Raw genomic sequence first — 72089 nt, 5'->3', positions numbered from 1 at the left:
TCCAGTCCAGAGGAAGGTCTCCTCGGCGGAGAGAAAGATCTCCGGACTAAGGACACAAGTCTCCCCAAAGGGAGCCCTCTGAGAAAAAATACAACCTTAGAAATAGGAATAATCTAAAAAAAACCTGATAGATATCAAGATATTGATACACGTCCCTCTCAATCTTTTCAGACTTCCTCGCAGAAATCGGAAAGAAGAGGACGATCAGAACACAGGGAAGAGTACGTCAAGTCCAAAGACAAGGAACCTGCTCATCAAAATAAAAAATTACAGTTTCCAAAAAAGAAGGTAGCCAGTATTAAAGTAATCAACCATGCCGAGAATACTGAGGACACAGCTGAAAAACGGAGAATGGGCTCAGACAATGCTAGACAGCGCAGCAGAAGTGAGCATAGCTCGCAAGATCCTTATGAATCATCTGGAGACAGTGGACACGAATGAATACATTCAGGTGGAAACTGCAGATACCAGAGTTAGCAAACCTCATAAAATATATGAAATAACATTGCGTATAGAGGGGGATAAGACTAGGAAAATAAGGGGTCTCTTTCGGGATAATCTCTCCAAGGGCTATGACATCCTTCTAGCTGAAAGAGACTGGCCACCAGAGTTTGTCAGGGAGTGCCCTCATGGTGAAGAAATAATTATGCCTGCCTTCTCAAATCATATTCCAATTCATAAAAAATATACACTTGCAAGAAAGTGGGCAGTAGCCCAAGCTCCTGCATTATATAAAAACCATGTGGGATGGGATGAGGACTCTCCTCCTCACAAAATCCAGTTAAAATCACAACCTACTGCTCAGAGGCAGTACCCAATTAAGCAAGAAGCAAAAAAACGGGTAAAAGAGATCCTAGATCAACTGGAATACCAGGGGGTGATTGAAACTTGCACCTCACAAATGAATAATCCTTTGTTTCCTGTCTCCAAACCAGACAATTCATATCGTCTTGTTTTGGACTACAGACACCTTAACTCATGTTGCAAAACCTTTGCAGTACAAAACTCGAATAGTGCTGCACTAATGAATAACATAGTGCGCAAAAAATACAAAACAACATTAGACATCTCTAATGGATTCTTCTGTCAAAATATAGCACCAGAGAGCAGATATTTGACCGCGTTCTCAATAAATGGCGCGCAAAAAAAATTCTGTCGTTTGCCCCAGGGGTTCAAGAATAGCCCAGGATTATTCTCAGCAAGAGTAACAGAGATACTACAAATATATGATGATGAGGCATTATCTTATGTCGATGACATCTATCTAACAGATGATGACTTGAATACTCACTTGAAGAGAGTGAACACCATAATACTTGGGTTCGCAGCAGGGGGTTACAAATTCAACTTTAAAAAGTCAAGAATTGCCCATCTAACTGTCCTGTTTTTAGGATATGAACTTCCCTGCCCAAACGCTGCGCTCTGCACACTTGTTTTCCAAACCTCGGACCCAGCCTTTCTGAAACATCACGCCTCGCCGGACCCGCTCCGCGGGTCCCGCATCGTGGTTTGCGGCTTCTGCTCATCTCAGGGGCAATTTCTGTGACATCGACACCGGCAGGGCTGCGAGGGTAGAGCGGAGGACTCCAGTGTCCAGGAGTCTCCGCGCGCCCGTTTCCAGCTGGGCTCCTCTCCCTGCCGGCCACGCCCCCAACACTGCAAGATTTAACGGGCTGAGAAGGGCTTGCCTGGCGGATTCCCTGCCCAAACGCTGCGCTCTGCACACTTGTTTTCCAAACCTCGGACCCAGCCTTTCTGAAACACCACGCCTCGCCGGACCCGCTCCGCGGGTCCCGCATCGTGGTTTGCGGCTTCTGCTCATCTCAGGGGCAATTTCTGTGACATCGACACCGGCAGGGCTGCGAGGGTAGAGCGGAGGACTCCAGTGTCCAGGAGTCTCCGCGCGCCCGTTTCCAGCTGGGCTCCTCTCCCTGCCGGCCACGCCCCCAACACTGCAAGATTTAACGGGCTGAGAAGGGCTTGCCTGGCGGATTCCCTGCCCAAACGCTGCGCTCTGCACACTTGTTTTCCAAACCTCGGACCCAGCCTTTCTGAAACACCACGCCTCGCCGGACCCGCTCCGCGGGTCCCGCATCGTGGTTTGCGGCTTCTGCTTATCTCAGGGGCAATTTCTGTGACATTGACACCGGCAGGGCTGCGAGGGTAGAGCGGAGGACTCCAGTGTCCAGGAGTCTCCGCGCGCCCGTTTCCAGCTGGGCTCCTCTCCCTGCCGGCAACGCCCCCTCGGTGTAACCTTCAAAAGGAGGCACCTGACCCGCTGCGCGGGAGCGCGCGGGAGGGCGCTGGGAGAAGCCCGGGACAAGGGCGGGACCGTCTGTGGCCGTCCGGGGCCGAAGGAGGCCGGGCCGGGCCCATTCCTTAAAATCTTGCTGAAATCTCGATTCAGGTCATGCCCTCGCCAACAGTGTGTGAAACCCCATCAAGGGAGGGAGCGTCCAGTACTGGGACGTTGGACAATTATTTTAAACCTTCTAAGGGAGAGGTGGCTAAAGAGACCTCACTAGAGAAGCGTAGGGCGGAGCGTAGGCGTTCCATTGAATCTATGAAAAACAGATCTTTGACAGATATTGTTCCCTACCCAATCTCTCAAGAGGACGGTATGCTCCTTGATAGCCCAATTCCCTTGACCCTTGAGGATTTTCCCCTCCTACTCAGGGAAATCCCCTGTCCCTCAGGGTTGGCACCAGGAAAACAACCGGCCCTGGTGGTTGACACCCAATCCGTCATTCCGGTCAACCTTGTAGCTCAACACTCTCCTTCACAAATGGTCAAGAAGAGCAAGTTAAAACCTATTGTTGCTGTTGAGGTGCATAGGCCTCCGCCCAGCAAACGTATTAGGAAATCAATAGGGGGTGGGGGAAAACCTAAATTATCCTGTCTTGATTTTGGCAAGAAACATACTAAACCATTCTTACTAGGGAAGGTGGGTGAGAAAGTCCCCACTATCCCTCCAGCAAAGGCTCAAAGCCCTATCTCAGAGGTTACTAACATGAACCTCGATGCCAATGTTTCAACCAAAATCCCCCCACCCATATCCCTAGAGAGTATTGAAATTCTATTTCGTTCCCTCCTGCAGCCCATCAGCGTTAGTTTAGAAAAAGTGGAGAGCAGGCTCACTTCACTAGAAACATCTCTTACTACCTTGAACACCATAGTAAGTAAGCAAGTGGGATCCAAGCTCTCGGCTGGGGACCCTCTGGAAGCAGGAGTTCGAAAATCAGCTAATGTAGCCTTGCCCCAGCGTGCGCCCTCTGCCCCCCCTCTGCAGCCACTTATGGCTATCAAATTCCAGGCACAGAGCCACAATCAAGTTAACGGGCTGGTGCAACTATCAGATTGCCCTCCCCAAAGATCACAGATAGAGCATAAGGAAAGAGGCCAGGAAACCGGTAAAGGTACCCCACACTCTCCGGTTGGGCCCTCCCCAAGACCAAGGAGGCCAGATCTCCCGCCTGAAGCCAATAGCCTTACAGTAGTCTTAGCAGGCGCCCCCCACTTACGATCAGGGGAAAAAGAAGATTACTTATCCCTCAAGAAAAAGGTTATTAAATGGCTCAATTGGAACCGACCACTACCGCCTTATCTAAATAATGAGATTATCATGGTTAGAAGGGTCCCGTGGTTAGGGAAGACCAGGAAATCAATAATAGGGGACTGCGTCCTGGTAACTTTCAAAGATCAGGGTACAGTGCTGCATATCTGTGAAGGCGTTAATAGATCCCTGGATTCTACCATCCAGACCTTGCCAGTCTCCTTCTTCTTCCCCCCTATTCGCATGCATAGGGTCCCAATGCATGATGAATGGACAAGGGTGGATCATAGACGCAGTCGCAAGGACCACAGTCAACGTCAGCACTTCCAAGTGCCAGAAACACCGTATTCTCATTTTAATCGTTTCAATTGTTTGAGTGCCCTGGATGGGGTCGATTGACTTGCTGCTCTTAAGCCAGATACCTGGGATAATGGGGCCAGCAGACTTTCGGAACCCTCTATTCCAAAAATTGGTTTAGGTTCTGGCTTGGCGGATGATCAAGGGGTTTCCGAAATTGACATCTGTGGCCCTTTCTACCTACCTGTGGTTAATGAGGACATAGCTGAGGGAAGTGCACAGGACTCTCTGACATTGGTCAGCGGCTTGCTCAGCCATTCTGAGCCATCTTTTTCTAGCGCAGTTCCTGTCTTAGGCACCCTGATGGAAGGGGTACCCGGATTTGATGGCCCCAATCCCTCTGACCTGGCCGTTGTGGCGTCTGACCAGTTGAAGTTAATTTGTTGGAACATTGCGGGTCTGGCCAACAAACTGGGCGAGCCCGACTGGGAAGATTACATTAAAACGGGAGACATCTGCATGTTCCAGGAAACTTGGGCACGAGAGGACTATGGGCATCAAGGCTATGCATCATTTTCCATTCCAGCACGGTGGGAAGGCAAAGGCCGCCCGTCTGGTGGGCTTACGACCTGGGTAGCTTCTCATTTGGGATGTGTGGCCACCCGACGACCGCTTAATTCCGTAGATATACTTGTGGTCTCGTTAATCTGGCCAAACAATGTCAAACTTGTGCTGATTAATCTCTATTCCAGGCCGATGGGAAGGGCAAAGGAATCACCAACCGTTGATGAACTTTCGAGCCTTTTATCTGAACTGCCGAATGATTCATATTATGTGGTGGGTGGGGACTTTAACTCCCATTTTGAGCCATTACCTGGCCTTGCGGAAGGGCTCTCAGTGGAAGAAGATGCAAGGTGGGCAGTTCCCGCGGTGGAAACACCCCCCGCGAAAGCTTGGTCCCCACTAGCGCTTCAAATTACTGCTCTTACCCTAAGGTTCGGAATCAGAGCCTGTAATGGGCGGATGAAATCCGATACTCCAAGTAAAACCACCTACAATAGACGGGGGAGAGAGTCGCGTTTGGACTATGTTATGGTCCAACTAACGAGGTGGGCTACAATCCGGGACTTTAGGGTGGTGGAAAGGAATGAGAGCGACCATAATGCCCTGGAGCTTGACCTGGTGCACCCAGGCCCTTTAGCCTTGGGGCCTACAGTAGAAGGGAATAAACCTGTGCTCCTCCTTGATAACAGTAGGAGAAGAATTAGGTGGGAAAATATGGTTGCAACCAAGGACAAACTTCCCCTACTATATGCTGAGATTGTCCCTATTCTGGAAGTCGTGGGGAGTTCAGACATTAAGGAAAATGATATAGACTCCCAGACCAGAGTATTCAAGGCCCATGAGGACCTTATAAAAATGGCGGCACTACACTTCACTAGTAGTCCACGTAAGACCAGAGCAAGGCCCAGAGGCAAAGCTTTGTGGTACAATCGAGCATGTAGACAGGCTAAATCAGAACTTCTCAAAGTAGTCAAGGAGGGGGTAGGAGGAGAATGCCTGAAACATAGCAGGCAAGCATATAAAAGGCTCCTTAACCAGGCTAAATTAGAATGGGAAGAAAATCAGTGGGAAGAGCTCACAAAGGCTTTGGCACTCCAAAACCAACGGTTGTTCTGGAGGGTAGTGAACGGGGGGTCAGGGAATTTACAATCGGCATTGGAGCCAAATATAGCGCCTGGGGTGTGGCAGGCCCATTTCCAGTCGCTCTATAGTTCTGAGCCAGGAGAACTCCCTGCATCTATCGAGGTGGAGGGGTCGGGCCACCAAGGGGAGGCAATTACGCTGGGAGAGGTCATTGCCGCTATCTCGGGCCTGGCTTCTGCAAAGGCGCCGGGACTAGATGGCCTACCGGGGGACCTGTTCAAACAGGAGCCCATCGTTTGGGCACCTTATTTTGTGGCCCTTTTCAACAGTGTTCTTGGTGGGATGGAAATCCCCGGCACTTGGCTGGGGGCAGAGGTGGTCCCTATCTTCAAAAAGGGATCCCCTCTTCTCCCAGCCAACTACAGGCCAATCAGCCTGATTGATGTTCCCCAGAAACTGTTTGGCAGGGTCTTGTTGAACAGGCTTCAGGACTGGATAGAGGAGGTGGGAGCCCTCAGTCCCTATCAGGCGGGGTTTAGGAAGGGGGTATCCACAGTGGACCAGGTATTTAGATTGAACTTAATCTATTGGAAGACAGCAAAGTTCGACGGCGGCAGTCTGTACACAATTTTTGTGGACTTACGGGCCGCTTTCGACCTGGTCCCCAGGGGGAAACTCTGGAGCGTCTTGGCAGAGATGGGCGTCCCCCCAGACATCCTGTCAATCTTGCAGAGGCTCCATCACGGTAACTATGCCCGAGTGAGGTGCGGGAGGTCGGGGGAGCTGACTGATAGGTTCCCCGTTGGCCGAGGGGTAAGACAGGGCTGTGTGTTGGCGCCGACCCTGTTCTGCCTTTTTGTCAACGGGGTAATCGCCCATCTCAATGCCACTGATTACACCGACGCCCCTAAATTAAATGGCCGTAGGGTGCCCGCAATTATGTTTGCGGATGACACCCTGCTGCTTTCAAAAACCCCTATGGGTATCCAAAGGATACTTGACTCCTTCACTGCATTCTGCCTTGACAGAGGGTTAGAAATTAATGCCACTAAAACCGAATTTATGGTTCTAAATCCGAGCCATAAATTGCGCCAGAACCCTCAACTGGGAACTGCGCGGCTCGAGAGAGTGGCCACCTTTAAATATCTGGGTGTGACCCTCAACGAAACTATGACCTGGGGATCCCACCAGAGCAGGGCAAATCTTAAACTCGTGCAATCTACTGGAGGCATTGCACGAATAATGACTGGCTCGACATACCGGCCATTGGGCTCCTTAATTCAGATTTATAAGGCCCAGGCGAGGGGAGCAATTATGTACGGGGCCGAACTGTGGGGGCACACGCCTTGTCATAGCCTCTCTCTCACAGAAAATAAGTTCATAAGAAAGGTGGTTGCTCTTCCCCCGAGCACACCGCTTCTTCCACTGAGGCTTGATTTAGGATTACGACCATTAGCGGATGAGATAGGCCTGAGACCCATAGCCTTTTGGCGCAGGCTATGGAGCAGTACTGATCTCACGGATTACAGGGCAGAACTGGTCGAACTATTGAAACACCCGAAGGTGCTTAGTGTCCCTTGGGTTAAAAACATTCAAGCCACTTGCATGGACTTGGGGCTCCCTGACTTATGGACAGACCCGGCCACGGCAGCACTTAATATTTCTAAGAAGTCCCTGTCGATTTTATATCATGAACGCAAATTGGCAGGGGCCATAGCTGCCCAGTCAGATGGGTCCCTATCAGCTGTGTTCCTGCAAAGCAAGGACACCTATAGGCTTGAAAAGGCCCTGGATCCCATTTATCCCATACTTGCCAGAAAATTGTATCTCCAGTGGCGGTATGGCACATTACCCCTCCGGTCTTTCACCAGTCTGTGGTCGTCGGCTGCCCCTGTAAAGCATTGCCCTGTGTGCGAGGACCGGGAGGAAAATGATCTGCATGTTGTCTTTTTTTGCCCAGCCTATAGGGCAGCCAGAAAGTATTGGCTGCTTCCATTGATAAGGAACATGGGTGGCAGGGAATATGCACCAATGTACAGGATTTTAAAAACTGATGTTACTGGCCCAACTGTTTTCGCACTCTCTAAGTTTTTTTCTAATGTGTGGTATACGCGAAACCGTCTTTTAAAAAATGTTGGGTAGTGTTTAAACATTTTTTAAATTCATTGTAAAGTTGTTTAACCCTGTACAGATCTTTTTATATGTATTTAATATTTTACCCGTAATGATATTTGTATAAGTGTATTGTGTATCTTTTATGACCAAATGGTCGAAATAAAGATTGGAAATGAAAAAATGAAATGATATGAACTATCAAATGAAGGCAAAAGCTTGGCTGACAATTTCCTAGAGAAATGTGCTGTAATCCAAGCACCTAGAACACTAAAAAACTTACAATCAATTCTAGGTTTCCTAAATTTCGGAAGAACTTACATTATAAATTATGCAGAGAGAGTTAAACCTCTCTATGATCTTATAAAACCAGATTTTAAAAGAATCAATTGGACTCAAAAACACACAGAAATTTTGAGATCTTTACAAACAGATATGTTAGTTAAAACAAAATTACAAACACGTGATAACACACGCAACCTTGTGATTCGAGTCATCCCAGGAAGATGCGGATTCACATACCTGACCTCTAATGAAGGAGAGCAGGTACCGATAGCATACAAATCACATTTGTACACAAAAGCTGAAAAAAGGTTCAGCATTAAGGAAAACATTGTTCATGCGGTTCAAACAGCTGCAGCAAAAGAAAAATACCAAGCCGACGGTAGACAGGTTACAGTCAGAACAGCAGAATCAGCTTTTGAGGCATTAACAACACCATGTAATTTACCGACAACGGCACTGAATCCAGAATGGATACAATGGGTAAATTCTGTTGCTACAGACAAAGTAAAATACTATTTTGACCCGGAAATGAAAGAATTAAAATATCTAGAATATGAGAAAGAATACCCTCTGCCAATCGACATTCTGCCTTTACGACAGTACGCCTGTGTAATATATAGAGACGGTCATGCTCAACCCTCAGTTTGGGGAGAACTGGCTTACAACGCCACATGCGAAATTGTAAAAGACGTGTGGCGCGGAGGTAAATTAAGACCTCTACTTACAAAAACACACTCAGTGGAAAATAATTCAGAACAACAAACTGAAATAATGGCGTTAAAAATGGCGCTAGATAATGCCGATCGCGAATTCCCGACACTTATAGTGTGCGATTCGTATTACTGCGTCAAATCATACAATAACGATTTACAGAAATGGATTCAAAACGGTTACAAATATGACACAGGTGCAACAATAAAGCAAAAAGTGCTTTGGGAACAAGTAGTTCTTTTACAGAAAGAACTACCAAAAACTCACGTGATACACTCACTGAGTCATCAGCGTGATGGCGTTCACGTTGCAGGGAATTCATTGGCTGAGACAGCCACAGCGGTAGCAACTAAATCGGCTTCCGTAGCTACAAAAAAGCGTGCAGTAAAATACATTGACGGTGAAACTGTGCTGGCAGTAAAAACGTCATCAAAAGGCGACTGCTCAGCGCTACCGATCAATTATCCACTCAATTATACATACATAATCGATGCAAACTCCGTTCCTTTTGCTCGAATCCCTGGAGTGGGGGATAGAGTGATTCCAAACATGAACAGGAGAGGCTTGTTAATAGCAGACGCACATATGGGTGAGGGTCTCAGACACCTTAAGCTAAAAGATTCTCTGGAAGAATTACAATCAGAGTACTGGTGGCCAGGCATGAGCCTGCATCATCACATTTTTGTAAAAAACTGCCCAGACTGCAACAGAGATCGCAGTGGCGAGAGAAACGGTTTAATACCATGGCATTTCACTCCAGAATGTATCAAATCAACAATAAAAAAATAAAACCCAGTATGAATAATGCGTCGTATTAACATGTAGAGACTATCTTCACTTATAATGTAGACCCCAGCTTTCGGCTGACGTCGGAACTGTTATACAAAGATTTGCGAGTCTATAATGGCATATACGCTAGAAGCATGTTACGTTCTGACCAAAATCTTCACTTTAGCTCTGAAACAGCTTATGGGGGGTGCCTCGCCAGAATGAACATAGCATTGCGGGACTCTTCTCACTTCCTTCCTGAGGGAAACGGGATGGTGTAAAGAAAAAACCAAGGCATAAAGCAATCTATAACAGCAAAGGTATTAGGTTCAGGAGCTGGGTGGGTCAAACATTTAATAAGTGTCCAACGTAGTCTAATAAACCTGCCAATAAATTCTCTGAAAGGACTCAGTCCGTACGAACTATTGTTTGGGACTAGAATGTTAGTCCAGGACTTAGATAGTCAGACTTCAGTGGTTAAAGAAAAATGCTTTGATATCAAAGATCGCTTGGCTATTTTACAGGACTTAAATGAAACAAGAAAAGACCTGAGCAACATAAAGTTGAAACAGCAGCCAACAACCACTGAAGAAAAACCACCTGTTCCAGCAAGGCCTGTCTGGATTCCGAAAGTCGGGGATCTGGTCAGAGAGAAGATCGCGGTAAAGAAGGAATTTGGGCCTTCTTACAGAAAAGCAGTTCCTGTCTTGTCTATCAACGGGACAAGATCAGTAGTACTACCGCCCCTTGCTGGTAAAAAGGAGAACCGAGTCATATCCATCGACCTGGTTAAACCACAATCATGTGGCCGATAACAAATAGTAGGCCAAGTGGACTCCCAAGAAGTAGCAGAACACCAAAGTTTGCTACATCAACAGAGGTTCAAACTGAAAGACTGATCACATTTGAACAATCTACAGTGAAACAACAAGGACTATGCAATGAAGCAATGGAACTTAAACCTCTTAAAACCCAAATCAAAGCTTTTCATCAAGAAACACCGACCTACGATGATGTAACTACAGACTTTTCTAATGAAACAAAGCAAAAGCCAAAAGCAAAAAGTAATCCAGAAGCAATTGGAACAATTGACAGAACGGCATTGGCTACTTCATCAACTTCGATGATTTTTCTGAAGATCCAAGTGAACCAGAAGTACAGCCATCAACAAAAACTTTTAAAGACAAAGCAAAGGAACTTTTTTATCAACTAAAGGGAACCTATCTGACCTCTCCATAGATTGAAATTTGGGTGACATTAGGTGCATTTGTCCTCATACTTTGGCTCATCATGGTACTACGCTTGGGACATTTCATTGAGGGAAAATATGCTAAAATGGACACAGCAAGCCAGAAAATCAACTTGGTCCTTAAACCACACACATCTTCACACGTCAAGAAAAGAGAACTTTCTTCAGTAAACTTCACAGCCAATCCTATACCAGGCGGTGTAGCATGGGACAATACTGATTATGAAATCTATGGCCCGGTTGAAATCCTGAAGTATCCACATCAATTTAAGATCTCGTTAAGTGACTTTGTAAAACCAAGCACATTTGCTGATGATTGGGACTTTGAAAGTATTAATGATATGATGTCTGACCTAGTAATGTCTGCTAAATTTACAGAACATGATTATTTGCAGGGTTCGTCTAATTATGATCAAATGTTCTGCTACAACCACTATGGTAACCATTATCTCCATAAATCTGCACAACCTAGAAATGTTTTAAATTATAACCAATGGGAACATTGTGCTACTCCTCCAAAGGGTAGTTCTAAAACATTTTATGATAAATATTCATATTTTTCAGGGTTTAACATAAGTAATGCAGAAACATTTTATTTCAAATTGTCGAATAAGACAGGTATGAAGACCATGCTTACAAACACGAAATTGATATATTCAGATTCATTTTTTCAGCAAATGAATACATTTGGTTTTGATTTCTGGAACAATAACATTGAAACAAAAACTGTTTGGGGTACAAAAGATTGGCAAGTACAAGGTATAGAATCATTGTTCAGAGCCTGCATGATCCCAGAACAAATTATATTTTTGAATGACACTATTCAACAAACTACCTGTCTTGGATTAGCCAAAATCAAAGACTTAAACAAACCGTCTATTCCAAAGCCAACAACGAACAGTAATAGCTCTATAGATGTTGAGATAGATGTGAACCGTATTTTAAACCAAAACAGAACACATCCTGATTGGAAACAATGGTTGATCTGGCCCACTGATACAAATAACTGTCAAGACAGATTCCTGAACAAAATACAGGGGTTCAAATTGACCAGGCCAGACCCTAGATATTTCCAAAGACAACATCCAGGGATAGTAACTACTTACAGTGTGGGCAAGCTCTGCCTTCAATGGCTACAAACATCCACACTGGCAGAAATTAAGCAACACCTAACTTTACTTCAAGAGGGTGCTGACTTGCGTGATTTCATTATGGGACCACGCAAACAGCGTCAAAAACGTTTCATAGCGGCCTCTATATATGCAGCTTACAATGAAGCTTGGAAAGTAACTCAAATTGAGACAGCTGAAAAAATACGGGAAATTGACCGTATTAATTTGGAAAAATCACTTTCTGTTGTGGACAATGGGTTAATGACTCTGTCCTCCAGAATATATTCACTGGACTGTATTGTGTCTTCAGCAATCGATATAATATCGCAAGACTTACTGATGTTACAACACGGTCAGTCCCAATTGCGTTCTATTGTACAACTTGGCTGGACGTTACAAAATCTGCGTTCAGGCTATGTGCCTTGGCGTTTAATCAACACAACGTCACTATTTAATATCTTTAACCTTACTGATAAACAAATCAGTTTGGCACAGAAGGGTGCTGACTATACAATTCTGAGCATTGAAAAACTTGAGAGATTACCATTGACAATGTCAGAACGACCTGTCATTGAATGGATAATACATGGGATAATAAATATTCCGATAACAACTTTCCAGTTTCAATACTGCCAAAAATATATACAGGCAGGCCAGTATGAAAGGTTGGGTAAAGGGTACATTACGTCAACATGGAACCTGCCCTATACACACACATGTGTTAGTAATAAAGGCCAGAATGTGTTTCTTAGTGGCAATAATTGTGCAAGATCACTAAGCGGTACACTTCTGTGTCAGGGTATTAGTTTGCATGGAGCCTGTGAAGGGACTACAAATACCCTTTCATGTCACCAGCTAGGCACACCTGCAACACAAATAGAACCATTCTTTAGGAGACTCTCGAACGGGAGTTACATTCTAATTGTAGATTGCAGATGTTGCAGTCTGCTGCCCGGAAAACCTTATGAACGAGTATTGTTCCCGAACGATGCTCGAGACAGGGAGGCAAGGTTATGGCCCAGTTTGAAAATTTCTTCTATTCGAATTGATACTTTAAGCAGAATGAAGGCTGTGCTCCTACAGACGCCAACCCAGTTAACGTCATCAAAAGAAACGTATGATCTCCAAGTTGCAAGGACAACTGCTGAGATTCATTCACTGTTATCAACCAATTCCCCCATACATTTCGCAGAAATACTGAGCGAAATCTTAAATATTTCTGATACAAGTGGAATCTCGAGTGTATTTAAGACAGTGTTTTCGGGAGCTTTAACCCCATTCAAAGCCATCCTGGGTATTTTTCCTGATTTTGTCCATTCCATCTTTGGCGGACTTCCTCTCCTTTTGGGACTAGTGGCAGGCATCCTATTTTTGATCCTGTTACTTCGCTATGGCAAACCACGTCACAGACAAGACACCAGCGACAATGGAAGAAACGATCCTAGCCATACGCTACAGGGACCGCATAGCTAAAGTCCATGGAATAGCCCGGCTTAGAGACCTGAACATGACTTGGTTTCTTTCATTTAGACCGATGTGGCAAAGTTGTGTTATGCCTGTATTAAGGTGCTTGCTATGCGGCGAAGAATGCGTGTTGGACACCTGTCTGACACTACAATCGGATGTGCCAATGGACGCAGAGACTTTGTTGGGTCCGGTAACGGCTCATGCATTGTACTGTCCCCAGCGGCTACCAATCCTGATGACGGCATTCGTGGAGACTTCACCACTACGATTGAAGAGTAGTGAAGTACAAGATGAAAGCAGCATCGATCAGGTACGACCTTCTGTCAGCTATGCTGATCGAAACATCAATGAAGGCAATCATGCTCATGAATGCATGTTACAAAATTTTTCCGAGTTAGTGGAACTTTCGCAAGAAGCGGTTGACAGTTTTTTCGAAAGTCTCAACAATATGATGTTTTCACCAGAGCAGAAAGAATGACTTTGAGCAAACTAGCACACGGCGTTCCCTACACCCTGAATTTGGCCTTCAACTTTGAAAATAAAGCAATAAGAAATTTTCTCACCAGTTTTTACGGAGAGCGGGACATTTTTTCTTTTCTCCATTTCCAAAAATATTTACGATTTTTTGGGACACTTATCTTCTGCTTAAAGTAAAACTATTCCTAGAGAACAAAATTTCTATATTTAGCTACTCTAGAGACATTAGCCACCCCCTAGCATTCACGAGTATTTATGATTTTGTGATGAGATGGTCTCGAATTTTTTCTTCTGTATTAAGAGCCATTTCATGTGTAATTTCCGCATTTCGTTCATGCTGATTGAAAATATGCGTATTAGATTTAGCATTATTATACTGCTTGAAGTGCATATAGTAACTATACTCATCTTTTCGTGTATTTCGCATTTCCAATTTTCAAAATGCATTGATTGTATTTTGGGGTGGTTCGGTATACACATGCACTACTAGTTTTTTTACTATGCCTAGATTTGTAAATATGGACATAGATTACGTGGAGTGGGTGTGATGTATTTACTATGGGTACTGTATCGATCCCCCTATTTCTGACCCTTGTCTGGTTAATAATTAACTAGCAGCCATTCAACTGCACAAAAACCCGTTATCTGATTAGCCATACAACGGCACAGAAACCCGTTATCTGATTAGGTCATAGCGCATGCCATCTCATTAGGCAAGCACTATTTCTCCAGCCCCCTAATAGGCATACGGTGTTCTCAAAACAAATCAAACCTACCACGACCTGGGAAATCCCCGCAGCCATTGTTTTGATTTAACCGAGAACTTCAGTAAAGAATGTGCGAACGACCAGTTCGTATGACATCCTTATTGACGTATTTATGTCCATCCTTACGTCAATCTCGGCACCTTTCAGGTATAAATAATACCGACATTGCCTTAAGCAAACACACGAGGTGGTGACAAGATTGGAGCAGCGAGACTTGCCGAGGAGCCCAGCTGACAGCGAAGCCCACTGACGCTGCCCCTCCTTTCTGACGCGCTGAGAGAGAGACGCTGCCTTTTCTCCTGCCGAGAAATCCAGCTCCGGCGCTTCCAGCCGCCCTTGCAGGCAGCTGGGATATCAAGCCCTGAGATAGAGATACCAGCCCTCCAGCCTTCTAAATCCCAGGTACTGAACTGAATAACCCCTTGCAGAGAATTCCTGAAGCAGACCCTTGGCAAAGCAAACTTAACTTAAACTGCTACTTATCTACTCCCGCCCACGTATTAGGCTTAGGTCAGGTACATTGGGGTAGGCGTAGTTAGAAGCACCAGTTGAGTACGATTAGTCAATGTATATATGTATGTATCTATTTTATCCATTTTTAGTATCATATGGCTAAGAAACCATATCAATGCTTTTACAGTATTATTTTATAATTCTGTTATTACTGTATGCACTTTACTTAACTATAAGTATTGCAATAATAGCGATTCATTTCTCTTGTATGAGAAAAGAGACTGATCAATAAATAACATCTTTTTATTGAACACGCCCGTCTCTTCCTTTTCTCTACAATCTGGTGAAACTAAGAATGCACTGAACTGACTGAGTAAAATAAGTTGTCTTTTGTTTTCACACGACTCTAGAGATACACTCTTGATTAGGGGAGAGCAAAGTTGTCATGTTCTATGGTTGTCAGAAACTAAATCCCTTCTTGTCTATCCAGGGAGGTTAAACTCCTCCTTGTCTATTCGAGAAAGTTTCTAGGGAACTCTGAGCTAGCTGGCAAACACTAAACTTTAAGTCTAATATCGTCAGTAGAAGACCTAGTTAACCTCTGTCCTACGTCTATACTATTGAAGATATTATTCCAATGCGCAGAGCCTATTGGGATAATAGGAACTACACTACAATTTCAGCGATCAAGAGTATGGGTGAGAACATTTCACGTTACATTGACTTTTATTTACAGGAGCACGTCCAAATGTTGCCCAGCTTTATTAAGGACACAGGGGACTTTTTGACCAAGCTGAGTCCATACAGTGGCAAGACAATTGGTGCATTATCACATTAGATATTGAGTCACTGTATAAGTGTAGCCAACACACTCAGGGCATTGAGGCAATTAGACATTTCTTGGGACGAAAATCCTGTGCATATTACAGCCACAACAAAATGATATGTGACTTGGTGCAATGGTGCCTTAACAATAATTACTTTTTGTTTGGTAAGGACATTTGGAGGCAGGTACGCGGGGTTGCTATGGATCCTGCTTCTCTCCCAGCTATGCGTGCTTGCACGTGGGGCTGTGTGAGGAGCGGGATCTCGTTAGCGTCCCTGGTATTGAACATGTGAAGCACTGGATGCGATTTATCGACGATGTGTTCTGCGTATGGGAGGGCGACACAAACAGTGCAAAAATCTTTGTCGATGCCCTCAACACCAATCATTTCAATTTATTTTTCACATCAAGCATCAGCACTTCATCTGCTGAATTTCTAGATGTCTGCATTAGCATCAATAATGCAGCGATTGGTACTTCACTGCACCGGAAACCCACTGCAGGCAACAGTATCCTACACGCCAGCAGTGGTCATCCTAGACACGTCATAACCAGTATCCCTCTGGGTGAGTTGTTGCGTTTAAAAAGAATTTGCAACACCCAGGAGAAATTTGAGGAGGGAGCAGTTGCTATGATGGCTAGACTTCAAGCTAGGTGTTACAGCAAAAGTTACTTATCTAAAGCACTAGAAAAGAGCAGAGAACGGTCAAGAGTTTCTCTACTGGCACCTAAACCGCTTGACGTCAACGCCAGTGCAGACACTGTCAGATTGATAACAACATACAGCAGGCAACATCGCCGAATCCAGTCCATTGTTAACAAACACTGGGCAATACTTAAGACAGATGGTGTTCTTCGTGATAGGACCCCTGATAGACCAGTGGTGACATTCAGACGTGCAGTCAGCATGCACAACAAGCTGGTCAAATCCAGCCCTGAAGTTGTCAGGGCCAATGAGTGGTTTGGAGGCAAAGGCTTCCATAAATGTTTCTCCTGTCGAGCTTGTAAATATGGCCAAAACATCACCCATTACAGCACTCCATTCTCCAATACGGAAATACCCATCCATGGCAATTATAATTGCCGCACGGATTTCGCTGTTTATGTCCTGACATGCACCTGCGGTCTGCGCTATGTGCATGTCAGGATATTGCAGCACCTACGCGCCATTGTCAATCACGATGGGGCGTATCCAGTGGCTCGCCATTTCAACATCAGACATAACAGGGATCTGTCTTGTCTTTCATATTATGTAATTGACGCTGTTGCCCCTCTTAGACGCGGTGGCGACCGCGACAAATTACTACGTAGATTGGAGACGCGGTACATAATCAAGCTTGATAGCAAACAACCCAACGGGTTGAATGAGACGGAGGATTTGCATAATTTTCTGTAGAATGTCTGTTCAATCGCATCCACACTAGAATCAGGCCATCACACCTCCATGCTGGAGGTTTCAGCAATTCTTTATTGTGCACTTTATAATGGAGTACATATGAGCAATCTACAAGATATACATCAAGATAGAAATAAATGTACTCCAGTATGGTGACTTGCAGTCCTACTACCGTTCTTAGATTTGTTGTTTATGTTTTCAAACAATGTGGTCTTTTAAACAGTATTTGGTTATTTTTTTGGTGGTTATTTTACACTGTGAATATATAGGAGAACTTGTTTATTATTGTAGATACATTTTTGTAAATAGGTCTTAGTATTTATGAAGAATGAAATTTATAAATGTATAAATTTTAATAAATATATATAGGACTGTAGCTTATAGTCACGGTTGTACACTAAGGTGCGTTTAGGGGTAATTCCTCTTTTTGTACATAATCCAGCTGAGCTCTGTTTTAAGTATCAACAATACTGCGTCAGGCCTAGCATTTAAATTTGCTCATAATGTCATTTTATGTTTATATACTTTGTTTGGTCCATTGTCATATTTAGCTCATTGAGTTATGAATTATGCATGCAGGCATATCATTTTAAATTAATCAGTGGATCATTTATCTGCATTTAGGCAGTAAAGATACAACAAGAAGTCATCAATGTATTTATACAGTAATATACATTTTTGTAACTATCAAATAGTGTTTACCGTGGTGGAATTGACACTAGCGGCATCATGTTTATCGCTATTTATTTTAAATGTATTATTGTGACATTATCCAATATCTCTGATTTTCAGTACATTTATAGCGGCGCACTGTTGCTTTAAATTTCTTAATCCGGGCCACAAGTTGGATCATGTGATGCACGTGTGGGAGGTGTGGCCCATAGGTGGGGTCAGAACCAACAACATAAAAGAAAACCAAAAATACAAATGTGGTGTGTGAACAAGAGTACGCCAGTACTCGAAACGTTGCATTTTGAAGGCTTGTGAATAAATAACCTGCCTGGATATCGTGGGGTCTGTCTCTTCTTTCGCCGCGCAAAGTGGAGGTCTGAAGATTTCTTGTGATATATATATATATATTACCTACTGGCGATAGCCAGTAGGTATATATAGTTAGGATTTTTTTCCTATGGGATTTTTGAAAATTCTATGTCGAATAACTTTGGCGTTTGAGGACAGAATTGGCTGCAATTTTCAGGAAAATGGAACATTTCTGAGCAGCCGAGAAAAAAGGGGGGTCCCAAAACGTGTTTTTCCCATGCAATTTTCCATAAGGCGGTTGGCCTCACTTTTAGCCTGAACGGCTGAATGGATTTACACCAAACTTGGCAAAATTGTAGGGACTGGTAGCCCGATGTGCCTTTGCTATGTCTCAAGATATAGGCTCCAGTGGTTTTTACGAAAATTAACTTTGAAAAATATATATTGGGCTACATTGGGCTATATATATGTTGGAGCCCAAATGTAGCCCAATGTAGCCCAATGTAGCCCAATGTAGCCCAAAGATGGCCACCAGAGACAAAAAAAAACAAATGTAGCCCAAATATCAGCCAGATGTAGCCCAACTATAGCCCAATGACAGAATGTCCCAGAGTGTTCTAAAGAACAACTAGAGTGCTAACAGTCCTACTTATTACAAAGGTATGGCACACCTGAAGCCATCTTGATTGGAATAAAGTGGTAACTCTTAAAACATTTAATTTAAAAAGGAACAAAATGAGGGGGTTCATTTTGCCATAGAAAGTATGATTAGCGAATATATGACGAAATCCCGCATACCATCAGTCCGCAAAAAAAATCCCGCATGTACTATTAGGCCGCAAATTAAAATAACGAAAACTTTTAGAACGAATATGCCTTTAGCATACACTAAACAACTAAACTACCCTAAACCCTAAAACACTACCCCCAGCATGACCCTACACTACACAAACAGTACAACACTACCCTAAACCCTAAAACACTACCCCCAGCATGACCCTACACTACACAAACACTACAACACTACCCTAAACCCTAAAACACTACTCCCAGCATGACCCTACACTACGCAAACACTACAACACTACCCAAAACCCTAAATCACTACACCCCAGCATGACCCTACACTACGCAAACACTACAACACTACCCTAAACCCTAAAACACTACCCCCAGCATGACCCTACACTACACAAACACTACAACACAACCCTAAACCCTAAAACACTACCCCCAGCATGACCCTACACTACGCAAACACTACAACACAACCCTAAACCCTAAAACACTACCCCCAGCATGACCCTACACTACGCAAACACTACAACACTACCCTAAACCCTAAAACACTACCCCCAGCATGACCCTACACTACGCAAACACTACAACACTACCCAAAACCCTAAAACACTACACCCCAGCATGACCCTACACTACGCAAACACTACAACACTACCCTAAACCCTAAAACACTACCTCCAGCATGACCCTACACTACGCAAACACAACACTACCCAAAACCCTAAAACACTACACCCCAGCATGACCCTACACTACGCAAACACTACAACACTACCCTAAACCCTAAAACACTACCCCCAGCATGACCCTACACTACGCAAACACTACAACACTACCCTAAACCCTAAAACACTACCCCCAGCATGACCCTACACTACGCAAACACTACAACACTACCCTAAACCCTAAAACACTACCCCCAGCATGACCATACACTACGCAAACACTACAACACTACCCTAAACCCTAAAACACTACCCCTAGCATGACCCTACACTACGCAAACACTACAACACTACCCTAAACCCTAAAACACTACCCCCAGCATGACCCTACACTACGCAAACACTACAACACTACCCAAAACCCTAAAACACTACCCCCAGCATGACCCTACACTACGCAAACTCTACAACACTATCCTAAACCCTAAAACACTACGCCCAGCATGACCCTACACTACGCAAACACTACAACACTACCCTAAACCCTAAAACACTAGCCCCAGCATGACCCTACACTACGCAAACACTACAACACAACCCTAAACCCTAAAACACTACCCCCAGCATGACCCTACACTACGCAAACACTTAACACTACCCTAAACCCTAAAACACTACCCCCAGCATGACCCTACACTACGCAAACACTACAACACAACCCTAAACCCTAAAACACTACCCCCAGCATGACCCTACACTAAACAACCACCACAACTCTACACTACACTAACACAACACTACACTACACAACACTACACTACACTACACAATCACTAACCCACGAAAAAATTAAAACAAACCCACTTACCTCTCTCGTCATCGTGGTTTTCACAACGCAAATGCATTTACCATACATGCCTTTAAAACGTAATTCTTTGTAAAGGCATGCGCGATAAATGCACATGCGTTTTGAAAAAATGCGGGATAATGGTATGCGAGGTCAATGACCTTGCGGGATAATGGTATGCGGACTGAAAGTCTGCGGGATAAAAAATGCGGGAAAATGGCTGCAAACCATGATTAGCAGCAGACTTCCCACTAGCTTTACTACAGTGATCTAATGAGCAACTAGAGTGCTAACATTCAGAATTTATGGCAAATGTGTGACACATCTGAATGCCTTCTTGATAGAACCAAAGTAAACAAGCATTGAAAATGCAATAGATCTCGCCCTCGTTTAAGTTAAAGCCATTCTGTTTGTAATGAGGTGGCTTTTTAGCTTTGCTTTTATTAGTGTTTTTAAAACTTTCATGTAAATAACATGCATATGTATGCATATATGTATATGTATGCATGCATTTACATTTATATAGATATGCAGATTATATATGTTTATATATGTATATTACCTACTGGCGATAGCCAGTGGGTATATATAGTTAGAATTTTTTCTCTATGGGATTTCTGAAAATTCTATGTCTAATAACTTTGGCGTTTGTGGACGGAATTGGCTGAAATTTTAAGGAAAATTGCACATTTTGTTTCTGAGCAGCCTCTGAAAATTTGGGGGGGTTTCGTCAAGGGGGGGCCGAGAAAAAAGGGGGGTCCCAAAACGCGTTTTTCCCATTCATTTTTCCATAGGGCGGTTGGACTCACTTTTAGCCTGAACGGCTGAATGGATTTACACCAAACTTGGCAAAATTGTAGGGACTGGTAGCCCGATGTGCCTTTGCTATGTCTCAAGATATAGGCTCCAGTGGTTTTTACGAAAATTAACTTTGAAAAATATATATTGGGCTACATTGGGCTATATATATGTTGGAGCCCAAATGTAGCCCAATGTAGCCCAATGTAGCCCAATGTAGCCCAAAGATGGCCACCAGAGACAAAAAAAAACAAATGTAGCCCAAATATCAGCCAGATGTAGCCCAACTATAGCCCAATGACAGAATGTCCCAGAGTGTTCTAAAGAACAACTAGAGTGCTAACAGTCCTACTTATTACAAAGGTATGGCACACCTGAAGCCATCTTGATTGGAATAAAGTGGTAACTCTTAAAACATTTAATTTAAAAAGGAACAAAATGAGGGGGTTCATTTTGCCATAGAAAGTATGATTAGCGAATATATGACGAAATCCCGCATACCATCAGTCCGCAAAAAAAATCCCGCATGTACTATTAGGCCGCAAATTAAAATAACGAAAACTTTTAGAACGAATATGCCTTTAGCATACACTAAACAACTAAACTACCCTAAACCCTAAAACACTACCCCCAGCATGACCCTACACTACACAAACAGTACAACACTACCCTAAACCCTAAAACACTACCCCAGCATGACCCTACATTACACAAACACTACAACACTACCCTAAACCCTAAAACACTACTCCCAGCATGACCCTACACTACGCAAACACTACAACACTACCCAAAACCCTAAATCACTACACCCCAGCATGACCCTACACTACGCAAACACTACAACACTACCCTAAACCCTAAAACACTACCCCCAGCATGACCCTACACTACACAAACACTACAACACAACCCTAAACCCTAAAACACTACCCCCAGCATGACCCTACACTACGCAAACACTACAACACAACCCTAAACCCTAAAACACTACCCCCAGCATGACCCTACACTACGCAAACACTACAACACTACCCTAAACCCTAAAACACTACCCCCAGCATGACCCTACACTACGCAAACACTACAACACTACCCAAAACCCTAAAACACTACACCCCAGCATGACCCTACACTACGCAAACACTACAACACTACCCTAAACCCTAAAACACTACCTCCAGCATGACCCTACACTACGCAAACACAACACTACCCAAAACCCTAAAACACTACACCCCAGCATGACCCTACACTACGCAAACACTACAACACTACCCTAAACCCTAAAACACTACCCCCAGCATGACCCTACACTACGCAAACACTACAACACTACCCTAAACCCTAAAACACTACCCCCAGCATGACCCTACACTACGCAAACACTACAACACTACCCTAAACCCTAAAACACTACCCCCAGCATGACCATACACTACGCAAACACTACAACACTACCCTAAACCCTAAAACACTACCCCTAGCATGACCCTACACTACGCAAACACTACAACACTACCCTAAACCCTAAAACACTACCCCCAGCATGACCCTACACTACGCAAACACTACAACACTACCCAAAACCCTAAAACACTACCCCCAGCATGACCCTACACTACGCAAACACTACAACACTATCCTAAACCCTAAAACACTACGCCCAGCATGACCCTACACTACGCAAACACTACAACACTACCCTAAACCCTAAAACACTAGCCCCAATATGACCCTACACTACGCAAACACTACAACACAACCCTAAACCCTAAAACACTACCCCCAGCATGACCCTACACTACGCAAACACTTAACACTACCCTAAACCCTAAAACACTACCCCCAGCATGACCCTACACTACGCAAACACTACAACACAACCCTAAACCCTAAAACACTACCCCCAGCATGACCCTACACTAAACAACCACCACAACTCTACACTACACTAACACAACACTACACTACACAACACTACACTACACTACACAATCACTAACCCACGAAAAAATTAAAACAAACCCACTTACCTCTCTCGTCATCGTGGTTTTCACAACGCAAATGCATTTACCATACATGCCTTTAAAACGTAATTCTTTGTAAAGGCATGCGCGATAAATGCACATGCGTTTTGAAAAAATGCGGGATAATGGTATGCGAGGTCAATGACCTTGCGGGATAATGGTATGCGGACTGAAAGTCTGCGGGATAAAAAATGCGGGAAAATGGCTGCAAACCATGATTAGCAGCAGACTTCCCACTAGCTTTACTACAGTGATCTAATGAGCAACTAGAGTGCTAACATTCAGAATTTATGGCAAATGTGTGACACATCTGAATGCCTTCTTGATAGAACCAAAGTAAACAAGCATTGAAAATGCAATAGATCTCGCCCTCGTTTAAGTTAAAGCCATTCTGTTTGTAATGAGGTGGCTTTTTAGCTTTGCTTTTATTAGTGTTTTTAAAACTTTCATGTAAATAACATGCATATGTATGCATATATGTATATGTATGCATGCATTTATATTTATATAGATATGCAGATTATATATGTTTATATATGTATATTACCTACTGGCGATAGCCAGTGGGTATATATAGTTAGAATTTTTTCTCTATGGGATTTCTGAAAATTCTATGTCTAATAACTTTGGCGTTTGTGGACGGAATTGGCTGAAATTTTAAGGAAAATTGCACATTTTGTTTCTGAGCAGCCTCTGAAAATTTGTGGGGGTTTCGTCAAGGGGGGGCCGAGAAAAAAGGGGGGTCCCAAAACGCGTTTTTCCCATTCATTTTTCCATAGGGCGGTTGGACTCACTTTTAGCCTGAACGGCTGAATGGATTTACACCAAACTTGGCAAAATTGTAGGGACTGGTAGCCCGATGTGCCTTTGCTATGTCTCAAGATATAGGCTCCAGTGGTTTTTACGAAAATTAACTTTGAAAAATATATATTGGGCTACATTGGGCTATATATATGTTGGAGCCCAAATGTAGCCCAATGTAGCCCAATGTAGCCCAATGTAGCCCAAAGATGGCCACCAGAGACAAAAAAAAACAAATGTAGCCCAAATATCAGCCAGATGTAGCCCAACTATAGCCCAATGACAGAATGTCCCAGAGTGTTCTAAAGAACAACTAGAGTGCTAACAGTCCTGAATAGATTTACATGAAACTTGGCAAAATTGTAGATATGGTTTGCCCGACGTGCCTTTGCTATGTCTCAATATATGTGCTCCAGTGGATTTTGAGAAATTAACGTTTAAAAATATATATATATCTGTGACAGCGCTCCGGTTAGCGCCCCGGTTCGCGTACCTGACGCGTAACGGAACTTCGCGAAGCGAAGCTGATTGGCTCTCCGGTGTCTGTCAACATTCTAAACAGTCCGGAGCGGCCGCCATCTTGTCTCTCGGTACGATCGAGAGACAAGATGTGGTGAAAAACGAAGGGGGAAATGAAGGAAAGGGGGCAAGGTAGACCACTCCTGACCCCCTAGGATTGATGAGGGGGATATTAAAGTGCCCCGCGGGGCAAAAAAATAAAATAATTTTTTTTGCGATTTTACGCCGTAGAGGCGCATCCCGGTACGCGAACCGGGCAGCTCACCGGGCAGCTAACCGGGCAGCTAACCGGCAGCGTAGCTGTCAACATTGTAAACAGTCCGGAGCGGCCGCCATCTTGTCTCTCGGTAGGTTCGAGAGACAAGATGTGGTGAAAAAAGAAGGGGGAAATGAAGGAAAGGGGGCAAGGTAAACCCCTCCTGACCCCCTAGGATTGATGAGGGGGGATATTAAAGTCCCCCGCGATTTTTCGCGGTAGAGGCGCTTCCCGGTACGCGAACCGGGCAGCTAACCGGCAGCGTAACGGGAGTCCGCCATCTTGTGTTTTTGGAGCGTCCGGTTCGCGTACCGGGTAGCGTCCCGGTAAGCGTAACAAGGGGAAAACCAAGAGAAACAGTAAAAAAAAAATTAAGGGAATAGATTTCCAGCAAACTTGGCAAAATTGTAGGGACTGTTTGTTTGATGTGCCTTTGCAAGGCCTCAAGATATGTGCACATGTGGATTTTGTCTAATTAAGGTTAAAAAAAATATATATATCTGTAAGCGTGCTCCGGCACGCTTACGTTACGGGTTTTGTTTGCGCTGCAGAGCCGATACGTCACGGTTATGCGACGCGTCATGAGGCGTCTCACGTGGCTACGTGATACGTCACGTAAATAAGAATATATTTTACAGCTATAGATATTAGCTTTTAAAAAACCAATGAAATTCACTGAAAAAACCATAGGTTATAGACCATATATAGTTAGGAATTTGCATTTACAAAACCTTGAAAATTCACTGAAAAAACCATAGGTTAGAGACCATATATAGTTAGCTGGACATTTTATTGACATAAAACCAATGAAATTCCATATATAGTTAGTTGCACTAACTATATATCGCGCACCCGCAATCCACTGCTGATGATGTCACATATTACATCATTCATGACATGGTCAGTGACATCACTGATGACATCACTGATGACATCTCAAATGACATCACTGATGACATCACTGATGACATCTCAAATGACATCACTGATGACATCATGACACACCAATACCAGTTACTACATACGCACTCACTGATTCCTACGTCTACACACACATTCACTCATTCACCCATACAATCACTCATACATACAGTCACTCATTATTACAACACTATCATATGCACTCATACACCTATGCAGACACTCACACACTGCCACTCATCCATGGAGTTACTCACACACCTAGTCAGTCCTGTAAAGAATCAATCACACTTCCATTTCCTCATCTATACAGTTAAACACAGAACACCATACTTCAGTGACATCACTGATGACATCACTGATGACATCTCAAATGACATCACTGATGACATCATGACACACCAATACCAGTTACTACATACGCACTCACTGATTCCTACGTCTACACACACATTCACTCATTCACCCATACAATCACTCATACATACAGTCACTCATTATTACAACACTATCATATGCACTCATACACCTAGTCAGTCCTGTGAAGAATCAATCACACTTCGATTTCCTCATCTATACAGTTAAACACAGAACACCATACTTTTCACACATATACTAACACATACTTACTCTCTTATACAATCACTGATACAAGTACACATTGATATGCACAGAGTTACACACCTCCCAGCCAGCCACACACACACTCAGTCTTCCATACATCCACTCATTCTTCAATATGTAAAACATATTTAAACTTTACAAAAACACACAGACACTAGATGATGTCATCAGTGATGTCATTTGAGATGTCATCAGTGATGTCATTTGAGATGTCATCAGTGATGTCATCAGTGATGTCACTGACCATGTCATGAATGATGTAATATGTGACATCATCAGCAGTGGATTGCGGGTGCGCGATATATAGTTAGTGCAACTAACTATATATGGAATTTCATTGGTTTTATGTCAATAAAATGTCCAGCTAACTATATATGGTCTCTAACCTATGGTTTTTTCAGTGAATATATATATGTAAATGTAAATGTGGGATACTTGTAAAGCGCACTGTTACTCTACCCGAGTGTCCTGGCGCTGTAGACCGCTGGGGAACCCGTCCTGGTTTTCCCTGTGAGATGGTCCCTTTCTGGGTATCTCCAGGGTGAAACCAGGCATCCCCGGCGTCTGTGGGGGGCCGTTGTAGAGATGAGGTAAGCTTAATGCCCAGAGTTACCGAGTGTGTTCCCTGGTTAGAGTAGGCACTGAGGCGAGAATTATCGAGTCCGTTGACCCTGGTCCAAGACCCTGCCGCGTCGGGAATTGAACCCTGGTCCCGGGCCGTTCTCTGCTTACAAGTCTGCCGCCTCTAACCAGTGAGCCACACCTATATATATATACATATATATATATATATATATATATATATATATATATATATATATATATGTATATATATATATATAGGAAGGGGCAGCATTGTGTCGAAATATATATATATATATGTATATCCTACTGGCGGTTGCCAGTAGGCAGTTATAGTTAGGACCTAGTTACCATAGGAAAATCGCAACATTCTATTCCCAATAACTTTGGTGCCGATTGACGAATCTTCGTGAAATTATAAAAACTAATTCTTTGTTGATATCAGCTCCTATGTTGAAAGTTTGGGGGTGATTCGTCAAGGGGGGCCGAGAAAAAAGGATGGTCCCAAAACGTGTTTTTTCTATGTTAATTTCCATAGGAAACTTTAGACAAGGCTACAGGTTGAACGGGTGAACGGAATTACCCCAAATTTGGCAGGGAGAAGGGTATTGGTCTAGAAAGCATGCTTTTGTTTATTTGGTGTAATTCCGTTTGGTAGTTTTTGAGAAATATCGAAATTTACAGATATCGATATTTGGGAATTCTGCCATCTGATAAGCTGAGGCGCGATGAGCACGAGCTTGCTGCTTATTGGCTGCGAGCCGTGCAAGCGGTTGCAGCTAGGAAGTGTTGACCGCCATTTTGTGATTCCGTTGAAGCGAGTAAGGGGAAAAAAGGGCAAAAACGTGGGAAATAGGAGGGTAGGAGCACTGTAACCTCTTAGGGGTGTTTAGGGTGTGTTATAGAGGGGTGCAAAGCGAAGTATTTACCCCTTCCGATGTGAAAGTGGTGGGCTACGGAAATTAAGTGAGGTATTGCCTAGAGTCTGTTGTTGGTAAGGTGAGGTGGTGCAGGACTCTGGGATTAAAGCGTGAGCCCAAACTGTGTGCCTTATGCTGTGAAGTCATGTGCCGTGGCCGCTGCGCTATGCTTGTGGAAGTAGTGTCAGCATGTGTTTATACCTACTAGGACAAACTACTGACCCGTACTGGTGTGAAAGTCGTCGGTACGGAAAATATGTGATGTATTGTCTAGAGTCTCATGGAACTAGGAAGCGTTGGCCGCCATTTTGTGATTCCATTGAAGCGAGTAAGGGGGAAAAGGGGGAAAAAAGTCAGAAAGAGGAGGGTAGGAGCACTGTAACTTCCGTGGGGTGTTTAGAGTGTGCTATACAGGGGGTGTGAAATAAACTACTCATACCTACCGGTCTGAAACTGCTAGACTATGAAAATTAAGGAGGTATTGCCTAGAGTCTGATGCTGCTAAGGTGAGCTGGTGCGGGGCTCGGGGATTAAAGGGTGAGCCCAAATTGTATGTCTTATGCTGTGAAGTCATGTGCTGTGGCCGCTGCACTACAGCTGTGGAAGTAGTGTCGGCATGTGTTTATAACTGATAGGACGATCTACTGACCCGTACTGGTCTGAGAGTCCTGGGGTACCGAAAATAGTGAGGTAGTGTGTAGACTCTCATGCTGCTAAGCTGAGCTGCTGCCGGACTCGGGGATGAAAGCGTGAGCCCAAACTGTGTGTCATATGCTGTGAAGTCATGTGCTCTGGCCACTCTGCCACATCTGTCCGAGTAGTGTCAGCATGTAGTTATAGCTACGCGGAAGAACTTTTGTTTCGAACATTGTAACTTGTGTATGGTGCTTAGGGGGTGTTATATAGGGAGTGCGAAGATAAATTGGTGTGTATGAAATGAATTTGGTATTTGGAAAGTGGAAAGCACTGACTCCTATGGGTCTGATGGCACTGCGTGCGTAAGCTGAGGTGCTGCTGGAGTTGGGGATAAAGCTTATGAACTATTGACCCCTATTGTGAACTTTTAACCTGCACGTGCCGTTAAATGTTCGATAAAATGTTACAAAAGTATATCGTTAGGTTACAAAAAAAATTGATGAACTTTTAACCTGCAGGTGTCGTAGAATGTTCCAGAAAGTGTGGTGATAAAATAGGTTGAACTTGTGACCTGTATGTGGCGCGGAATATTAAGTAGCTTTTCGTATGGAAAATTCAAAATTAACCAATGGAGATAAGTTTTGGAATGTCGTTGAAGAAATGAAGTTTATGTTTATGTTTGTGACATTTTTAGAGCGCGCAAATACCCGTGGGTGTCTCGGCGCTAAAGTATTCTGATTTGTTCTTTACATGTATTTATGTGTTGAGCAACAGAGAAATTGTGCCATTCATGGTTCCATTCTTGACGAAATTGAAGCTTTACATGTACTTTATGACAAAGAAAGAATTGTATGTGGGTGTGACATTTGAAATCTGGAAAACAACTACAAAGGTGAGTTAGAAATGAACAAGGTGTGTTATTTGTTCTGTAGTCGTGATTAAGTATTTGAGGTGATGTTTTTAATTTTGAAAGTACTTTTCATTTCAAAGTAATATAGTGCTAGTAAAGTGTGGTGTTTGATATTGGTTATAAAATATGCATAAAATTTGAGCTGTTGTTAAATAAGTACTTGATATATGTTTAGGAATTTTTCACTAATCAAGAAGTGTAGTTTGTCAGCTTTATTGAACTTTATGGTTTTGAAAATGAGGTACAGCGTTAATTTGGGTTTATAATGTATTCGGGGAGATAAACAAAATGTCACTTGTTTGCAAATTATACTTTTTGTGGAAATAGTGGGGTGGGGTGGTGGTGGTAGGAGTTGTATGTGTTATTAAGTTAAAAGCGAAAAAACGAAACCCAGAAATGTTATGTGGGCAGGTTGTGGTCTCATTTTTGACACTGAGAGGTAGATTTGAATGTAAGTCAAGGTAGGTTGTTGTACTGTGAGGCCGTCTACAGTGTTTGGAGATTACATGGAGAGGAGATGGAGATAGAGGACGTGATACGTTCCTTTTGTATGTACGCATAGTTTGAATCATGTGCTCCTAGGTTGAGATATAATATGAACATGGTTTCTGGTTTGCATTTGGGTATAAATCACCACCCCCTTTTCTGTATTGCATTTGGGTATAGTTAATAGTTGTTGTAGTTTCTTACTAGTGCTTAATGAAAAGGTAGATATACTAAAATATATGGTAGTAAACGTATTAATTATTGTCTGTTCTTATGGATAGAAGTGGTTGGGGAGTGCTTCTTTAGAAGAGATGTTTTATAAATGTGTGAGAGATAAAAAAGAAATGAAAATGTGCGGCATATTTTCTGTATGACTGTGTTGGCATTAGAGAACTACATGTGATTTTAAGTGATACTATTTGTTAGGCTGTGTCGCTGTGCTGGATATATGTAGGTGTTGAAGTGGTCTGGCTTTTACTGATGCTGAGCTTCACTATCCCTTTTGAGACACTCGTCAATTTATTCATTCCATGAAATATTTTTAATATAGATACAGTAAAGGGATAGTATATCAAAGGTTTTGGGAATTAGAACTTTGTTTGCTCTCCCCATCCCCTGCTATACACTCAATAGAGCGTTTAAACGACTTTCGTAACATATAGATGTCTAGCTAGTAAAGGTGGTGTAGTTGGACTGGGCCCTTTTATAAACCGTGCTATGGGATGGTTTATGTTTACCCTCCAATTTGGATGTTTGAATACTTTTTGCTTAAAAGTGTTCTGGCAGACACTTGTTAAAATTAACGTCGTATATGGGTATAGTGGCGCTACTGGGAATGGTGGGGGTTTCTGTTTAATTTCGTACGGTTAACCAAGGGCGGGGTGGGTGTGGGGGAGGTGGTTATGTTGCTGTTTGAAACACAGAATATAGTAACGTGCAGATGTCGAGCTACTAAAGGTGATATAGTACCACTGGGAGCACTGATAAAGCGCTGTATGGCATGAGATATGTTTTAGTCACATATTTGCATGTTCTAATACGTTTTGCTGATTAGCGTTTCGGGAGACATCTGTTGAAATTAAGCCTCTGTATGGCTCTAGTGGCGCTTCTACGTTTGCTGGGGCTCTTTCTTTTATTGTGTAAAGTTAAGCAAGGGTGGGTTTGGAGGTGGTGTAGTGGTACTGTGACTATTTATAAACCGTCTTATGGTGTGGTGTATGTTTGAGTTGCAAAATTGCAGGTTTTAATAGCTTTTGCTGATGAGCGTTCCGGCAGACAACTGTTGACATTAGTCTATGTGTGGCTAAAGCGGCGGTAACGGGAGTGCTGGGGCTCGTTGTTTGATTTCGTACGGTTAAGCAAGGGCATGGGTGGGGGTGGGGGAAGTGCGTATGTAATTGATTATAAGAAGGACATTTGTTATGTGGACATGTGTAGTTAATAAAGGTAATGCAGTTTCACTGGGCCCATTTATAAACCGTGCTATGGGATGGTTTATGTTTTACCCTTAAATTTGCATGTTTGAATAGTTTTTTCTGATAAGTGTTCCGGCAGACACCTGTTAAAATTAACCCTGTGTATGGGTATAGTGGCACTACTAGGAATGGTGAGGGTTTCTGTTTGATTTCGTACGGTTAACCAAGGGCGGGGGTGGGTGTGGGGGAGGTAGTTATGTTGCTGATTGAAACACAGAATATAGTAACGTGCAGATGTCGAGCTACTAAAGGTAATGTAGTACCACTGGGAGCACTTATAAAGTGCTCTATGGCATCGTGTATGTTTTACCCGCAAATTTGCATGTTTTAATACGTTTTGCTGATGAGCATTTCGGGAGACATTTGTTGAAATTAAGCCTCTGTATGGCTATAGTGGCGCTTCTACGTTTGCTTGGGCTCTTTCTTTTATTGCGTAAAGTTAAGCAAGGGCCGGTTTTGAGGTGGTCTAGTGGTACTGTGACTATTTATAAAGCGTCTTATGGTATGGTGTGTGTTTTAGTTGCAAAATTGCAGGTTTTGATAGCTTTTGCTGATGAGCGTTCCGGCAGACACCTGTTGACATTAAGTCTATCTATGGCTATAGTGGCGGTAACAGGAGTGCTGGGGCTCGTAGTTTGATTTTGTAAGTTTAAGCATGGGCATGGGTGGGGGTGGGGGAGGTGCGTATGTTGCTGATTATAAGACGCACATTTGTAACATGGGCATGTGTAGTTAGTAACGGTAATGTAGTTTCACTGGGCACATTTATTAACCGTGCTATGGGATGGTTTATGTTTTTCCCGCCAATTTGCTTGTTTGAATACTTTTTGTTGATAAGTGTTCCGGCACACACTGTTAAAATTAAGCCTGTGTATGGGTATAGTGGCGCTACTAGGAAGGGTGGGGGTTTCTGTTTGATTTCATACGGTTAAGGAAGGGCGGGGGTGGGTGTGTGGGAGGTGGTTATGTTGCTGATTGAAACCCAGAATTTAGTAATGTGCAGATGTCGAGCTACTGAAGGTGATGTAGTACCACTGGGAGCACTTATAAAGTGACCTATGGCATGGTATATGTTTTACCCGCAAATTTGCATGTTTTAATACGCTTTGCTCATGAGCGTTCCAGCAGACAGTTTTTGAAATTAAGTTCCTGTATTGCTATAGTGTGTCTACTAGGTTTGGTGTGGCTCTTTCTTTGATTTTATAAGGTTAAGGAAGGATGGGGAAGAGGGTGGTGCAGTGGCAGTGTGCCCATTTATGAATTGCTTTATGGTATATGTTTTTCTGGCAAATTCCCTTGTTTTAATACCTTTTGGTGAAGAGTGTTCCAGCAGACATGTACACAAATTACACAACATTTCTGTGGATAAGAAATCTTCGTGCTGATAGACACTCAAGTACTGTGGTAGAAGACTGATAGCATTGATGGAAAATTATGAAACTTGGTGGCATTTTAGATTTCAATGGAAGCTTACACTATTTCTTTGTTACTATGGTGAATTTAGGGTTCTAAGTGGGAGAACCAAAGTGGGGGAGCTCTAAAAGGGGGGGCAAACCTCTTAAAGGGGTGAGGGCTATGCAAGTTGGGGCGTGGTGTAAATGAAGATAATTATCGTTGTGTGCTTTAGAAACTCCTCTTCAATTATCCTATGTTCGGAAAAAAACATTCTTTAAAGGATTTCCCTTCCTTCTACAACATGGGTAACCTAGCGTGATGTCTCCAGTTCTCAGTAGTGAGCAAAGTAAGCATGTGTACATCGAGGTGCATGCTCTCACTGCAGTGCAATAATAAAAAAATAAAAATGACTATGTTTTCAAGGGCCGAAAATAGATCCCAATAGAGACCCGTTTGGAGGCTCTCTGAAAATAAGTGCCGGTCCTCAGACAGGGCCCAATTAAAGCCCAGCAACCATCCATCCTAAGCACTGCACCATCCAACCATCTTTTAATTGATCCATACATTCCTACTTATTTACATACAAACATCTGTTCCTGCACTTATCCCAAGCACGATGAGCCCACTCGCCTATTTTAAGCACTGTGCCATTCATGCAGCCATATGCCTATATATCCATAGATACATCTGTCCCAGAACCAATGCTAAGCATCTATCAGCCCACCCGTCTATCGTAAGTACTGGTGCCTGCATTCATTCATGCTTTCATCCATCCATACATTGATACATCCATCTATGTATCAATGCATTGATGCATCTGGCCATGCATCCTCTTGCCCTTTATTCAACTATATGTTCTTATTTCCGTGCATCGCCCCCCCGATCCTAAATACGATGTATTATACTCATCCACCCAGCCTCTTAAGGGGTCGAAAAGGCTTGTGAAAAGTATTGACAGGCAGATTTTTTTATAAAGAATAACAAATCTTTGCGTTGCTCTTTGTGAAGCATACTTCACCACCCTTCTCTGGTGGTATTTTAAACAAAGGTATCATCCAGCGAAAGAAATGTAAAGGAGCTTTTAAGTGTAAGACGTTCATTTAGAAACATAGCGGCCGATTCGGATCCGGTAAAATTTTCCTCCGTACGATTCGCATCCGGAGCCGTTTCCGTATGACTCGTACACACACCGTACGACTCGACGAGTACGATCCAGAATGGGGTATCAGGATGCGATTCGTACGGTCCACGTCAGGTAAGGGCGATTCGTACGGAAAAGCGCACATTCACATACACACTGTACGGTGCATACCCCCCTGATCGCAGGGGTATGCACCGTACCCCTGCGATCATGGGGGGTACGCACCGTACCGGGGGGGCCGTTCCGTACCTGTTTCAGGGCGAACTCTGCTTTTACGGCTGTTTTCCGCTCCCGTAGAAAAAGGCTCGTACGGTGCATACCCAACACGAATCGTACTTGCCGGTTCGGAAAAAGCAACCGCGAAAGGTACAGATTTCGCGTACAGCGGGTTCCGAGGGAGATTCGTATGGGGATTTGATTTGTACGGTCCCTGTACGATTCGTACGGAGTCCAGCTCCTGGTACGGGTCGTACGTACGGGGGACGTTGCAGGGTATGATTCATACGGGAATAACGCTCCAAACGGCAATTCGGAGCGCTTTTTACCGGATCGGAATCGACCACCCATAATGTGTTGTCGAGTTGTGTATAGGTACACTGTCGTAAAGTGCCCGTGACTGACAGATACTGAATACCTGTACTTCTTACATTTGAGAAAGTATACCAGAGAGCTAATTTGGGGTGGTGAGAACTTTGAGTTCTATATTTTCATGTGAAGAAAGCACAGTATAGGAATATAAAAGTAATTGGAAAGCTTTTATGTTCATATTAAAGAGGGGGTGTGAGAACTAAATGAGCCAGGCAAAGCGTGTGTTTTTGTAGCACTAAAACAAGAGAGTGTGTAAGGTCAGAGCAGGCTCGTGCTGGAGTTGCCTGCTTGTGGTCGTTTCCAGAGGCACAACCAAAGCAAAATTTCGGGGGAGCCTAATTCTTTCAGCAATAGGCAGAGTGGGAATGGAGGGGCTGTAAAAAGGGGTGAAAAAGAACAGAGTCTTCTTTACCAAAAAATTATCTTTTGAAGACCTGTGAAGTACTCGGGTGCGGCTGTGTATGTGCACCCCGGAAGCTGTCTGAGAGAGTCCAGGGCAATGGGCAATGCCTGCCTGGTTGCCTGTTTGCTAATTACTCCACGATGATGTTGCTCCTGCGTTGCAAAAAGAGAAGGGACATTCTGAAAGAAAATGTGTCTTTTTAAAGGATTTTCCTTCTCCTACAATGTGAGTAACCTGGCATGATGTCTGCACTTCTAAGTAGTGAGTAATGTGCATGCTCTCACAGTCTCACTGCAGTGCAATAAATACCTTTATATGATTGACCCTCTGGTGTCTGATGATAATACATCTTGGAGTGATTCTTTCAAGGGCAATGGTTAGTCGTTTGACTAAATGCATATCCAAAAAGTTAAGGGCTGGAATAGCAATCGCATGAGAATTGCTCTTTATGCCCATATCTAAGTGCATTGGTGTCAGTGGTGCATTTCAAGGGAGCTCCAACAGTGACCTCATAAATTTGTTTTACATTTTTTCGATGGGGGCTACGTTGGCGTGTCCCCATAAATCCGCACCATAAAGTGCGGCTTCTTTTCCCTTCGCTTGATATATTTGGGTCACTGGGGTCACCGGTCTATAAGTTGACTTTCTTACCTTTTTAGGTAGGGCAGTCTAAACGTGTTGTAGAGAGAGTTGTCTTTTTAGTATTTGTGATAACCATGATTGTGTGTTAGTAAGCCTCACTTGATAATCAAGTTGTCTCACCTCCTCTAGTATTGTTGGACCCAACTTTATACTTCGCTTGAATGACTTGTGACGGTTGAAGACCATGAATTCCATTTTTGAGGTATTAATTTCTAATCCATGTTCCTCGCAGCCCCTCTCAAACTGGTCCACTACGTTTTGAAGCCCCGTCTGGGACCTGGAAATAAGCAGGGTGTCATCCGCAAAAAGTAGTGCGGGCACCTCTTGTCCTGCGAACTTAGGGGGATCACCCCTGCAATCTATTAGTTGTTCAATCAGACCATTTATATAAAGGGTGAAGAGAGTTGGTGTAACCACGCACCCTTGCCTCACTCCATGACTCACCCTAATCCGGTCTTTTAAGCAACCCTCACTACCCTAATCTGATTTGGGCATAATTATTTGTGTGGAGTCTAATAATAATTTGCAGGATATTTTTTAAGATCCCGAGTTTGGTAAGAGCAACCCAAAGTTCTTCCCGTGGGACTAAGTCGAATGCGACTCAAAGGTCTGCAAATGCCTTTCTTAATTGTCACATATTTCCACAGGATCAGAAGGAAGCGAAGCAACTGATCTATAGTGCTTGTCTTCCCTCTGAATCCTGCCTGCAGGGGTGATAGTAGATTCCCTTCCCTCGTCCAATCATGGATTCTCTCCAGCAGTTGCCGACAATATATTTTCTCGGTGATATCAGTGAGGCTAATGGGCCTGAAATTTGCTGGATCACTTTTGTCACCCTTTTTATGTATGGAAACTACTTCAGCATCCAGCAAAGAATCCGGGATCTCTGCCCCTTTTAGTATGGCAATCAATATACAATTTAAAATCACACTCCATATTTGAGGCTCAGAGAGGTAGAGATCCCCTGGAATCTTGTCTAGGCCTGGTGCTTTCCCCCACTGCAAACTTGTGATTGCATCTAAAGTTTCTTCTACAGTAAAAGTGAGGTGGTCTGTGTCTGTCCTAATTTGATGAACTCTCTGGTTGCTACACCACTATCCATCGGTCCTGCATACAGATTTGAAAAACGGGCTTCCCTGAAAGTTTGCCCTAATGACTAGACTTCTTGTCCCTTTTGAAATCAGGTGCCAAAATTCTTTACTGTTTTTGGTTTGAGCCACAGCTAATAGGTCTTGCCAAAACCCTGTCTGCCAGTTTTGTGTGCCTCATGTTGTGCATTTTAATAGGCCTTCCTTTGTGTGGCTATAAGTATTCTCTGACCAGACCTAATTTCTCCCATCAAGGATTGCTGTGGTAATTTGCAGTTTTCATCGAACCACTTGTTGATTTTGTTCCTGACCGTTTTCTTTCCACTCTAATTTTTATAGAAGAATATATTGATGTTATTTAAAAGAGTTTTAAATGTATCCACCGAAACTTGCTTCTCCAACCTTTTGGTGCCTAAGTCACCAAAAAGTCGACAACTATGGTGTAAAGTTGTGCCAGGGTCTCAGCATTGCTCTGGATTGCTCTTTCCTTTTTTAAGGACTTTATCAAGGTATACGATTGTTGAAGAGTCATGGTGTTGGGAGGAGAACCTATTAGATATGTTCACTAATAGAAATGACCTGTTATTGATTATATCTTTAACAATCAGGGCCTGTAAGTCGGAGATATCTAGATCGAGTTCTTTTATAGAAATCCCCAAATTGCTTTTGATCCAGATTGTTAATCCACCTGCTGGGCAGCCCTTATTTGACATATGGCTTCCATGCTATGATTAGTGAATCCCACTCTGTATTTTATCTATAGCCCATGTCTCCTAGAAGAGAAAAATATCATAACTATCAACTTCCCCAGTCTTCACATGCAATCTTGGACCTAAGACCTGCAAGATTCCAAGACAACAGTCTCAGTTTCATATTATGCTCATTGTTTGATTTATGTTCCCTCACCTCACTGGAGGTCAGGTGAACAGGTGAGCCAGATTGTGTAATCATTTGGGATAGGGACTGTCCAACCAAAACACTGGTCGTACTGACCCCTGATGACTATTTTGGAGTGGGATGAAAATTACCTTTCCTGTATTATGGTTGATGTAACACTGTGAGGAAGAAGTCCCTGTACTTGTCAAATATGCCTATCCACAGAAACTGCCTGAGTCTTTGCCTGGTTATTAATGTTAGTAGTATTGTGTGACAATACCTTGTCCTTTTGATCAATATGCAGTGCTTTACTTGGAGGGGAAAGCTTGAACTGAATCAGTGATATATTGGGGGGCAGTGTACACTGCCACAGGATTGCAGGCTGGCTTGGTTCCCATTGACCTTGGTTTGATCCGTTTCTGTTGCAGGCAGTAGTCCCAGCCACACAAGTGGTGCAGCGTTTTTATCAGCACAAGTGGGATAACACTGGGTGCTAGGAATTGTGTGGATTCTTGCAGATTTCTGAAGTTTTTATCACAGAAATGTAAGAAAAATTAGTGATATCAGGCAAGGCTTGAGGTTTTTAGGCCAGTAAGAATTTCTCGTGGGATCCACTAAAGGTTTACTACCCTGGTATCCCCTAGTTGTCTAGTTTTCAAAAATGGCTGTAGTTTGTAGATTTGCATAGGTGGCACAACAGTATGACCCAAATACAGCAGCTACCCCGGGAAACATCCTTTACAACGGAACCGTTACAACGCGGTACCGTTACAACGCAGGATTTACAACGAAAGTCGTTACAACGACTTTAGCTGGAGGGCGCTCTAGGATAGGGAAAGTTGAATTTACTATCCAACACCTTCCCTACTATCCACGGGGTCTGGTTGGAATAGTAAATTAAACTATTCACTATCCAGCGCCCCCCAACGCAAGTCGTTGTAACGACTTGCGTTGTTAAACCTGCGTCGTAAAGGTACACGTTGTAACGGTACGCGTTGTACCGTCATACATCCGCTACCCCCGATTTCTTATCTCTCAATGTAGCGCCTTAGGGCCTTTTTGTGTCATGATCTTGTGGCCCACCCTCACAAGTGGAGTACTGTTCTTATCAGGTGGCAAGCGGGAACTCAGGTTGGAAGGAAATATGTGTCTCCCCAGAGATTCCAGTACTTTCCGTTACAGAAATGTGAGGAAAATGTGTTTCTTTTTTTATCAAGGTTTTCAGTTTCCAAGGGATTCTGGTTAAAAATACCTAGTGAGAGTCATGCAAGTCATGCACATGTATACTGTTTGTCACTGAGTTAGGGTGCCAAATCCACAGTTACCCACTTTATAAAAATGAAAAATGTAACTCATAAAGAAGCTTAAGTCGAAATACATTTGATTTTGGGCTTTTGAAATTTAAAGAGAGGCTTCTGTGAGCTCCCTTGTTTCTTCTCAATTATTATGGGCTTTTGAACTTTAAAGAGAGGCTTCCTTGAGCTCACTTGTTTCTTCAACTCGTGCTGCTGTGGGTTTGTAATTAAAAAGAAACAACCCTTTACTTCATGCTCCTTCCTGTGTGTCTGCAAGATTAAAGGAACTCTTTTACTCATGCCTTCAATGCTTGGCTGAGGTGATTCTCCATAACTAAAATAAAGAAGTTGGATTTATCATCAACCAGCTCATGCAACTTCATTTCATTTCACTAGGTGGTGGTTGAGCTAGGGGTCTAAATCCACAGCTACTCACTTTGCAAAAAAGTTTCAGTTTTCAGTGGAAAAAAGTGATGTATTTATATTGCTTTTTGGGCCGTTTCTTGTCAAGGGCACTAGGCATACCCACACAAGTGAGGTACCATTTTTATCGGGAGATTTGGAACAATGCTCTGTGGTCGGAAGTTTGTGGCTCCCTACAAATTCCAGAACTTTAAATCACAGAAATGTGAGGGAAATGTGTTTTTTTCAGTCAAAGTTTTGATTTCCTGTAAATCAAGCTCTAGTCGAAGCACTATTAGCAATAAACTGGCCTGCACGCCCCTCACCAAGTTATGCATGTGATTTGAAATTGGTGTGCTTTATTGAACTCATAAAGAAGCTTAAGTTGGATACATTGGACTTTGGACTTTCGAACTTTAAAGAGAGGCTTCTGTGAGCTCCCTTGTTTCTTGTCAATTGTGGGCTTTTGAACTTTATAGAGAGGCTTCTTTGTGCTCACTTGTATCTTGAACTCGCTCTGCCATGGGTTTGTAACCAAAAAGAAACAACACTTTACCTCACGCTCCCGCTTATCTGCAAGATTAAAGAAACTCATTTACTCATGCTTTCAATGCTTGGCTGAGGTGATTCTCCATAACTTAAATAAAGAAGTTGGATTTATCATCAAACGTCCCATGCAACTTAATTTCATTTCACTAGGTGACGGTTGAGCTAGGGCCCACAATCCACATATACTCACTTTGCAAAAAAGTTTCAGTTTTCAGTGCAAAAATGTAATGTATCCATGTTGCGTTGTAGGACGTTTGCTGTCGGGGGCACTAGGCTTGCACACCCAAGTGAGGTACCAATTTTATTAGGAGACTTGGGGAAATGCTGGGTGAAAGGAAGTTTGGGGTTTCTCGCAGAATCCAGAACTTTCCATCACAAAAATATGAAGAAAATGTATTTTCTGGTCAAAGTATGAGGTGTGAAAGGGATTCTGGGTAAAGAAACCTGTTGAGAGCCTTGCAAGTCATACCAATTCTTCCAGGTGTCTAGTTTTCAAAAATGTGCAAGTTTTCTAAGTTTCCCTATGTGAAGGATGAGCTAGGGCCCAAAATCTGGATGTATGACGTTACAACGCAGGCTATTACAACGCCTGCCTTTACAACGCGGTTTTTACATCGCAAACCTTTACAACGCATAGCGCTTAGAGGTGCTGGATAGTGGTAAGTATAATTTTCTATTCCAACTCCAGTCCCCGTGGACACTAGGGAAGGGGTTGGATAGAAAATTAAACGTATTCCCTATTCTAGAGCGCCCCCCAGCGCAATGCGTTGTAATGGTTTGCGATGTAATGACCGCGTTGCAATGGTAGTGCGTTGTAATAGTTTCGTTGTAACGGTTGTTCACCCCAAAATCCACAGCTACTCATCTTGAAAAATAAGGGCCAGTTTTCTGCGGAAAAATGTGATGCGTCAATGTTGAGTTTTGGGCCCTTTCCGGCCACAGGTGCTAAGCCTATCTTTCCACACGAGTGAGGTAACATTTATATCCGAAGTCTTGTGAGGAAATAGAATAGTAGAACATTTGTCATTCCAAATTGGACTTTGCTTTATTTGTGCCTAATAAATGTAGGCCAGTGTGTAGGAAAGAAGATATTTTCTAATATAACCTCTAAATTTAATGTTAGTACTGATCCAGCGTGTCTGGGCCCACACTTTTTACCGAAATCTCCGCACCCTTGGTCCTCTGATGGATCTCTTCTTTGTAGCACTTAGGGGAAAGGGAGTTAGCAGTAAACCTCTATATTAACCATGCACCCCATTTGGCTACACAATGAGGACCAGGACTCAGTAGTTCATGGGTGTTTATTACTAATTAGTAATCAAATTCAAATAGATCACTCTTAAGACCATGCTATAGAAATACAAAATTGCAACAGGAAGACCAAGTCTCCTTAAGAAATTCCGGTGAATTAATATAAAATAGACATACATTTCAGTCAGGGTGATGCAAGCTAACACCAACAATATCTGATGCTCTGAAAGCAATCTTAAGTTATCTCGTCTATACATTAGTAATCTAATTCTCAAGCACAATCTAAAGGAGAGGAATCGTTCAGTTATCTAAAGATTATCAGAAAACAAAGCATTCCGTATGGGAAACAAGTGCAAATATGGAGGAAGAATCGTTTGCATCTCGTAAGCACAGTCAAGAGTCTTCGGGGGTTAGAAATAAGTGTCAGTTTAAGCCACACTTGAGGGAAATGTCCGAACGAGTCATTGAGGTCTAAACCTCTCAAAGTGCATCATGGCGGTGGGCGGTAAACTCTGCTATGCCGGCGGAGTATTCCGCACTCCAAGCTCCACTTATAATGTGGAGTTCAGCAAAAAACTCTGCAAATGGTCAGTTTACAGGCGCCTGCCACACAACCCTAGTGTTGAGGTTCTATACAGAGGGGCACTGGCATAGCGGGTGGTGTGGGGGCTCTGGAGCAGAGCTGGGTGGGTCCCCCTCTACTGCATGAGGGCCTGCTCTACAATAGTAGCCTGGGCTGCTAGTCTCCACTGTGGTGCCCTGGAAATGGGGATTGTTTTTGCAGCTCAGAAAAATCCTGCATGCTGTTAGTCTCCGTGGGAGGTGACAGGACCTGACAACAAACTGTGTGGAACCGCCCTCATATGCCACGGCTAGTAAAGCATGCCCACTCACACTTTTAGAGTCGCGTGAGCAGACATGTCACACAGACATCAGCAACCAGTGTACAGTTGCACCTGCAAGACAGGGAGCAGCAGTGCCGGTAATTTCAGCCGTTGGCTGGTTTGGCCACGGTGACGTGTCCATGGCTGCCTGCAAGATTGAAGCAGCGAGTGTTATATGTTACCGGTGTGAGTGGGATCACAGCACTTTCTTGTGCTTGCTCGCACTGATGGCCTTCTCATCAAGCATCGCGGCACCGGCTGAGTTTTTAAGTCGCCTCATTTCTTCCTGCGAAAGTGTTCTTTTGGAATTTTCTTAAGGTTTCACTCCGAGGGTCTGAGGCTGCAGATACACTGTGCTGTTCCTTGGCCATGCCAAAGCTCCAGCTCAGATAAGAGACACCCCTTCTCCTCCTCCAGATCTAGTTTTGCACGTGCTGGAGTCTCTCTATCTCTGTGGTGGGATCCAGACACATTAAGTTAGCCGGTTTCACCCCTCCTGGCCGGGCAAATCTCCATTGAGGTAGGACCTCTCAGAAAAACAGGATCAAGGTTTCCCTCACAGTCGCAGAGCAGAGATGGTGACTACAGTGAGGGGCTCAGAGGTAGGAATGGCAGCGGAATTCGGCCGCTCGTAGAACTCTGCAGAATTATTCGGCAACTTCGCGGAATTCCACGGAGTAGACCTCTGTGAGTCTTCACAAAAAGTTTAAGGGGAATTCACCATGGGGCTGCAGAAGGAGTTCAGCAAAGAAGTCCAGAAGAAAGAGTTATGCGAAATCTCCAGGCCATTCTGAAGGGGTCTTCAGCTATAATCCGTAAATCCATAGGCAACACCCCTTTAGTTTTAGCATCTCAAAAAGGTCCATTGGCCAGCGGTTTCACATGTTGCAGACTGCAACATTTCCAACAGGCTCACACTAGACATGAGAAAGGCAGTTCTTTCATACACCCAGGAGTTTGGCATCAATGGTCCGTTCATTGAAATTAAAGTTTCGTGTGCTCTCTGTCAATGTCCGCTTCTCCAGTGATCTACCTATTTCTATTGCAAAAAGTATCTAGTCTAAACTAGCAATGCATGTGAATACCTGCAAGAATCGCCGAGTAAGCAGAATAAAGTACAGAGTTTTCATGAAATGCAGCATGGTGAATTACAGGTCTTAAGAGCAAATGTCAAGTATAGGTATTAAATCAAGAATGTACATTTAATATAAGTGTGCACGACTTAAACGTAAACGTGCAGAATTTTTTTAGTACTTTTAGTTCATCTTACATTAGGATACAATGAATAAGCACACATCTCAATAGTAAGTATCACTGAGAACTACATTTGGAAAGTACCTACATGTAACATCAATACATACATTGCACAAATCATTTTGTTTCTGTGGCAGTCGCATTCTACTCATATGATGATGGTTAAAAAGAAATTACATGGTCTCTAAAGGTTACACAGTCAATATAGCAGAAGTTTAGAAATCATAAGCCATGTATCAATAATAAAGCACATTAACGTGAAGAAAATGATTCTTTTCATTACATCAAATGATTATTTTTAAATTATTGATATTAGATGGATGTCGTGTGAATTAAGGATGGCTCTTAAACTAAACATCAGAAACACTTCTTCAATAGAAGCATTCAGTAATGCATTCAGTAATAGTGTTGTCAGCATAATTCATTGTTTGAATAAATCATTGTGTCACGTAAGAATTTTGTGCCGAGTGCCCGTTCATTTTGTGTGTCAGAGACCAATTTCATTAGAGTTCTGTGGCGTGTAAAGAGTGGGCAGTTTTGCAATGCTTTTATATACCAAAGAGGATGAAAGGTCAAGAGTGCGTGGTTTTACAAATAGCTGTGAGAGCAGGCTTAGGCAAGTGTTAGAGTAGCAGTAGGCTGAGATTTTCCCATCAAACCACCCATTTTTGGCGGAGTCTTATCATATGGGATATTTGTTAGAACACCCAACTCTACCGCCCAAACCATCGGCTGATGGTGCGGAAGTGGATGAAGTTAGTACACTCTAGCCAAACTGCTATTCATAAGGTGGTGCTGAGGGTGTGTGTGCAGTGCTGTGGTGAAAAAGTTAAAATTAGCGACTCAGACACAAACATTTTTTATTTTGGGACTGTCTGAGTGTTAATGATAAAAACACGCCAGGTAGTTGGAACTTATGACTACACTACGGCGCTGTGCAGGTGGTCAACATGTTTCAGCCTCTTAGACCCATTGTCAGGCTTTCATCAGGACCTTTGATGGTGAGCTACTGCAGAAGAAGTGCATTAACACCAAAGTAGAAAGTGTAAGGTGAAAGAAAAAAGATATTTTATAATTAGGAATGCATATATCTACCATGAACCTGGATCCCCAATGTCCATGTGTAAGATGAATATTCTATTTCAATCCTGTAAATATAAACAAGACAATATGCATTCATATATACAGCCACATTCCCACAAGAGACTGTGCAAACCACACTACAAACAAGGTAAAACGTGACCTGTTTAACAAAGTTAATTTAACTAATTCACAGAACATTTTTAATAACTGTGAGTACTCACCATGCTTTGCGAGGAGAAAAACCTCACCTCACCCGGCATCCGCTCGGGAAAATGAGGCCCCGCTCTAAAGTGCATAAGGAAGCAAATATTTACAGAAAATATAATTAATTAAATGCCACCTGTTGCTAATAGCAGCATCCTATATCAAACCCATTTACTGAGAACCTGTTTACCAAAGACCATGAACCAACCTCCCAGGTACTGGACATTATAATGGGGATCTATCCAAAAGGAGTTAAAACGCACAAGGCAATGATAGCTTTCTGTAGTCATTTAGAGTTTAGACAATCTAAACTGACAATCTAATCGTGTGACAACGAGGTAGCCTTACCTGTCCGTCGGTACCTCTCTCAGGCGTCCGAGAGGAAGTGGAGGTACCGAACGGAACAGGGCTCCTCCTTTAAATAGCCCAGCCAATTGATGTAAGTGCCTCATTAAGTTCGTAATTTGTTTGTCAGTTGAGGATTGATTGGTTTATCTAGTGCGCATATGTCCCAGGAACTGCTACGTTGCTGATGGCGCGATCATGCGCTATTGTATCCTGCCGCGAAATGAACGCTAGTCAGACGCGCATGCGCATCGCGTTCAGTCGCGTGGCGTTTCACCAGTTATTGAACACTGATCGCTAGCGCAACCGTTTGGCTGACACTGCGCTCCGATTTGTAGCTATCAATCCTCTCGTTTGTTAGCTTCATAATGAGAGGGAAACTAAGTCTAAACATAAGACGCTACTGGTGTTAAACTACATGTACAATGCTGGTGTCGAGTATTCAATGAACGCTAGTCAGACGCGCATGCGCAACACGTTCAGTCGCGTGACGTTTCACCAGTTACTGAACACTGATCGCTAGCGCAACCGGTTGGCTGACACTGCGCTCCAGTTTGTAACTGCCAGGCCTCTCATTTGTTAACTTCATAGTGAGAGGGAGACTAAATCTAAACATAAGACACTACTAATGTTAAACTACATGTACAGTGCTGGTGTCGAGTATTCAATGAATCATAACATCAGTTGGTGATCTCAACTCATAAGACCTATATATGCCTATATATACCACAATTGTGACTGCATCAGTTAACCAACAGTCACCCTCTGTTAGATAAAGGATGGCAATTTATTTATCAATGATATTTTATTTACGATATTTTAAAGGCTGAAAATCAAAGGATCACCTATACATAAATACACAATAGCCTGAACAATTAGCTGGTTAAATTGAAATCCAGGGAATGGAGTCGTTTAGCCCTGTACTATCACTGCGGAGCCTAAACACCCATTTTTGCTCTTTGACAAACAGAAACTTAGATTTGTCACTGATGTGAGGTGGAATGTAAGGGTGTTCTAAGATCACCCACCGCAGGTCTTCCACTCGGTGTTTCTTCTCTAAAAAGTGATTAGTAAGGCGAGTGGATTGCTTGTGGCACCGGATGGTGCTCTTATGTTCGCTGATGCGAACTTTAATTTTCCTTGTTGTGTGTCCAATGTACTGAAGTGAGCATGGACAAGTGATCAAATATATCACTCCTTCTGTGTTGCAATTAGTATGTTTACGAAGCAACCAAGGTTTACCGGTGCCTATATCAACTTGATCAGTTTTATATGCCTGTGGACAGGCACTGCAAGAGCCACATGGGAAATGGCCACGTACTGGCTGGGTATTCCAGAGTGTATTGTGGGGTTCAGGTACTTGCTGTCTGGGCCTGGTGTGGACCAAACTGTCTTTTATACTCCGGGCCCTTTTGAAGGAAAATAAAGGCGGAAGTATCGTAGTTTGGGCTGTGTTCAGAATACTCCAATGTTTCTGCACCGTCTTCTGGATTTTATTAGATAAGACACTAAACGTGCTCACAAAAGTTAGTCTGTCAAGAGGCTCTTTAACCGGTCTTAACTCAAGTAAGGCGATCTACAAAGCATCACTCCAGTAAGTTTTATTATGGAGTGTGCCAGGATGGCTATGATGGAAAACCATTTCAAATTTGAAGAACAGATTTATCTTCAAACCTCTGGCACCTCCATGGGCAGTGTTTTTGCCCCTAGCCTCGCGAACCTTTACGTTCATCTGTTTGAGCAGAACTTCATGCTCAACCACAGCAACCCATACTTCCATCAGGTGTTGCTGTGGAAGCGATATATAGATGATATTCTGTTGGTCTGGCGAGGTACTACTACTGAGGTCGAGTCTTTTCATGATTGGCTGAACCACCAGAATCAATATCTTAAATTCACTATCGAATGCAGCAAACAAGAATTGCCTTTCTTAGACATTCTTATTCTCCCAAAGGATGGTAAATTGGCATGCGAACTTTACAAAAAAACCATGTCAAGGAATTCCCTTTTGGCATACACCAGCCACCATCCCCGATCCTTACGGGACAATCTTCCTATAGGACAATTTCTTAGAGTCCGCAGAAATTGTTCATCAAGATTTTTGTTTGACAAACATGCTCGGATTCTGTCTAGACAATTAGAAGACCGACAGTACCCACGACATTTGGTACGAAGAGCCTGGAAACGTGCCTCCAATAATAATAAAGAGGCCTTACTTGAGGTAAGACCGGTTAAAGAGCCTCTTGACAGACTAACTTTTGTGAGCACGTTTTAGTGTCTTATCTAATAAAATCCAGAAGACGGTGCAGAAACATTGGAGTATTCTGAACACAGCCCAAACTACGATACTTCCGCCTTTATTTTCCTTCAAAAGGGCCCGGAGTATAAAAGACAGTTTGGTCCACACCAGGCCCAGACAGCAAGTACCTGAACCCCACAATACACTCTGGAATACCCAGCCAGTACGTGGCCATTTCCCATGTGGCTCTTGCAGTGCCTGTCCACAGACATATAAAACTGATCAAGTTGATATAGGCACCGGTAAACCTTGGTTGCTTCGTAAACATACTAATTGCAACACAGAAGGAGTGATATATTTGATCACTTGTCCATGCTCACTCCAGTACATTGGACACACAACAAGGAAAATTATAGTTCGCATCAGCGAACATAAGAGCACCATCCGGTGCCACAAGCAATCCACTCGCCTTACTAATCACTTTTTAGAGAAGAAACACCGAGTGGAAGACCTGCGGTGGGTGATCTTAGAACACCCTTACATTCCACCTCACATCAGTGACAAATCTAAGTTCCTGTTTGTCAAAGAGCAAAAATGGGTGTTTAGGCTCCGCAGTGATAGTACAGGGCTAAACGACTCCATTCCCTGGATTTCAATTTAACCAGCTAATTGTTCAGGCTATTATGTATTTATGTATAGGTGATCCTTTGATTTTCAGCCTTTAAAATATCACAAATAAAATATCATTGATAAATAAATTGCCATCCTTTATCTAACAGAGGGTGACTGTTGGTTAACTGATGCAGTCACAATTGTGGTATATATAGGCATATATAGGTCTTATGAGTTGAGATCACCAACTGATGTTATGATTCATTGAATACTCGACACCAGCACTGTACATGTAGTTTAACATTAGTAGCGTCTTATGTTTAGATTTAGTCTCCCTCTCACTATGAAGTTAACAAATGAGAGGCCTGGCAGTTACAAACTGGAGCGCAGTGTCAGCCAACCGGTTGCGCTAGCGATCAGTGTTCAGTAACTGGTGAAACGTCACGCGACTGAACGTGTTGCGCATGCGCGTCTGACTAGCGTTCATTGAATACTCGACACCAGCATTGTACATGTAGTTTAACACCAGTAGCGTCTTATGTTTAGACTTAGTTTCCCTCTCATTATGAAGCTAACAAACGAGAGGATTGATAGATACAAATCGGACGCAGTGTCAGCCAAACGGTTGCGCTAGCGATCAGTGTTCAATAACTGGTGAAACGTCACGCGACTGAACGCGACGCGCATGCGTGTCTGACTAGCGTTCATTTCGCGGCAGGATACAATAGCGCATGATCGCGCCATCAGCAACGTAGCAGTTCCTGGGACATATGCGCACTAGATAAACCAATCAATCCTCAACTGACAAACAAATTACGAACTTAATGAGGCACTTACATCAATTGGCTGGGCTATTTAAAGGAGGAGCCCTGTTCCGTTCGGTACCTCCACTTCCTCTCGGACGCCTGAGAGAGGTACCGACGGACAGGTAAGGCTACCTCGTTGTCACACGATTAGATTGTCAGTTTAGATTGTTTAAACTCTAAATGACTACAGAAAGCTATCATTGCCTTGTGCATTTTAACTCCTTTTGGATAGATCCCCATTATAATGTCCAGTACCTGGGAGGTTGGTTCATGGTCTTTGGTAAACAGGTTCTCAGTAAATGGGTTTGATATAGGATGCTGCTACTAGCAACAGGTGCATTTAATTAATTATATTTTCTGTAAATATTTGCTTCCTTATGCACTTTAGAGCGGGGCCTCATTTTCCCGAGCGGATGCCGGGTGAGGTGAGGTTTTTCTCCTCGCAAAGCGTGGTGAGTACTCACAGTTATTAAAAATGTTCTGTGAATTAGTTAAATTAACTTTGTTAAACAGGGCACATTTTACCTTGTTTGTAGTGTGGTTTGCACAGTCTCTTGTGGGAATGTGGCTGTATATATTAATGCATATTGTCTTGTTTATATTTACAGGATTGAAATAGAATATTCATCTTACACATGGACATTGGGGATCCAGGTTCATGGTAGATATATGCATTCCTAATTATAAAATATCATTTTTCTTTCACCTTACACTTTCTACTTTGGTGTTAATGCACTTCTTCTGCAGTAGCTCACCATCAAAGGTCCTGATGAAAGCCTGACAATGGGTCTAAGAGGCTGAAACATGTTGACCACCTGCACAGCGCCGTAGTGTAGTCATAAGTTCCAACTACCTGGCGTGTTTTTATCATTAACACTCAGACAGTCCCAACATAAAAAATGTTTGTGTCTGAGTTGCTAATTTTAACTTTTTCACCACAGCACTGCACACACACCCTCAGCACCACCTTATGAATAGCAGTTTGGCTAGAGTGTACTAACTTCATCCACTTCCGCACCATCAGCCGATGGTTTGGGCGGTAGAGTTGGGTGTTCTAACAAATATCCCATTTGATAAGACTCCGCCAAAAATGGGTGGTTTGATGGGAAAATCTCAGCCTTCTGCTACTCTAACACTTGCCTAAGCCTGCTCTCACAGCTATTTGTACAACCACGCACTCTAGACCTTTCATCCTCTTTGGTATATAAAATGTTGGTTTAGGAGATAGGATGACAGGTCTTTAAACATATCTCCTCTGACCCTTTTCATATTCTTGTCTTTCAGTTTTGCAATGCACCAGTACCAACACATTCAGAGATACACAAATAACCACTGCTCCTAAACTCCACATTCTTATGCCCATTTCAGATATAAATGGGTTTCCTTGAAACCCATTTTTCACTCTTCCTGATTCACCATGTGAATTGGTCTTTACTTAGTACGCAATAAAAAACCATTGTACGGTGCAGCTCAGTTGTTGGCTCTGGGTGCCTTGGGTTCTCGGAGAAAATCCAAACCCTTTATATCCCCACAACCAGAAATGTGTAATGGACGTAATGGTATATTTGTTTTGTAAAACGTCTATTGTGACAAAATTTGACAAATGGAAATGTTATCACAAATGGCAGCCTTTCCCTACTCATTCTCAATATTTCCTTATTTCAACAGTTAGCTTCTATGAGAAAACCACGAGGGATCTACACATGTGGCCCCTTGTTGAATTTGTAATTTTACCTACTTTTCAGAAATGTATAGTACAAAACAAACAGGAGTGAAAACCCCAAGTGTGCGACTGTAAATTCATTACAAAACCTCCAACAATAGTACATCAAAATGAAGTTGATAATTCGGTAATATATTTGCTAAAGCCAACTGGATCCTATGATAAAATGTAAAAGCTCAACAATGCTATGTTATGTTAATTGTGTTTTGATATAGCGCGCGACTCGTCCCCAAAGGGCTATCTCTGCGCTTTAGCAAGCAGGAGATGAAAAACAAGAACCCTCATAACTATCAATAAGAATTATGTGAAAAAAAAAGCACCAATCCCCCAGAAAAAAGTGTAGTGTTCTTATATCTAAAATTAAAATTCAAATAACAGGTCAAAGTGCCCAAAGGAAGTGATGTATGGAAGTCTAGACTTTAGAAGAGGCAGGTATATAATTCCTCACCAATGTAAAAGCCATACGGCTCCTTACTACAATTCCAAAATGAAAAATGTTTCCAGTTTATGGAGCTCCTTCTCTCTATCTGTCCCTCACTTGTTGTTAGGGACTTGTACTACACAACTGTATCTCTGATCCGTGGGATCACTCTGATGGCACTCTGATGTGTTGCAAAGCACGTTCATGTATGGGTAAGGTGGTATTACCCACATGATGTTTTTACAGGAGCACTTGAGAATGTGTACAACAAAGCTTGATTTACAGGTAAGGTTACCTTTGATCTTAATGATCTTTTGAAAAGGTTTGTGCAGTGTGTTCAAATTTTCTTCATTCGTGCAAGCTTTTCACTTAGTGTGTTTTTTTAAGCCATCCTTGGGGGTAAGTCAAATTTTTTTAGTAGTGTCGATATTAAGATCATGCTTAACCAAATAATCCCTGAGGAATTTTGGTTTTCTGTATGTGATTAGTGGAGTGGTGTGGCTCACTGATTAGAGGCGGCAGACCTGGAAGCAGAGGACGGCCCGGGACCAGGGTTCTATTCCCGACGCGGCAGGGTCGAGGACCAGGGTCAGCGGACTTGATAATTCTCACCTCGGTGCCTACTCTAACCAGGGATCACACTCGACAACTCTGGGCATTAGCTTGCCTCATCTCCACAACGGCCCCCCACATACGCCGGGGATGCCTGGTTTCACCTTGGAGATACCCAGTAGGGACCATCTCACAGGGAAAGCCAGGACGGGTTCCCCAGCGGTCTACAGCGCAGAGATACTCCTTCGGGAGTCGATTCTAGCGCTTTAGAAACCCACAATTAATTAATTAATTAGTGGGTGTTTCGTAACACGAGTACCTATATTAGTGTCCTACTTCATCAGATGCCAATGCTTTTGGAAAGCTTGATGGACTCTAGCATGTTCAGAATTATAAGCAGTAATAAATCTGTGTGAATAATCTTTATAGATATATGTGTTGTTTATTTATACTTATATTACCTACTGAAGGTCGCCAGAAGGTAGTCATAGTTAGGGTCTAGTTTTCATAAACAAATAGTTTTTTTGTTTTGCCAATAACTTTAACGCCATTTAACAAACTTTTCAAAACTAGTTTGCCAATCAGCTGTTTCCTGGAAAGTTTCAGAGTGATTCATGAAGCTGGGGCCGAGAAGAAGGGGGTCCCAAAATGCGTTTTCCCCATGCAATTTCCCATAGGGATTTTAAATACGACTTTAGCCCGAACCACTGAAATGATTTACACCAAATTGGGCAGAAAACTAGATCTTGGTCCAGAATGATCACTTTTCATTATTTGGTGTAAATCCATTCAGTAGTTTTGAAGTTATAAAAGAAAAAAAGAAATTCGTATATCTGTGAACAGATACGTCTGATCTCTCTGGGGCCAAAGTCAGGCTGGGAGGGTGGGCCGCACGGCAACCCACCCAGTTGGGCTGCCTTTTCCTTAGAGGGGGTTGGCCAAAGGGCCTTGCTAAAGGCCAGACCCTGCGTCTAACCCCCACGGGGGTGTGGATCATATTGTTTTGGGAAATCAACATATTTTCTCTTAGATCTTTAAACAGCTAAAATGCCACAGTCTTGAGAATAATTGTTGTAAAATAAAAAAAGGGTTTGTAATACAGGACTTTTCTCCAAAGCATTTGAGTAGAGCATTTTGTATATACGCTTTATCACTGACTTGCACTGTACTCACTTCATTTAGGTGTCAACTTGTACAAAGTCAGAAGGGCTACTATTGTTTTATGCTTAGATCAAACTGCCTATTATAATAAAGGAAACTCCAGCTTGCACCAACCATGCACATAGCAACTGGACCGTGCTCCTCTTATTGGGGCACATACCAGTGTCTCACATATGCAGACTGTCAGAAAGTGGGTTACTAATCAGAGAATGGTGGCCATACCTACTAAATAAACACAATCGTGTAAGCCTAAAACACAATTCTTAGAGAATCTCTACTGAGCCCCTGTTACTTGTGGTACAAGCAGCAGGAAAATCCCCAGAGAAGTGTGTGTAAAGTTCAAGTACTACCAACAATTTGAAAGTCATCAGAGCACTATAAAATTCCCATACCACTTCAGAAAGGCAAGAATTAAAATAAACGAAATGGCGTCAAAATTATTAAAGCTGTATAAGGAGAATCGGAGATATGAATTTTTACATTTGAGGGCAAAATGTGACTACAACCGGAGAGCGTCATTGAAAGCAACAATTTGTAATGGACTAGTACCTAGGTGCGATTTCAAACTGACTATGATGGAATGGAGGTCAGATACGCCAAGCGGTTCATCCCAGTCATAGATTGTACCTTCCGACTTAGGGGAATATTTTGTGATTGGAGGGCTGTACTTTGTTCTGCCAGGGCTTTGAAGATGTATTTGGCCGCCTGATGGACTCCAGCCTGCATTATTTAGAGACCTCTGCTTGCCTGACAGTGATCTCTTTACCTACAAAGGAGCTGAAGCCATGGTGGTTCCTCTGAAGCTGTTGAAAATTTGCTGAGCAGTAGCCATGTTTCATGCAGCCAGTCAGAAAAAAACCTTTTGGTCTTTGAAAATCAAACCCAGAGAGTGGGAGTTTGTTTTTGAATAGCAAACAACGAATGCCTCTGGCTCATTGGGAGTTTTCACCCATGGTGTGGAGATAATGTAAACGTTTTTTTCCCTTCAGAACTGCCAGGCTTTTCATGTGGTTAAAAAAAATAAAAGTGCATTACAACATCAACTCAAAATAGAGTGGACAGTCTGAGGTACTTTGACCAATGGCTCAATGTCTGTTGAGTCCACTGGCAAAAATTACAATTCACCAAACTCCAAATAGAGAGGACGGACGGTCAATCCCTAGTCCTTAAATTAGAAATCAAAATCCTTCAGTACAGCAAGGTCAAAGAATGACGACAGTGAATGTCCCTTGAAGTCAGATACATCATCAAACTTCAAATGAAACCTTTGGTGTTGGCACCAAAAACTCTGCGCAGGACAAACCTTGACTTTATTGCCGTTTTTTGGGGTTGGATAGAGTTGTTTCCTTAATCTGGCTCAAGATTTTACCTTCAGACATGGGGTCTGATTTAGACTTTGGCAGACAGTGACAGATAGCCTGTCCACGGTAATATAAATCGCATTATATCCTATGGGATTTATATGTCTGCAGATGGGCTATCCGTCACCATTGTGACGAGTAACCCATCCGCCAAGATCTAAACAAGCCCCGTAGTCATGTTTTGGTTCTCAAAATCAAATCCTCCAGTAGGTGTAGGCTGAAAGATGTACCTGGGTAGGGCTCCAGAGGCTGGATACCTTCTTCGCAAGGTCCAGCTGGGCCTTTTTTCAGTGCTGCAAATAGCTCTGAGCAGAACGAACCAAGTTTTCTCATCCATCTTGCGTGTGCCCTCCTTGCAAAGCCTCATCACCTTATCCAGTACTATGGACCTGCTCCATCCACAGACACGCCATCGAACTCTGGAACCTGCTCGACACAACCTCACCAGACGTCGCCTTCCTCACAGAAACCTGGATGAACGCCTCCTCAGCACCCGACATCGCCATCGCCATCCCAGACGGATACAAGATCATCCGGAGAGACCGCGTCAACCAGACTGGAGGAGGCATCGCCATCGTACACAAGAACACCATCCGCATCACGACCGACTCCAACGACACCTTTGCCGCCGCCGAGTTTCTCCACTTCCAGATACACAACGACCCCAAGACGACCCTCAGAGGCACCCTCGTCTACAGACCCCCGGGACCACGTACTCAATTCAGCGAAGACATCACGGACTTCATCAGCCCGCACGCCCCGCTCCGCTGACTACATCCTCCTAGGGGACCTCAACTTCCACCTGGAGAACAACAAGGACCCCAACACCACCACCCTGCTAGACAACCTCGCCAACAACGGACTCAAGCAACTGGTCAACACCTCCACCCACTACGCCGGCCACACGCTTGATCCCGTCTTCTCATCCAGCAAGCACATCACCTTCAGCCACTCCACCGGACTTCACTGGACCGACCACAGCTGCGTCCACTTCAGCTTCAGAAGAACCATGACCCACCACCACCCGCAACAGGTTCCTCGCAGGAACTGGAGCAAGATCACGGCCGAGCAGCTCACGACCTCCCTCAGCCAGAACCCACCCGCCAGCACAACAAACCCCAACGAAGCAGCACGCAACCTCACGCAGTGGCTGACCGCCTGCGCCGATGACCTCGCGCCACTAAAGAACCCGCCCCACAGACCCAGAAGCAAGAAAGCCTCCTGGTTCACCGACGAACTCAAGGACTCCAAGAAGAACTGCCGCACCCTCGAGAAAGCCTGGCTCCTCGACCAGACCACAGACAACATGACCGTCCTCAAAGACGCCACCCGCAAGCACCACCAGCTCATCCGCACCACCAAGAAGAAATCAATGAAGGGAACGACTGGACAACAACGCCCACGACAGCAAGGAACTCTTCAGCATCGTCAAGGAGTTCTCCAACCCCAGCACCGGCAACAACGACATCACTCCTTCACAAGATCTCTGCGACTCTCTCGCCTCGTACTTCCACCGCAAGATCGCCGACATCCACAACAGCTTCGGCGCACTCTCCACGCACCGACCGTCGAACCAACGCCCCCCACCGCCACCCTCCGCACCTGGACCACGGTGACCACCGAAGACACAGCCCGCACGATGAACACCATCCACTCCGGATCTCCGACCGACCCCTGCCCCCACCACGTCTTTAACAAGGCCGACTCCATCATCGCACCCCAACTCTGGGACGTCATCAACTCCTCCTTCAACACCGCCACCTTCCCGGAGAGCTGGAAGCATGCCGAACTCAACGCCCTACTGAAGAAACCAACAGCGGACCCCACCGACCTCAAGAACTTCCGCCCCATCTCGCTCCTCCCATTTCCTGCCAAAGTCATTGAGAAGACCGTCAACAGACAGCTTGCAGCCTTCCTCGAGAAGAACGGATCCCTCGACCCCTCGCAGTCCGGTTTCCGAGCCAACCACAGCACCGACACCGCCCTAATCGCAGCCACCGACGACATCCGAGCCCTGCTCGACAACGGGGAAACAGCGGCCCTCATCCTCCTGGACCTCTCTGCAGCGTTTGACACTGTCTGCCACCGCACCCTAGTTCAACGCCTCAGCAACATCGGTATCCAAGAAAAGGCACTGGAGTGGATCATCTCGTTCCTCGCCGGAAGAACACAAAGAGTCCGCCTCCCCCCGTTCCGATCCGAGGCCACCGAAGTAATCTGCGGCGTACCGCAAGGATCATCGCTCAGCCCAACCCTCTTCGACATCTACATGAGACCTCTCGCAGCCATCGCACGCCAATACAACCTCAACATCATCTCCTATGCCAACGACACCCAGCTGATCCTCTCCCTCACCAATGACCCCGCCACCGCCAGAACCAGCCTACACGAAGGGATGAAAGACGTCGCCGAGTGGATGAAGAACAGCCGCCTGAGACTGAATTCAGACAAGACGGAAGTCCTCATCCTGGGACCATCGCCCTCCGCCTGGGACGACTCCTGGTGGCCTCCCGCCCTGGGCACCGCTCCCAGGCCAACAGACCACGCACGCAACCTGGGCTTCATCCTGGACTCCTCCCTCTCGATGACCAGACAAGTCAACGCCGTCTCCTCGTCGTGCTTCAACACCCTGCGCATGCTCCGAAAGATCTTCCGCTGGATCCCGACGGAAAGCAGGAAGACGGTAACCCAGGCACTCGTCACCAGCCGACTGGACTACGGGAACACGCTCTACGCGGGAACCACAGCCAAACTACAGAAAAGACTCCAGCGCATACAAAACGCCTCCGCCCGACTCATCTTGGACATCCCCCGACGCAGCCACATCTCCGGCCACCTGAGGGATCTGCACTGGCTCCCAGTCAGCAAAAGGATCACGTTCAGGCTCCTTACCCACGCACACAAGTCTCTCCACGACCTGGGCCCCAAGTACCTCAACGACCGCCTGACCTTCTACACACCCACCCGCCAGCTACGCTCTACAAGCCTCGCCCTCGCCGCCGTACCACGCATCCGAAGAGCCACCGCCGGAGGAAGATCCTTCTCCTACCTGGCAGCCAAGACATGGAACTCCCTCCCCATCCACCTCCGGCTGACACAGGACCATCTCGCCTTCAGGAAACAACTCAAGACCTGGCTGTTCGAGCAGTAGCGGACCCCCTCCCCCAAGCGCCTTGAGACCCTTCCGGGTGAGTAGCGCGCTATACAAATGCTATGATTGATTGATTGATTGATTGGAGGTGGCAAAAAAATTACTAAGTCCCACTTTTCTCCAACTGCTGGGACAGTTCTTCCTGGTCACTAGTACATGCCCCAGGTGCCCAAGTGCTCAGAGCAGCCGTGTAGGCACCAGGTGTCTCTTCAGTATGGTCCAGTCCTCCATGGGCAGCAGGGTCTAGAGTTAGGAGTCCTTCAGCTTTTTGAGTCCCAGGAGCAGGTGAACAGGAGATCAGCCAACCGTCTCTTAGAGAGCTGTTTTAGTTTCTGGTTGCAAACATCAGTCAGGAATCCTTAAGTCATTGAGTGTTTTTTCTCTCAGTAGGGCCTTCTTCCTCAGGTGTAGATGTTCCAGGTCCAGGAATGATATGAGGAGGTGGAGATGAGATGCTAGTCTTATCCTGTTTACCAGCAAGTGATTGGAGACATTTTCTTCCCCAATCCCATTTATTTCTTGATCAAACCTCACCTCCTTTTGCATGATTTCCTCTTCACTGTACTGCAAGAATTCCTAGAAGCCCTAAATTCAATATGACTAAAGCCTTCTTTCCTCTGGAAGAGTTCTAAGCAGGCCTCTAGCCACACACCCCTTTAGATGTGTTCTTCTCCCCTCTGTCAGGGTCATAACTGGTTCTACTTCCTGCTGGGATTGGATCCAAGGAGTACTACAAAATAAGATTTTTAAAACTAAAGAGAAAATAACATTTTTAATCACATTGATCAACCTACACAACGGTTGCCAACACTTCCCTTGCAACGGCTGACCCACCGGTGATGTTGTGCCCCTGTCCCCTTCATGCCACAAATTGTTGCTGAAGGATGCCATCGGAGCCTCCGGTCCTTCATGCTTTCTTCTTCCCTAGATTCCCTAGGTAGGATCCTGGAATCAAATACAGCCCAAACCAAGATGGTGGCTGCCTCAGACTATTTGTTCATTACCTTATCCCAATCCAAGAGGGCTACCTTAAAACACCCTGAGCTTCCTGTCCTATATAAGGAGGTCAGTTCAGCTTCGTTCTTGCATTGCAATGCTTCTTGCTCCTGCCTTAGTGTGCACTGCTCCTGCTTTGATTGGAATCTCCCTGGCAGCATTTTTGTACTTTCCCTTGTTTTACTGCCTTATTCCAACCTGGCTTCAGTTATTTCCTCCCATTTGTTTTTCTTTCTGGTTTTCCTTCCTGGATTTCAACTGACTTTGGAGATTTTTTGCCCTCTGGCTTTTTCCTTCTTTGGGATTCCTTCTGGGGGACACTTTCCTGCTTGGACATTCCCAGCGTCGGCAGCAACGTGGCTACTAGAAGGGGTATCTCTTACCTCTGGTAGACCAGAACAGCCAAGACCCAAAGTTTACCATCAGCCAACAATTGGAGACCTGAAAGTAGGCGCCTAATTCCTGACAGTTTGCAATGACTAAGTTCGAGTATCGAGGGTGAACAAATGGACCAGCTCTATGTCAAGCCCTTTCTGTCAAAGTCTCCAACATTCCAACTGCTTCTTCTAAGACTCCATGCTTTTCCAGGGACCCGAATAAAATGAGGGAATTTTTAGACGCCTTAAATGTTTGCTTTCTGCCCTGCAAAATTTATGCACGGTCGTGATAAAGTTGGTTACCTGATTAGTGCCTGGTCTGGACTGGCATTGACGTGGATGATTCTCTGGAAGCCTGTGATGACCCAAGTGTGTCTAACTACAAATTTGGCCCATCATAAACAAATGTTTGAAAGACCTGATGTACACTTTTTTGACAGAAGAGGTATTGTGTGATATCCAGCTGGGAGGTGAAGTTGTAGTGACCTATATTACCCACTTTCACCAGTTGGCTACAAAGACAGCTTGGATTGATCAAACCATGGTCACTGTTTTATGGTGAGGTCTGCGTAAAGCAATACAAGATGAACTAGTCCACTCGGTTAGGTCTGAATCGTTGTCCACACTTTTGGATCAAGCCTTATCTATTGAACATCACCTGTGAGAAGGAAGGTCCAAGAGATGTGGGGCTAAATCATCCCAGCCCTTGAGTAACACTCACGTGCAACCTTGCAAGTCTTAAATACCATTTGAAGATCAGTCAGCTTCTTCTAACTAGGAGCCCATGCAAGTTGGTGTCACCTGTGGGGCTCTTACTGAGTCCCCAAAAAGATAGTAGACGTCGAAATGGTTTATGTATGTACTGTGGGTCTCCCTTGCATATGATCCACACCTGTCCTGTATGCCCTGTGAGAGTGTAGGGAAATGGCAGATCAATCGCTTGTAAAAGGAGAAAGGACAGGAGGAATTCAAGCCCCTTTCATCTGCACTTTCAATGCCCCTTATGTATCATTAGTAACCTTGGGCGAGTTTGCGGAGTAGCACTCCGCGGAGTTCCACGGAGTTAAAAAAACTCAGTGGAACTCCGAACCCACAATTTTTTTTAAAAGGGTAAAAAGCCAACTTACCTTCTCTTCTGTCATCTGCGGGGCGCCCTCCTCCTTGCTGCGGTGTCTCCTACTTGCCATTGTCCTCCTCCTCGCATTGCCAGTCACAACCCCTACGTTTTACGTCTTGCGTAGGCTGCGCAGTTCATGCAAGACATAAAACATAGGGGGTTGCGGCCGGCAACATGAGGAGGAGGAGGACAGTAAGGAGGAGACACTGCAGCGAGGAGGAGGGCGGCCCGCAGACGACAGAAGAGAAGGTCAGTGGGTTTTTTACCCTTTTTTGGGCCATGGTGCAGGGGGCTGAGGAGCGTACTCTGCTCCGCCACGGAGTCGGAGTTTTGCCGCAACTTTGAGCTCCCAGTTGAGCGCGGAGTTGGTAAATTCCACAAACTCCACTGGTGGAGCGGAGTACGCCGCCCGGGCTTAATCATTAGTACTGTTACTAATTTAGTTAGAGTTACCTGCAGGAAAGCCCGAGAGAATTTTGCTCTTATAGACAGCGAAGCAAGTGGACATCAAATGGGCTTAGAAACACTAGATTTCTCGAATCCCAAAAGAAGTCCCAGAGCAAGTGCAAATGGTGGATGGGATGCCTTTAACACCAGGCCCAGTCAAAGAAATGACAACTCCTTGGAAGGTAGTCTTTGGGAAGCAACAAGAAAACATTGCTTTAGGCCAAATCTTCACTCCAAATCATATAATAATTTTGGGGGTTCCCTGGCTTACCCGACATAATCCCTACATCAACTGGAAAACCAGAAACATATATTTATGCTTCCAGCTTTGTAATAAAAAATTTTGCACATCAGGCAATTATTGGAACCCAAAATAACTTACTGCAAATCCCATGCAGGAGTCCAGTACTATTAATGTTCTTCAAAGGTTGCCACCTCACAATCAAGATTTTGGTGACTCTTTGAGAAACTTAAAGATGTACAGTTGCTCCAATATCATGAATTTGACAGTGCTATAAATATTGAGCCAGGCAGTACAGTTTTGGACGTGTTAATTCCTTGTCAGAAACAGAAAAACAAGTCCTTAGAACCTATCTAGAATGAAATCTGCAGAACTGCCTCATCACCTGATCCCCCTCTCTTGCTGGGGCTTCCATGTTCTTTGTCCCCAGAAAGACTGGTGACCTAAGACCTTTCATAGACTATTGGGGACTCAATCAGGTTACGAACAAGGACAGGTACCCTCTTCCCTTAATAAAATGCATCTTATAGTCAGGGTGAGGGTCAAAAGTGTTTACCAAATTTGACCTGGGCAGAGCATACCATCTCCTTGGGATAAGAAAGGGAGACGAGTGGAAAGTGTGTTTTAGAACCCGTCTAGGGCATGTTGAGTATTGAGTGATGCATTTTGGCCTCAGTTATGCTCCAGCAGGCGTTCAATGCCTCGCTGACATTTGAACCACTTCTATATTGACATTCTCATCTGCTCAAAATATGTTGCTTCCAATTTTCAAGGGGTCAGACAGATGTAACATAGACTTTGACAAAAAAACCTTTTCTGCAAACTTGAAAAGGGTTAATTATATCCATCTCTCTAAGGTTGAATACTTAGAGTTCTGATTAAACTGCACTGGAATCTCTATGGATCAAAAGGAAATCTCTGCTATTCTTGACTGGCCTACTCCTACAAGTAAGAAAGAGAAACCCCAATTCGTCTTAGGTTTGCCAATTTTTATCAATAATTTATTGGAGATGTTACACCATTAACCAACCACTAACCGAATATTGAAGAAGGATATGTTACATACAGGTTTTTAATGGGATACTCAGGCAGAAGAGGCCTTCCTCAAATTAAAAGAAGCCTTTAGTCAGGTCCCTGTTCTGCAACAACCAGGTCCAACAAAAAGGTTTGTGATTGAAACCAATGTATCTTAGTAAACATTTGGAGCAGTACGTCTACAGAAACAAGAATATGATGGCTGGAGCATCCAATCTTTTAAGTGTCTCATATCCTATCCAAATCAGAAAGAAATTATTTGATTCTTGAAAGAGCACCTAGCAGTGAAGATGGCCTGTCTTGAATGGAGGACATTTTTGATGGGTGCTGAGTGCTGACACATCTCCATTCACTTGAAGTCCAGGGATCTGCGGAAAGATATTCTACCCAGTTCCCTGAGAGTTAATCCTCAACACACGAAAACTCAAGGGTGTTGGCGGCTAATCCTGGGGGAAATGGAGATGAGGGTACACAAGGTAAGGGAAAAGATACTCCTCAGCTTGGCACTAAGGGGGTAATTAGCAGAAGGGGCAGATCACCACCGCCGCCCTGGTGGTGGCGATCCGCCCGTCAAATGGCCCTGGTCCATCCCCACCATATCAGTATGGCGAGTGGTTCCACGGAGGACGGAAAGACCGTCTACCGCTTTTCCGCTGGTCGTATTGCTGGCCGGGCGGAAAAGGGACATAACTTGGTGGCGATGCCTTGCAGGCACTGCCATCCATATTATGATAGGCATGCGGAAAGACCTTTCCATGGCGGAGACTCCGCCATGGAAAGGCATGCGGAAATTCACAGGCCGCCGGGGAGGTGGGGGGCTGCACATGGGGGTACCTATGGTACCCCCCTACATTGGCATGCACAAGGTGGCAGGCACTGCGCGGTGCCTGTCACGTTGTGCATGCCAATGCACAACATGAAAATTTGACATTGTGGCAGGTGCTGCCTGCAGCACCGCCCGCTACATTGTTAATTGTGCAGGATGTGACTGCCAGGGTGGCAGTCGCATTCTAATGGGCATGGCGGGACCGCCGCATCTCTGGTGGTAGGTTCTGTTGTACGTGACGGTGTCCCCCCCGCATCGTAATGGACCCCTAAGTGTCTGAAATAGACAGCTCTCAAGGTCTAGTCAAAAATGATCTGTGCATTGGATCCTCAATCTGCTCTACTCAGGAATTTTCTGTGTATAAGGGATACAATTATACATAGATTAATAGGCACTACATTAATGAACCTCAGTTAAAACAAACATTTGCTTGTCGTCACCCAAAAGCTAAACTGTTGTGCATTCACCCTTTTATGCTTGCTATACCACTATTAAATCATAGAGACTATTACTACAGATGTAGACATCAAGGTGGAAATTTCCAATAAAAAATGAGTTCTGCGCTATTGGAGTTCAGGGATCAATCAAGTGTTCACGTGCTGAGTACAATTCACTAGTCTTCAAATTGTTTCTGGGATGCATACATCCAACAAAATAAAAAACACAGTCTCTGCTTAAAGTTGTGGAAAAATATGGGTTTAGTGCACTGACTTTACTGCTATTCTATCTTTGTCTTTTTCTTTTCAGGACAAGATGAGAAGAACCAGACACTGCTGTGAGTGTCGATGAATGGGAGAAGCCACTGCCACAGGCGATGAGAACTGGGATCCAGAACTTAGTAAGCAGAGCAATGAAAGTGGTTCATTCACTAAGAAAACTCAAAGGCAAGCAAGGCTGAGAGGAATGGGTGTGGTATTTATAGTACCCTACCCAAGATGGCCACCAACTCTTGTGGGTCTTTGAAATCTCATGAGATTTTGGGGCTCCCCTGGGACAGTAATTGGTGCCAGTGCTGGAGAGGAAGGAGGCCTTTACAATTAGGGATGGAGGGCAGGTCCTTGCATACATGGAAGATGGGACCAAAATGTCAAGGGTGGAGGGTGGGGCCAAACGGTCAAGGGTAAAAAAAGTATTGGGCGCAGTGAGACCTGCAAGGTGGTCAAGGACTGAGGTGTGGGGCCAGATTCATGGGATACCTCGTCAAGGGGCCATATGCCATAAAGAGCGCACTAGGCTTGGAAGGAGGAGCGGAGCACAACAGGTGCTTGCAAACCTTTTGAGATTTGCACAGATCATTGTAACCTTCAGTGCCTAAGAAACATGCAGTGTCAATCTACTGGCCAAGTCCAATGGGCTTACGTCTTCGATCAGTAGGATTTTTTCATCACATATATGCTATGTAAAGATATGTTACTGAGTATTTCTAAAGCGCTCGTTCACTGGGAGGTCTCTTGGCGCTAGGTAGCTGATGCGTCATTAATCCATCATTACTGGTCAGCCTGTTTAAAGAGTCAAGGCTTCAAAAGTTGTCTAAATCTGATATGATTGGAGGTCATCCTAATCTCCATGGGTAGTGTATTCCATACTCGAGTGGCACTGACAGAGAATTCCTGGCTCTAAGAACATCTTGGTTGATGCTCTCTCTCGTCCATATCCTGAGTCTCCAGTCCAGTATGTCACAATATACTACCTCCTCAATTCATCATTGGGCTAGTTCAATCCTTTTATGATAAAGTACAAAATAGTTACAACAAGATCCATATGACAAAATGGGCCGTATTGCAAAGACAAGTATGCAAGAAAAATGTTTAATCGTTAAAGGCAAATTCTTTTCATCCATACTAAAAAATCTAAGAGAAGAGGTACTCTAGATGTTTCATGACTCTCCCATTGTGATACACAGAGATCCAAAAGATACCCTGGAACTTGTGCTTTGCTCTTTTGGGGGCCTTCTGTTTGACAAAAAAATTATCTCTATGTCAATTCTTGTCTTATTTGAGCTCAAAACAAAGCTACTGATTCTCGTCCTTCAGGGCTCCTACAGCCTTTACCCATCCCACCTGAAAAGTGGCACACCATTTCCAATTACTTAATCTTTGCCTTGCCTCCATCCGACAGTTATAGAGTGATTATGGTAACTGTCGACTCATTTTCTAAAATGGCCAATTTCACTGCCCCGATGAAACTTCCATCTGCAAAAACCCTGGGTCATATATTTTTGCAGTAACTTTTTCGTCTTCGTGGCCTCCCCAGGTAATTGTCTCAGATCAGGGACCTTGGCATATATCTAGTTTTTAGAAATCCTTCTGTCAAACCTTACAGATTGAGATTGCCCTATATTCTGGCTTCTAGCAACAAGCCAACGGCCACACTGAATGCCTTAATCAAGGACTCAAAAAGTATCCTCGCTGCTTTTCCATTTCCACTTAGAGTGATTGGTCTTCCTTTTGACATTAGCTGAATTTTACTATAAAGTTCCATTCACAGTGCCACCCGCTCTACTTCTTTCTTTTCTCCCAGGGTTTCTATCCCTATGTCTTCCCATCTAGTTTTCAGGATTCCTCCTATGTTCTTGCTGCAGCTAGTTTACTACGGCAATTATGATCCGTTTGTCAGAAATTGTTTCCAATACCCATGATGCTAAAGCCAAGACGAAACGCTTTGCTGATGTCCATCGTATGGCCTCTCCAAAGAAGGTTGGAGCCAGGGTTTGGGTATCCTCCAAATGTTTGCCTTCTCATCTTTCCCTCAGCCAATTCAAACCTAGGTTTTATGTGCCTTCTAAATTCACTCATGTCCTTAATACTGTGGCTTTCCGAGTGCAGTTACCGTTGTCTTGAAAAATCCATCCTGTTTTTCACTCATCCCTTTTGAAACTCTATTGTGCATACCCTTTCCATTGTCTTTTTACTTCAGAGTTAATTGACCAAGAACCTGAGTATGAGGTGCATGAAATTTGGGACTCCTGCCTGCTTATAACAGACTCCAATTTTTGGTCTATACAAAAGGGTATTCACCAAGGAATGACCCTGGGAGGGTGCATACTTACTTCATGCTTCAGTTTTTTGTCTCTTCCCTCATAAACCTGAGGCTTCGCGGTGGGGGGCATATTGTGGCATCTCCACCGGCATCCAGCACAACTCTGATGCCAGGAATCCTGTCAGTCGGGTTGGTGGGCAATGCGAGCCCACCAACCGTGGGATACCGTACCGCGCCACTTACACTTTCTTTGCGGCAGCTGATCCACTGGTGCTGTTGTGTCCCTAACTCCTTCATGGCACAAATTGTGGCTGGAGGACACCACCGGCACCTCCAGTCCTTCATGCTTTCTTCTTCCCAGAATTCTCTAGGTGGGATCCTGGAATCTAATACAGTCTAAACCAAGATGGTCACCTCAGACTATTCTTTCTTTATTACCTTATTCCAATCTAAGATGGCTACCTTCTAACTTTCTTAGTATCCTGCTCTGTATGAGGAGGTCAGACCAGCTTAGTTCTTTCGTCACAACGCTTAATGCTCCTACCTTATTGTGCATCACTCCCTACTTCGTTTGGAACTTCCCAACCAGCATTTGTATCCTTTTTCTTGTTGTCCTGCCTTATTCCAGTCCTGCCTTCAGTCTAATTCCTTCCAGCTGTTTTTCTTCCTGGTTTTCCTTTCTTGATTCCAACTATCTTTCGAGCTTTTTTTGCCCTTGGACTTTTTCCTCTGTTGGGATTCCTTCTGGAAGGGCTTTCCTGCTTGGATGTTTCCAGCATCGGCAGCAACGTGGCTACTAGAAGGGGTTGCCCTCACCTCTGGAAACCCAGAACAGACAAGAATTAAAGTTCTCAATCAACCAACAACCGGAGACAAATATATAGTGTGCAAGCTTTAGGGGTGACTTAACAATATACAAAACATCATTTCTTACATGGCAAATGCACCTTTCCCTTCCATGTGTCACTGCAGTATTTCAGTTTGCAGCCCAACCAGCGTTCAGTAGTGCTTTGGGGAGTCACATATTTTGTCATATATGCAAGTCGTGTAAATACACACTGCAGGCCTCCTATGACTTTGAGCTTCTGCGCCACTGGTGCAATTTCTGCACTGTCTATCACAGATCTACAGGAAAGTTCAATTGAGCAATTGGGTGAAAACAATTTTATCTATACCATTTTAGGGCCAGAGCAGACACACTGGATCACTGAATAACAATGTCACAGGCAAAAGGCATGGCGGGGAGGGAACTCTGTCACCGCTACAGTGGAGGACCCTCTCTGCCAATATATAAATCAGGCCCTGTGCCATGAGTAAATGAAAGCAATCACCAGTTTTTGAGTGGCGTTCTGTGAGTTTTCTGTTCTTGCATCCAGACATATCACACAACAAGGAAAATACACCAAGTACCAGCCATACCTGTTGTTGTTGCCAGTGAATGTTAGCCATATCAGCTAAATGGGTGATAACAATGATTTTGTTTTGAAGAATTAGAATTGAAAATGTGTCAATTCTGAATATAGTGCACTGTGAATTAAACATTACTAAGGTACATGGAATGGGTACTGATTTAAAGAGTATCTCAGTCCCTCAAATGTTCCCCCTTTCAACACTTCCCTCTGCTGTCTCGCTCTGTTAGTCACTTATACTCTTTATCTCCCAGCATCTTTCTAGAATCTTCCATCTACATAGGTCACACATTATCTCGCTCTTCTTCAATATTTTCAGACTGCACATTTGGCTAGAGTACATAAGGTTAGAAGGGAAAAATTTGGAGGGTAGTCCTCTTCATACAATGTGGCTAGATAGCCTTATCCTCTCTTTGCAATCTGCTAAAAAGAAACTTCCCTTCCAGCAACTACTAAAGACATGGCTCTTTCAGAAAAGCCCCCATTAATAAAAATTCTCTTTAACGAGTCTGTGCCACACTATTAGCGGTGGGAAGCCTATGGGTAGCTACGAGCTCTACAATTGCTTTATTGAATATAATAGCATAGTGTTGCCCCAGTCACCACCCATTCTCTCTTCTCTCCTGCAAACATTTTCTTTCCCTTTGCCCCTGTCAATATTTCTACAGCTGTGTACCACCTTTGCACAGTTTCTTATAAAATGAAAATCACAATTGGCACATATGTGCCAATTACACTGTGCACTCTGCAGAGATGCCAAGTATTGGAAGTGCATGTATTGTGAACACTTTGATGACCCTCTGGCAGGCAGAAATTCTCACTGCCTTCAGCCTCAACTCCAGAGCTCTTAATTGTGCACCATCTTGCACACTTACCCATAACCTAAACACACTCAGACACCTATAGGCGACTCAGTTCACAGTACGCACTATGCAAGAGTCATGTGTTGCATGGGAAAATACTACACAAACACATCAACATGAAATGAAAACAAGGACTCTGGCTGCATCGCTGAAATGGATTACCTTAAGGGTTTATGGAGTTTATAATTATAGTTGAGGACTCGACCTCGGCTGCAATGGCTAATGAGTCCCTGCAGCACTCTGGCAGAGCCCACCGGACTTCTGCTTGTGTCATTGCTCTTCTCACTCTGAGTTCACCTGCACTGGAGAGAAAGCTGAGCTGGACCTATAGCCGGTTTCCATGACAACCACAGTCAACTCTTATCTGGGTACCATTAAAAGATCATCCAAACTAGTGCTGCCTTTACAGATGATAAGGTGAGATCAAAGCACCTCCTGCAATGAACAAGAGCTACATTTGTGTGACAAAACATTTTAGTTTAGTGATTTCGGAGACATCTATTAAAATCCAATAGGCTAACCCTAGATGCGTGGCACTCGGCAGGACTGAACATTAGTGTGCATCCCTAGGAGATGGCTTTTATGACCTTCATTGTGTTTCATTACTTAAAAAGTGTGTTGATTGAATAACTGTTCTATTTTCAATCATTGGAAAACAGATCCGACTGGTTCTGCAGCCTGCCAGACTCTTTAAACTGCATTTTGGTATCAAACAGCCACGGCTGGTCCATTGGGGCTGAGGGGCATACCCCCCCACCTTTTGCCCCTTACGTGCAATGTCTGTCAGGCTGAACATAAGTCAGCATGACAGATTCTGTACATTTTCAGGTCAGGCATTCATGAGCCAGACATGTGCTAAATGCACAGGCTCCTGGCTGCCTGAGCTGAAATTTGCTGGGCTGAGGAAGTCACAGCTCCTGTGGGCGTGACCTTCTCAGCTCAGCAAAGGTCCCTGTGACCTTCCGCCCAGTGACGAGGGGTAGCCTCACTGATTGCCTCGCACCGAGGCGCTTCAGTTTTAAGCCCTGCAGCGCCCAATGTCGAGTGTCAATCAGGGACACTTCATCACAGACTGGGGTGGGGTCAGCAGTCTCACTAACCCCATCCCACTGTGTGATGACTTTGGGACTGCTGCCATTCCTCATTGAATTTCCTTAGTTCAGCCAATGAGGGAAGGCAGCAGTTCCAAACCTCCGGGGACCTCCGAGGCAGAGCTGCAGGTAAGTGGGTGTTTTGAAAACAAAATTAAAGTTTGGTGCATGCGTGCGTGTATGTATCAATCAATCAATCAATCATAGCATTTGTAAAGCGCACTACATACCCGTGAGGGTCTCAAGGTGCTGGGGGGTGGGGCATGCTGCTACTGCTCGAAGAGCCAGGTCTTGAGGAGTCTTCTTAAGGTCAGCAGGTCTTGGGTCTGCCGTAAGTGGATGGAGAGGGTGTTCCATGTCTTGGCAGCGAGGTGGGAGAATGATCTGCCACCGGAGGTCGTTCTTCGGATGCGGGGGACTGTGGCGAGGGCAAGGTCAGTGGAGCAAATGGCGGGTGGGGGTGTAGAAGCTGAGTGTGCTGTTGAGGTACGCTGGTCCGGTGTTGTGGAGTGCCTTGGGTGCATGGGTGAGGAGCTTGAAGGTTATCCTCTTGTTGACGGGGAGCCAGTGCAGGTCTCTCAGGTGGGATGTGATGTGGCTGCGGTGAGGGATGTGGAGGGCCAGGCGTGCAGAGGCGTTCTGGATGCGTTGAAGCCGTTTCAGGAGTTTGGCCGAGGCTCCTGCGTAGAGGGAGTTTCCGTAGTCCCACCTGCTGCTGACAAGGCCTGGGTGGCCGTTCTTCTCGTATCGGTGGGGATCCACTTGTAGATCTTGTGAAGCATACGGAGAGGGTTGAAGCAGGAGGAAGAAATGGAGTTAACCTGCTTAGTCATGGAGAGGGTGGAGTCAAGGATGACGCCTAGGTTGCGTGTGTGGTCGGTGGGTGTTGGAGCTGTTCCCAGTGTGGTCGGCCACCAGGAGTCGTTCCAGGCCGAGGGGGTGGATCCGAGGATAAGGACCTCCGCCTTGTCCGAGTTCAGCTTCAGTCGGCTGTTTCTCATCCATTCGGCGACGGCCTTCATTCCTTCGTGAAGGTTGGTTTTGGCGGTGTGGGGGTTCTTGGTGAGGGAGAGGATCAGCTGGGTGTCATCCGCGTAGGAGATGATGTTGAGGTCGTGCAGTTGGGCGACGTGGGCGAGTGGTGCCATGTTGATGTTGAACAGCATTGGGCTGAGGGATGAGCCATGGGGTATACCGCAGATGATATCGGTGGCTTCGGAGCGGAAGGGGGGAGGCGGACGCTCTGTGTCTGCCAGAGAGGAAGGAGGTGGTCCAGTCCAGGGCCTTCTCTTGGATCCCGGTGTCGTGGAGGTGTGTTCTTAGTGTGCGGTGGCAGACTGTGTCGAAGGCAGTTGACAGGTCCAGGAGGATGAGGGCCGCGTTTTCTCTGTTGTCTGGCAGGGTCCTGATGTCATCGGTGGCGGCGATGAGGGCAGTCTCGGTACTGTGGTTGCTGCGGAACCCGGACTGGGATGGGTCCAGGATGCTGTTCTCCTCGAGGTAGTAGGTCAGTTGTTTGTTGAAGGTCTTTTCAATGACCTTCACGGGGAACAGGGGCAGGGAGATGGGCCGGAAGTTCTTGAGGTCCTTGGGGTCCGCCTTGGGTTTCTTGAGTAAGGCGTTGATCTCAGCATGCTTCCAGCTCTCTGGCAAGGTTGCTGTCTCGAAGGAAATGTTGATGGCTTTCGGAGGTGGGGTGCGATGGCGATGCTGGCTTTGTTGAAGATGTGGTATGGGCATGGGTCTGACAAGGATCCGGAGTGGATGTTTGGTAATGAGTGTTGTGAATGGATGTGTTTGTGTGTGTGTACGTGCATGTGAATGCATGGCTGTGAGTGTGTATGTGTGCATGTGTGTCCCGTCCGCTTGCCCCACTCCCTCTTAAAATTACCGTCCGCCACTGGTATCAGATCCCATGGAGGAGGCTGTACTCGGTACAAAAGGTTAACTGTTTATGAGCACACCACTTAGCCTTCTGCTCTTTCTCCCCGAATGTGCTGAAAATCACCAAGCACGTCACATGAAGGTGAATTCAGCCTGCTTTTCGTCCAAAGGAAAGTTAACTCCACCTCAAATTGTTTGGAAAAAATAAGGCCAATTTCCTATGATTGCTTTTCCTTTTTCCTGTTGAACTGAAAACTGTATTGTTCTGCTTACAGTGAACATTGCTATGCTTTTCATTGACTACTGTAAAAAAGAATATTATAATAACATTATTATATTGAAAATATTTGAGCAAAGGTAAGATGAGGAGGAAGTGGACGTGAATGAAGAGGTGTTTAGAAACATTGTAAACCAAGTCTATAGTACCCCAGTAAAGTCTGCTGTTAATGCATCCAAGGGGCACTACTACACAATACAGACAATAATATAAAAAATATAATAATGCCCGAAACCCAGTCTGCTGGTAATACCAGACACTATTCATATAATTAACATTCATGCAAAAGTCCTGACTTGTGGTAAATTTTCCATTCAAATCTGTGTCTAACAAGGGTCAGAGATGAAAATTAAGAATAAGATTAAAAATAATTGCCTAAGGTTGCAGCCGGACTGCCTGTTGTCAAATTTTCTGATGATGGTTCATCCTGTGATAATGTTGGGGGCAAACCATTCAAAAGAAACTTCTGCAAAGGATGTAGTGCACAATAATATAAAGAGAATAAAGTCTATCATTATTTGTCCCATGATGATTCGGATGCCATAACTGATTCAACTTATTCTGAGTCAAATAAACAATGTGATTTATTATTTCTTCTAATAACATTAAACGTAAAAGAAGTTCTAAATTCCAAAAGAAAAGAAGTATGCTCAGGAACTACCTATCAAGAGACCTACTGTTTGACCCATTATTAATAGTCCTACCTCTTTCAATGGACTGGTCCGTCATTCTTTATGTTGATGAATATATCAAAACCCAAATTCAACACATTTTGGACAAGGACATTTTAGAAATAAAATTAAATTGGAATGTCCCTGCCAGATTATTCCTGACCAGGTCCTCACCAACCTTATTATAGACCTCAAAATCCTAAAGCTCTTTTCAAAATATAATAAAGGTCCCAAGAAAGGCATTGACAGAGAGAGGTTGCCTTTCAAGATAAATTCTTGGATAAATTGGGACTAAGTGCCAAGATCCACAATAGGCTCCAATTATCAAATTACAGAGGACAAGCTTGATTTTATTACTAAAGAATTATCTTTCATCTTCAAAGGCATAGAGGAGGAAGAGGCCATTTCAGAGAACAAACAAGAATTGTTGCTAAGAACAATAAGAGTACTACATATTCCTACTATTTTAGGGTGTCGAATTGCTTTGTTTGTGGAATCTTGGCATTAAGTAACTTCCTACCCATGTATTGCCCAGCTCTCACAGGCTATCAAATACAATTTTTCAGTGACTCCGATCATGTTACCCAATTCCATGCATCTTTCTCCAAAAGGTTCAACGTGACCACTCACGAAATAGAAGATCTATTGTTAAACAGTACGATTCAATTACTTATTTTTGATGTGTCACAGTTTCAAAGCAATCTCTTCCTAAAGTAGAAAAAAAACAAAAAAGTGTATCCTGTAATCAACCTTTGATAACTCAATCACTTTGTATTTCACAGACATTCCAAGATGGTAACTAGCCTTCATCTCAGATATTGCTTATAACCTCAGGACTGGATGATCCATTTAGATCTAAAGGACGCCTTCCTTTTGGTCTTGGTTTATAATCCCCATTGCGAATTGTTACAATTTTAATAGTAGGAAACTATTTACCAGTTCACTGCACTTCCTTTCATCCATCCATCTGCTCTTTGGTGCTTCATCCAACTTCTCAAAACCAGTGATATCTCACGTCAGGTTGTAAAGCATTTGTTTCCTCAGATACCTAGATGGCGTTCTGATTTTGTCCCATTTC

Source organism: Lissotriton helveticus, chromosome 9, assembly GCF_964261635.1.
Source record: "Lissotriton helveticus chromosome 9, aLisHel1.1, whole genome shotgun sequence".
Classification (NCBI taxonomy): domain Eukaryota; kingdom Metazoa; phylum Chordata; class Amphibia; order Caudata; family Salamandridae; genus Lissotriton; species Lissotriton helveticus.
This window is presented reverse-complemented; position numbering follows the sequence as displayed.